Source organism: Stegostoma tigrinum, chromosome 16 (genome assembly GCF_030684315.1).
Source record: "Stegostoma tigrinum isolate sSteTig4 chromosome 16, sSteTig4.hap1, whole genome shotgun sequence".
NCBI lineage: Eukaryota > Metazoa > Chordata > Chondrichthyes > Orectolobiformes > Stegostomatidae > Stegostoma > Stegostoma tigrinum.
Genome location: NC_081369.1, coordinates 49,164,432 through 49,236,520, shown reverse-complemented (window position 1 = coordinate 49,236,520; position 72,089 = coordinate 49,164,432). Strand labels below are relative to the sequence as shown.

General features: G+C 40.7%; 1 protein-coding gene across 2 annotated transcripts; it reads right to left on the bottom strand.

Moving 5' to 3' along the window:
• Window positions 1-26,302: 26,302 nt before the first annotated feature.
• Window positions 26,303-71,499, bottom strand: crispld2 (cysteine-rich secretory protein LCCL domain containing 2). 2 transcript variants are annotated; one of them, XM_048546974.2, is made up of 15 exons: window positions 71,245-71,499; window positions 70,226-70,510; window positions 68,690-68,808; window positions 64,558-64,690; window positions 62,191-62,306; window positions 60,125-60,225; window positions 55,864-56,010; window positions 45,079-45,139; window positions 43,317-43,383; window positions 42,546-42,679; window positions 41,758-41,801; window positions 40,849-40,921; window positions 39,953-40,028; window positions 31,514-31,647; window positions 26,303-28,370 (listed from the first exon to the last, which is right to left on the bottom strand). In XM_048546974.2, exons 2-15 carry the CDS (start codon window positions 70,448-70,450, stop codon window positions 28,319-28,321), a joined length of 1,482 nt encoding a protein of 493 aa, XP_048402931.1. In that variant the 5' UTR covers window positions 70,451-70,510; window positions 71,245-71,499; the 3' UTR covers window positions 26,303-28,318. The 2 variants fall into 2 exon arrangements, with proteins under 2 accessions (XP_048402931.1, XP_048402933.1); XM_048546976.2 differs by lacking the exon at window positions 71,245-71,499 and adding an exon at window positions 70,670-70,853.
• Window positions 71,500-72,089: the final 590 nt, after the last annotated feature.

Genomic DNA, 72,089 nt, shown 5'->3' with positions numbered 1-72,089 from the left:
AAGCTCTACAAAACTAGTGTGTAGCAGAGTAGCAAGTATGATGGACTGCTGGCCTAGAAGAGGGATGATAGCAGAAGTAGACTCAAAAGGCACCTGTTATTTTTGGGAATCCAATTGGAGAGTTCAATTTGAGTGCCTAATTGTTCTGGCTATCGTTAGTACAAGTGAAATTTACATGACTCCCAGCCCTGACAAAACAAATACCATCCATCATCTGAGTTTTGGAATCTGCTAACAGCTAACCACAAAATAACTTATGACGTCTTTGCTAGCACCCTGGAAGACACCAGAGGTAAAATAATTGACGATGGTATTGACATTCACTGATCCAGCAGACAGCACGTCTTCTAGTCAAATGCGCATATCACAACCGTGTGACATGACAGCCTCAGCCTGTGGAAGTACAGCTCTTCCAAGAGGCCAAGGAAGCCAGGCATTATCTCTAAATGCCACAACATTGTCAAGCCTCTTCTAACTTCAGTTCCCCTTATGCACACTGCCTCCTATGCAGCACTTTCCTATGCACTTCCCATCTTTAACCTTCCCCCATGCAATTCACAGGCAGGTTGCACAACCCCTTATTGTATGACAACAAAATGTGAGGCTGGATGAACACAGCAGGCCAAGCAGCATCCCAGGAGCACAAAAGCCGACGCTTCGGGCCTAGACCCTTCATCAGACCCTTATTGTATGTGCTGATTATATCTCAGCACTGCATCGGTGCCATGTATGATGATTATTTTCCACAGACAATGACGACAAACCATCTTGATCTTGCCAGTTTGAAAGTTAGAAAAGGCTGTACCCACAGAATCACTCTGACAAATGTTTCCAAAGGGACACTGAGACAGAAGCTGTAATAAGTGAGTTTAATTCACATGGAGCAAACCCAATCTTAAACACCCACCTGAACTTTAGCTTAATTTCAACATTTTTCTGGATACCTTTCTTACATTAGTCTATAGAATAAAAGTTATTGCCCAAGCCTAAGTCTACTTGAGAAGGTGGTAATAAGCAATCTTCTTGTTGTCCTTATCCTACTCGCTACCTATTCTTGTCAATACAATGGGAAATCAGGCTAATTTCATGAGGAATGTCTGTCTACCATTATTGCTCTCAGTGATAGCCCCCTTATGATTCCGTACCTGTCCTTCCAGGAAGCAGGGTTGGAAAGTGCTGTCAAAAGAGACTTGGTGATTTTTTGCATTTGTATTTATTATGTATATGGTACACACAGCTGCTTCTGTGGATGGTGGTGAAGACAGTGAATATTAAAGATAATGGATTGAGCTGATGTTCAATGTAACCAAGGAGGCTGTCCTGGATGGTGATGTGATTTTGGAGTGTGGTTGGAGTTGTAGTCAGTCAGACAAATGGAGAATATTCCATCACACTCCTGACTTGTGTCTTCTAGGTGATGGCAGGCTTTGGGCAAAAAGGAAGTGAGCTGCTTGCCACAGAATTCCTACTCTGGCCTACTTCTAGCTGCAGTACTTAGATGGCATTCATGTAAAATTTCTAGTCAATTGTACCTCTTGGGATATTGAAGGTGAACTATTCAGTGATTACATTGCCATTGAATGTCAAGGGGAAATGGTTAGATATTCTCCTGTTTGAAATTTTCATTGCTAGCATTCCTGTGGCATGAATATCACTTGCCACTTATCAGTCCAAGCCAGGATATTGTCCAGGTATTGTTGCATATGGAAATGGATTTCTTCAGTATCAGGGGTATTGCAAATTGTGCTGAATGTTTTACAATCGTGCCCATGTACCATCGTAGAATAAAAAAAGAACTTATTAATGTCTCCTAAATGCCGCACCAGATCCCATCCACCTGCACTAATTAAAGAACTGGTTCTTAATGTATGAGCTATGACTGTCTTTCAGTCAGTTCTGAGTTAGTCCAAAATACAGGTCACTGATATGTCACACTATCGCCAAGGCTGTAGTAGAGAACAGGCTAGAGCCCTCATCCCTACCACTTGTATTTGTGAGGCATGAGTCAACATCAGTGTGAACAACAACAATTTGGTATTCTAGATTGGTTCATGGAATTGCTGATTTTTTTTGATTAGTATTAATGTTAATGGAAGACAAGTATCAATTGTTCAGAAGATGATTACTGTAATGATTTTATAGCACGAAAATAATGTTTCAAATGAGTACATTCACCAGTCATATTAACTTTATGATAGAGCATGTCTATATTTTTGATGTTGGCAGGAAATAATCATTTATTTAAATTTAACATTTATGAGATACATGCATTTATTACATTTCCATTATTTTCGATGAGTATTGGTTGTAAAGACAGGTGAAAGCAGGTAGGATAGATTTAGAAGAAAAACAGAAATTGCTGGAGAAATTCACCAAGTCTGTCAGCATGTGATAGGAGAAAACAAAGTTAACATTTCAAGTCTCGGCTTGAAGGAGCATCACTAGACCAGAAGCTTAAACTCTGTTTTCTATTTACAGGTGCCTCCAGATCTGCTGAGTTTCTCCAGCGTGTTTTGTTTATGTTTCAGATCTCCAACGTCCACAGCTCTTTGATTTATATTAGAATAGGTCTGAGGGTGGTCCGTTGCCTATTAAATTACGTAAGTGCTTTGTAGACAAAAAGGATAGAGAATGACTGAAGCAAAGCCCTGAATTCAGCAAGGAAGTTATTCACAGTTATTGAAATGAGTCCCCACTATACGAGGAAATGGACACGGTTGTGGATGAGATCCAAAAATCAATACTTTAACCACATAATCCAACCCAATCCAACATATTCCTGAAGTCTCCAAATAAATTGTGCTGTGTTTTCGGCTTTCAGTACAACAGCATAGAAAACTCAGCCAAAGCTCTGGGGAAAACAAATATTTGACACATTTCAGTTCAGTGACAGAAGCATGCAGTAATAAGAGTACTGAAGACATCAGCACTGCTGTCTGTTTGCCTGACAAGAATCAGCTTGTGCTGCAGTGACCTTAAATATTGCCTCTTTTCAAAGCTTGCTCAAGGGTGCTATCACAATTTCTCAAGTATTTTATTCAAGCATTTCGTCAAATTAAAAATAAAAAAAAGTACATGAGCTAAGTGCAGGCCAGCTGTTTCTGTGCAATGGTAATTTCACGATGCCAATAGTCCTCACAACTGGGTCAGGACAGTAAGTTTACACAAGAGCTTACAATGTGCCTCTTCTCTCCGTTCTGGAGAACAGCCAGCCTGAATACAGAACACATCTGTTAAGGTGAAAGTCAAATTATATTCTGGGAAGAAGGACTGAGTGCACTAGGATCTGTACAGACAAGGATGTCTAAAAATTCATATAAATAATGTTGGAACTCTTTGAACCTGAATTGTCTCTTTTAAGGATTAGGTTGTCACAGCCCTTTGATGCCTTTCCCATTATACTTTCAAATAGATGCAGTGTTATTTTTATAAGTCATTTATGCAGGTTTTGCTCTTCTTTCCAGAAGGTTAATACAACAGCAAGTCAAATAAAACAAAGTTGACTCTGACAGAGCACATTTTAATCTTCATTCATTACTACTTATTTGTTAAAATGTTGCATTAAAGAACCTGAGATGGAATTAGCCTGCTTGAGTTACCATCAGCATTCAAATAACTAAGTTAGCATTAGTCTGACTTTCACAGGCATAATCACCACAATGCTCACTTTGCAGCAATCATCACTGATTCTGCACATTGGAAATAACTAGTAATAGATCACCCAATCATTAAGATCAGTATCTAACTAAAATAACATATTTTTGAGCATATTCCTCTTAATTCTAAGAAAGGCTGGGTTCACTGGCACTGCAGGGATTGCACTCACTGTCCATGCAGTCAAAGGGCCTGTGAGATCATTGTCAGCAACACTGCAGTGAGCTGCCAGTGTCAAAGATGAAGAGAAATGCAATTTGTGCTTTCCAAATATTTCAGATGATATCAAACTTGGGACCACTATTTTCTTATTGACTTACTCCAAGCAGTTGCCTGCTGGCCCCACTTCTGTACACTGATGACCATCCCTGGGAGTGAAGGAGAAAGATGGAGAGTGAGGGAGAGGCTGTGAGGGACCCGGGGATGAGTGGAATGAAAAAGGGAAGTAGCGAGTGGGCACTGAATGGACAGAGGACAGATATCAGGTAAAAACAGCAGGCAGAGGAGCGAGAGGGGCCAAGTGGTGTGGTGAGGGACAGAACTATTCTTCAAGAACACTGAGTAAAGCAGTAGGTGAAATGTGAGTGGCAAGAGGTCCTTGGGCATCAGTGGCATTGCACATAAGGGCAGAGTTAACGCCAGCTTCCAACTCAAGATCCACATCAAAAGCATCAGAGATGCCGACTTACTCTGAAAGTTAATTGGCAGGATTGATTGATTGATTTATTGTTGTCACATGTTTTGGGATACAGGGAAAAGTGTTGTTTTGTGTGCGATACAGGCAGATCGTACCATACAACGTGCATCAGAGTAACAGAACAGATTACAGAACACAGTGTTATAGCTGTATGGAAGGTACAGAGAGAGAGAGATCAGAATTAACACTTGAGAGGTCAATTCAAAGTCTGATAACAGTGGGGAAGAAGCTATTCATGAATCTATTTGTACATGTATTCAAACTTCTATTTCTTCTGTCCAACAGAAGAGGGTTGAAGAACGTATAATCGGGCTGGGAGCAGTCTTTGATTATGTTGGTTGCCTTTCTGAGGGAGCAGCAATTATAGCTGGAGTCAATAGGTGGAAGGCTGGTTTGCGTGATGGACTGGGCTGTGTTCACAACTGTCTGTAGTGTTTTGAGGTCTCAGGAATAACACTTGCCATACAATGCATCCAGATAGGATGCTTACAATGGTGCATCTGTAAAAATTGGTAAAAGTCCTTGTGGACTTGCCAAATTACCTTATTCTCCTGAGGATGCAGTGACATTGTTGTTCTTTCATGACCATCACATTGATGTGAGTAGACCAGGACAGATTGTTGGTGATCATCACTCCCAGGAACTTGTCACTCTCGACCATCTCCACCTCAGCATCATTGATGTAAATGGGGGCAAGCCCTGCACTCCACATCCTGAAGTCAATGACCAGCTCTTTTGTTTTGCTGAGGTTGATGAAAGATTGTTGTCTTTACACCATACTACTAAGCACTCAAAAATCTCTGTATTCTGTCTTATCATTGTTTCAGATCTGACTTACAACAGTGGTATCGTCAGCAAGATTGTAAGTGGTATTGGGACAGAATTTGGCCACATAGTAGTCAGTGTATCAGGAGTATAATAGGAGGCTGAGTACGCAGCCTTGTAGGGTGTTGATGTTGAGGATTACAGTGAAGGAAGTGCTGTTGCCTGTTCTTACTGAGGTCTATGGGACAGGAAATCAAGCATCCAGTCATAGAAGGGGGAGATGAGACCTAGACCTCGGAATTCAGAGACGAGTTTGTTTGAAATTATGGTACTCTGTCAGCCAGGGCTCCATGATTGGGCCAGATTAATAGCCCCAATCAGGGAACTCATATCCTATGATGCCCACCTGGCTGACCTTGTTCCAATCACTATATTCCTCCTTATTGGTCTTCCATGTTATTATCAAATTATCTAGATAAATAGTGACTTGCAAAATTTTCTCTGCTGTCCATTGAAAAATTGCACCGGCTTACAATACCCCAAATGGCAATCTTGTATTTTGCTATAAACCCTTATGGGTATTAATTGTAACATACTTCCAGGAATCTTCATCTAACTGCAATTGCAAGTATGCGTGGCTATGTCCAGCTTCATGAAGGATAGATGCCCTGCCAACTTTGCGAATAAAACTTCAAAGTGACTAATTGGGTATTTATTCAGCCATGGAAAGTGGTTTATCATTCTTTTAAAATCCCCAAAAATGCAAACTAACCCATCAGGCTTCACAATCGGTACTACCATTGATGCCCATTCATAAACTAGACTGGTTTGGTGATTCCTTCACTTTCCAGCCTTCTGATTTTTTCCGCTACTTTTTCCCATAAGGCAAAAGGCACTGAGCAGATCATGGAATTGCTTCCTGGTCAACATGGTGATGGCTGTGGCTCCTTTGGTAGCCCCGAGAGCTTTCTGAAAAGCCTCTCGGTATTTAATTAAATCTTCATTCAGGCAGCCATTTTCAAATTGAAAAATGCCGAGTCAATCTAGGTAAATTTTTCTCAACTAGTTTTGCCCCATCACGCTTGGACCCAAGTCTTTTACTAACAGTCTTTGCTAAATTCACCAGCTGCTTCTGTTGGCACCTTTCAATTCCAATGAAAGGGTATGCTGATTCCCAATTTGGGGTCAATCAGATTTGGATATTTCTCCTGAGATTCTATCTGACCCTGGGGCTTTTCTTGTGGGAAAAGATCTGATGCTTTATCAAATTCCACAACTGAGGTTGTGCTGATCAGGTTTTCATATTTTGACGTATCAGGAAACTTGTCAACAGCTACCTCATTTACAGTGAATAATTAGTTAAATAAAACTTAAAGCGCTCAGGCTAGTACTGACCTTTCTGTTGAGACAGATTTCCCATCAACATCAAGAACAGGTAGGTAGTTCTGCAAAGGACCTCTATAGACAATCTTCAGGACTTAAAAGAAATTCTTCGTGCCACGCTAATCAGAACGGACTTGAACCCTTCTAGCTTCTTTGGCTTACCATGCACTTTGCATCCTACCTAGCTTCTGTTGCAGGTATCTTTTGATCTCCTAGAGTGATTTCTTGGTATTATCTTTGTTATCCAGTCACATGCAATATTTCTGTCCTGTCTTGGTTCCTTCATTTGCCCATTGTTTACATCAAACTAGTCTCAGTGACCTTTTCAGTCTCACCAACTTGTTCCCAATTATTTCTCAAGTCAAGATGATGGGACATGACGTTGACTGTCATGGTTAATCAGTAACACATTCAATGCCAACATTGCTGTTCTTGTGATGCTTTTAGCACCATGAAGAGGATATAATTTATTCTGCTACATCTGCCAAGGCAGCCTTTCCTGTGTGCTTGTGAAGGAGGTTGAGCATTGGCGTTCTTCCTTCCATATGGATACCAACTTGAATGCTACCCTTAACTGTTTCAGCCTATGAGCAGAGGCAAATGCCAGGATGTGCCAACACTGAGCTCCAACAGCCACTTGGAACCACAAGTGACAGATCAGTGAATGTCAAAGATCAGATGCAATTATCCATCCAGCTGGAAAGTAGAATGTGGCTGACTTCTGAAGAAGGGAATATCTCTGACACTTATCCTGCACACCTTCGGAAGGTCATACCAGGGCAATTTTCTACTTTGTCAAGTAGATGCCAGTATCATAGCAGATTGGTAGGAGGCACAGCTGGTAAAGAAACATAAGTTTCCAACACCATGTACAGCATTGGGTCAAATAAGGCACAAAGGTTGAGAACAGTCTGGTTCACCTTCATCCAGAGAGTGGAAAGGGATTGACAGTTAGAGAATGGTTCTTGGAATGGGGGCCAAAAGATAACAGTTTTGATCTTCCCATTACACTATTGAAGGAAATTTCTGCTCATCGCTACTGAATATTGGATAAGCATCAATTTAGCAACAGCAGAGGAGTCAGTCATGATGAGGAGGATATGGAATTAGTGTCTGTGTGCAGGCAAAAGCCAACACTGTGCTTTAGGATGATATACCTGGAACATTTCTGAGCTATTTAGCTATCATTTTAGTTTATTTAACAAGCAGATTTCTCACAGTTTCGCTGTTTCTTGGAAACAGCTGCATGTAACGTGTATTTTTTTTCTTCTGCTTTACTGTAATGATGCAAAATTTAAGTTGACTCTTCAAGATCTCAAAACATAATTGCTGATTAGAAGTTAATTATCATTAGACAGACCATGAAGTGCATTGAAGGGCATACAAAACCAGCAGGATTGCAATCGTTTTTTAAAAGTGGCACAGATACATAAAATCTTTGCAGAAATTGTGCTTAGGTAGGGAGATATTTAGACAGGCATATTAATATTTAATAATAAACTATGCAAAAATAATTGTGCTGTATGAGGTATTGTTGCTTGGTGTAGTAAATGTGGATGGTTGCTTTGCATTTACACACAAGAAGCCACAGGCCATACAGATACACTGTAGTTATGTCTAACTTTATCTTAAAGTTGATGACAGAGGCCAATGTCTCGATCAGGGATGCCTGAGAAACTAAGGCAGAACATTTGATCGCACTGTATGCTTAGTGGTAAGGATTTAAGTTTTACCTATCAGATCAGTAATTGAAAATATTATAATATCTCATTTCTATGTGTGAAACTTAACTGAATGCTCAGAGCATTTATTTGCTATTAAACAGCAGCCCACTCAGTTGGTGCAAACCTGTGTTTATTTATTACTTTCAAAACATGACTCACTATTCAGTGAGTAACGAGCAAGCACACAGACAGAACCTGAGCACAGAGCACGTATGTTTAAATGCTGCCCACAGTCCCCCTAGGCCACAGTATCAAGCAGGGCCCAAAATCATCTAGTGACACTCAAGTTTATTTTTTTAACCCCAACAATTTCGACTTTTTATTCTTTGCCATTACAATCCCAGCCTTCATATGACTTCTCCAGCCAGGAAGGTTAGTAAACAAACGTCATCTACCACCAGTGATCGCTGACACAGTGCCTTCCCTTGTTCAACCAGGAGATCTTTTAGATTTAAGCCAAAATTTCTGGGCTTATCACAATTTCACCTGCAAAGCTCTATGATGAACCTACAAGACTTCTTCTTCAAATTGATCACTACAGGAGTCAGATTTGATCTGAATCATTGGGCAGATTCTTCCCAACCTCTGTATGACATGAGCAATGGCGAGTCAGCAGGGAAAATGTGGTGAGATGGGGAAAATTAATTTTCAACATCAAAAAGGCTGATTTTCCACCCAAAGTTTTAACATCAAGATGGGAACCTGACTAATTGCTTACATTAACATATCATTATTACCCGGTTTCACCTCATATACATGCAGTTTGCTAACTTACCAGGCAATGGAGAGAAACAGGAAGATGAGAATTCCCAACATTAAAGTTTTTGAGGACACATGGTGTCTCCAGCTCGTCATTGGCTCCTTCCCAACATCTCAGGGCACACTCCGTGGGCAGTGACTGCCTGTACTTTTTGTCCATGGAGGTTGGCATCGGAGCCACACCAGCCTCACCACATCATCATGGCACATCATTGAGTCAGTTACAATACGGTTGACCACTTCCACTGTGCATGTGGGAACTCACCAGTCCTTTTTCATTGCAATGTTGCTGCTGGGCCATTTTGCACACAGGAGCACGTACGAATCTCATGCACCACAATAGGGTGCAAGTCATGGCTCTTGGTGCACATTCACTTTGCACTTACTTAGACGCTCACAGCATCCTCATCTCGACTTGGTTTTTATCAAACTGCAGCATCATTCAGAACTTAACAACTCACAGCATCTCTGTTCTGACTTGCCTTTTCACACAGACAAAGCCAGACAGCATTTCATGGTTGTCAGCAGTGACTAATCAAGTGGGTGGACATGTTGGTCTACAGCATCATGGTACACCAATGTCTAACCTATACATCAACCTCAATGCCAACAGCCTGCACAGTAAACAAACAGAATATGCTTCAATCAAATCACCCTGTCACCAAGTTTAGGGGGATTGATCCTTGGTCATCAAGGAAGGCTGATAAAGGTCAAGGGGTCAATGTCACATTATATCAAAGGCGTTGTCAATTTCAGAGTGGGGGCTTGGACATGGTCAGTTGGTCATTTTGGGCAGTCAGAGTCAGGACTTCTATATCATTATAATCCATGGGTTGAGCCACAGTCAGACTTGGGAGCCCAGTGCCACCAATTTGTGACTTAGCAGTAAGTCAGCCGGGGAGCTGCACAGAGATCAATCTCCAAGGGTCTTTGTACTCATCAGTTGGGGCTGTCATTTCTAGTTGGTCGGTGGGTGGGGCCATATTTAGTCCTGATGGTCAGTTCACTGAAAGTTAAAGGGTGTTATCAGGGTCCACTCATGGTGCTGGGGAAGTCAATTGTAGGATTCGAAGTAATATGTTAGCATGCAGAGAGAATATTAATTATAATAATTGTGACGGGTGGCAGCTCAACATGAGGAAGAAGGCTCGACTTGTGAGCAACGTGAGACCCTTGAAAGGGCATTTTCATTCATAATGCATTTACACAGGACAGGCTTAAGATATCTGTTACAATAGAACTCAACATGCAAAATGCAAGCAGTCACCAACTATGCCATCTGTAAATCCTAGTCACAAGCAATCTTGACTGTAACAGTTGTCAATACAAACTGATCATAGTCATTTCAGTGAAGCACAAGGAATCACTGGTGACCTTTTAGGTTTCATTTGCAGGCCGCATTTTAAAAAGGTAATCCAAAATCTCAGAAGCTGTACAAGGACACAGAGCTGATTCCCTCTCACTTTGAATGGTAAGAATTTGACAACAGGCTGTTACATGCAATGCTGCTTTTTTCTGGGTGATGAGAAAAGCAAGGTATCAGTCGTTCTATTGTGCGTATAGTCTCCTGCGTTTGTGTGACATGGCTTGTGCTGCGTAGTTCAGAATAAAGTTACCTATGTCGAAGATCCATGTTGTGGCATTCCAGGGCATATCCTTATAAGAGTCCTCCATGTCTCACTATGTCGGGGGTTATGGTAAACTGTGATTTGTGTCTGATATGACTGCTGATTTTTATTTTAGTAAGGAGCCATTTTTTTCCTGAAATTCCCACATCGGTTCATGAAAACCATGATCAATGGATCTGGTTACAGTGGGTGTTATCATTGCTGTTGCTGTGATATAATGAAGGTGCAGAGATATTAAGGAGGGGTAGATGCTGCAGCAAGCCAAGGACCAGCAGTAATCTCCAGCAGCTGCTGGAGAATTTGTTGCTGAAGATCTCCTCAGGAAATCAGAGGAGCTGTAAAAAGCCTAAGGTCTTTGTCTTCAATGTCATTTCCTCCTGATGAGAAAAGTGCCCCAGGTTGAGACAGCATTCAGTGTGTCATCTGGTGGAACAGGGCTTACAACCTGAAAGGGTCAAGGATCAACCTATTTTGGTAGCCAGCAAGTTGAAAGTGGTACTAGATTTTTATGCTAATAAAATGTGAGGCTGGATGAACACAGCAGGCCAAGCAGCACCTCAGGAGCACAAAAGCTGACGTTTCGGGCCTAGACCCTTCATCAGAGAGGGGGATGGGGAGAGGGAGCTGGAATAAATAGGGAGAGAGGGGGAGGCGGAGCGAAGATGGAGAGTAAAGAAGATAGGTGGAGAGAGTATAGGTGGGGAGTTAGGGAGGGGATAGGTCAGTCCAGGGAAGACGGACAGGTCAAGGAGGTGGGATGAGGTTAGTAGGTAGCTGGGGGTGCGGCTTGGTGTGGGAGGAAGGGATGGGTGAGAGGAAGAACCGGTTAGGGAGGCAGAGACAGGTTGGACTGGTTTTGGGATGCAGTGGGTGGGGGGGAAGAGCTGGGCTGGTTGTGTGGTGCAGTGGGGGGAGGGGATGAACTAGGCTGGTTTAGGGATGCAGTAGGGGAAGGGGAGATTTTGAAACTGGTGAAGTCCACATTGATACCATATGGCTGCAGGGTTCCCAGGCGGAACTGCGTCCAGTTCTGGGCGCCCTATTATAGGAAAGATGTGGATGCTTTGGAGAGGGTTCAGAGGAGGTTTACCAGGATGCTGCCTGGACTGGAGGGCTTATCTTATGAAGAGAGGTTGACTGAGCTCGGTCTCTTTTCATTGGAGAAAAGGAGGAGGAGAGGGGACCTAATTGAGGTATACAAGATAATGAGAGGCATAGATAGAGTCGATAGCCAGAGACTATTTCCCAGGGCAGAAATGGCTAGCACGAGGGGTCATAGTTTTAAGCTGGTTGGTGGAAAGTATAGAGGGGATGTCAGAGGCAGGTTCTTTACGCAGAGAGTTGTGGGAGCATGGAATGCGTTGCCAGCAGCAGTTGTGGAAGCAAGGTCATTGGGGTCATTTAAGAGACTGCTGGACATGCATATGGTCACAGAAATTTGAGGGTGCATCCATGAGGATCAATGGTCGGCACAACATTGTGGGCTGAAGGGCCTGTTCTGTGCTGTACTGTTCTATGTTCTATGTTCTATGTTCTAATATGAGTTGCTCCACTGCATCCCAAAACCAGTCCAACCTGTCTCTGCCTCCCTAACCGGTTCTTCCTCTCACCCATCCCTTCCTGGACTGACCTATCCCCTCCCTACCTCCCCACCTATACTCTCTCCACCTATCTTCTTTACTCTCCATCTTCGGTCTGCCTCCCCCTCTCTCCCTATTTATTCCAGCTCCCTCTCCCCATCCCCCTCTCTGATGAAGGGTCTAGGCCCGAAACGTCAGCTTTTGTGCTCCTGAGATGCTGCTTGGCCTGCTGTGTTCATCCAGCCTCACATTTTATTATCTTGGAATTCTCCAGCATCTGCAGTTCCCATTATCTCTAGATTTTTATGCAACTCTCTGCTTCCAAAAATTCAATGGAGGCTGGCACGAGATCTCTCAATCCTCAACCTTTGAGTGCTTCAAGGCTGTTAGTGATGCAACTTGTGCCATATCACACCACTTCATCACTTTCCCCATGGCAAAGTTAGTGCTACAGCCTTTTCCGAAATAGTTGGCTAACTATGCGTGCAGAGTGCTATAGATTGCACATAGGTCTCTTGGAGACCCCTCATTTCATAACATGGCTGACTTCGGCAAGAGAAGAGGCTTCAGTTTGGTTAATGTGCAAGTCACCTTGATCAATAGTACCACCTCCTAGAAGTGTTGTCCAGGTAATCTGGGAGTTGCAATGATGTCAATATCCTTGATAGCTCTTAGTTCATTTCAAGTGCTGCTTGCCTTACAAGGATGGTTGCTCAGAGCTAAAAAAAGCTACCCTCTGCAGCCAGCACTCCGTTAAATGACCCCCCGATAAAGGCAGGCATAGATACAATGTAGCCCATTCTTCCACCAAGACCATCATGGAACAGGCAACAGGCCTACTCAAGATAAGGTTCGGATTCTTAGATTGTTCTGGGCAAGCATTGCAGTCCACTCCTGACAGAGCATACCACATAATTCTTGTACACTATGCTCTGCACAACTGCAACAGACAAAGAAGGCATGCAGGGGATACTGAAGATCTAGAAGGGTGGCAGCAGTTTTCCAAGGAGGAAGATGAGGATATTGTGCTGGAGAACATCACCTTCAGCACGATAGCTCACTGGTGCATCAGGCACAACAAGCTGGAAAGGACTTAGTTAAACAAAACAAAGTTGAGAAACACAGCAGGCCTGGCAACATCAGTGGAAAGAGAAATAGAGTTAACTTCTCACATCTGATATGTCTCCTCCAGACCCTCTTCTCAGTTCTGAAGTATGACTCAAAACATTACCTATATGTTTTTCCACACAGGCAGACAGACCTAGTGAGTTTCCCAGCAATCTGAGTTTGTTTCAGATTTCCAGCATCCCTAGTATTTTACCTTTATCCAAGGATTTAATTGACATCCGCTTCCAATAGATGGGAGCTGGATCGATACCTGAGCCTTAATGGCATGCATCCAGACAGCCCTAGCAGCGGCGAATACTTTCATTGCTGGCAAGCACACAAGACTGTCACCATGCTTGCATACCTAATGAGATGGACAGCAGGTAATTGCTTGAGAAAACTCATTAGGGCTCTCAGAGAGAAAACCTTTCTGAAAGAGACACTCAGCCAAATTTTTTAAAAGTTCAGTTCACAAATTTTGTTGTTCGTCCACAAATGCTGCCAGGCTTGTTGAGTTTTTCCAGCTTTTTTTGACTTTATTTCAGATTCTAATTCACTCTTGTTTTTCACAGACGTGCTAGTTTTCCGCTCATTACACTCAAGCCTTTATCTCATCAGGTCAAGTGTTTGAAGTCTGTTCCAGAGGCTAATATCACAGACATTTCAAAGCAGTATAAAGGGAGTACCAAGTTACAAGATGGGCATAAGTTATGTACACATTAAAGTGAAACTGCAAATGCCTCAATTAAGAGTTAATAATTGCATGGATAAAATTGAGCAGATCCACCTGATATATTGGACAAACTTTTCTCCTTCAGTTAGCACAATAAAAGCATCTTCATTTGACTTTGTCTGTGTGCAAACTTTCTGTGTGATGGCCTACATAGCAGCCATACTGTTTCAAAACAATATGAAGAACTCAGAACCTTGAAGGCAAGTTACATAACTCCAAGATAACAAAGTGTGGAGCTGGATGAACACAGCAGGCCAAGCAGCATCTCAGGAGCACAAAAGCTGAAGTTTCAGGCCTAGACCCTTCATCAGAGAGGGGGATGGGGAGAGGGTTCTGGAATAAATAGGGAGAGAGGGGGAGGTGGATCAAAGATGGAGAGAAAAGAAGATAGGTGGAGAGGAGAGCACAGGTGGGGAGGTAGGGAGGGGGGGATAGGTCAGTCCAGGGAAGACAGACAGGTCAAGGAAGTGGGATGAAGTTAATAGGTAGGAAATGGAGGTGCGGCTTGAGATGGGAGGAAGGGATGGGTGAGAGGAAGAACAGGTTAGGGGGGCAGAGACAGGCTGGGCTGGTTTTGGGATCCAGTGGGTAGAGGGGATGAGCTGGGCTGGTTGTGTGATGCCGTGGGGAGAGGGGGCGAACTGGGCTGGTTGTGGGATGCGGTGGGGGAAGGGGAGATTTTGAAGCTGGCGAAGTCTACATTGATACTATTGGGCTGCAGGGTTCCCAAGCGGAATATGAGTTGCTGTTCTTGCAACCTTCGGATGGCATCCTTGTGGCGCTGCAGAAGGCCCATGATGGACATGTCATCTAAAGAATGGGAGGGGGAGTTAAAATGGTTCGTGACTGGGAGGTGCAGTTGTTTATTGAAAACCGAGCGGAGGTGTTCTGCAAAGCGGTCCCCAAGCCTCCGCTTGGTTTCCCCAATGTAGAGGAAGCCACACCAGGTACAATGGATAGAGTATACCACATTGGCGGACGTGCAGGTAAACCTCTGCTTAATATGGAAAGTCATCTTGGGGCCTGGGATGGGGGTGAGGGAGGAGGTGTGGGGGCAAGTGTTGCACTTCCTGCGGTTGCAGGGGAAGGTGCCGGGTGTGGTGGGGTTAGAGGGCAGTGTGGAGCGAACAAGGGAGTCAGAGAGAGAGTGGGCTCTCCGGAAAGCAGACAAGGGTGGGGATGGAAAAATGTCCTGGGTGGTGGGGTTGGATTGTAGATGGCAGAAGTGTCAGAGGATGCGTTGTATCCGGCGGTTGGTGGGGTGGTGTGTGAGAACGAGGGGGATCCTCTTTGGGCGGTTGTGGCGGGGGCAGGGTGTGAGGGATGTGTTGCGGAAAATGCGGGAGACGCGGTCAAGGGCGTTCTCAACCACTGCGCGGGGAAAGTTGCGGTCCTTGAAGAACTTGGACATCTAGGATGTGCAGGATGTCCCTTACATAACTCCAAGCCTTTTTGTCCTAATTTTCTTTTTTTTTAGCATTAAAAGACATTGAATATCTTTGACAGTGATCAAATTTTGTGCCTCCACTGGAAGATTATCAGAAGAGGTCAAAAAAATTCTAAAATTCGCAGTGAATCCTCATCATTAGTAAGAAAAATGTTGGTGTAAGGCAATGGTGCCAGGGAGCCTAGAATCTCTACAGTGTGGAAGCAAACCATTTGGCCCACTAAGTTTACACGACCTGGAGACACTAAACATGTATTGTGCATTCGTGTTTGCTCTGGAGAAGGATATGGAAGATAGAGAATGTGGGCAAATAAAGAGCGACACCTTTGAAAAATTACCATATTTGAGAGGAGGAGGTGCTGGATGTTTTAAAACACATTTAGACAGTTAAATCCAAATCCAATCAGATGTAACCCAGAACTCTGTAGGAAGCTAGGGAAGTGAATGCTGGGACACTTGCTGAGATATTTGTATCATTGATAGCCACAGGTGAGGCGCCAGAAGACAGGAGATTGGCTAACGTGGCACCACTATTTAAGAAAAATGGTAAAGAAAATCTCAGGAACTATTGACCAGTGAGCCTGACATCAGTGGTGGACAAAATTTGTCATAGAGAATCCTGAGGAACAGGATTTAAATATATTTGGAAAGGCAAGGATTGATTAGGGATAGCCAACATGGCCCTGTTCGTTGGGAAATCGTGTCTCACTAACTTGATTGTGTTTTTGAAGAGGTAACAAAAAGGATTGATGAGGGCAGAGCAGTGGACATGATCTATCTGGACTTCGGTAAGGTGTTCAACAAGGTTCCTCATGGTAGACCATGGTTAGACCATGGCAAGGTTAGATCACAGGGAATGCCAAGAGAACTAGCCATTAGGATACAAACTAGCTTGAAAGTAGAAGACAGAGGGTAGTGGTGGAGGGTTGCTTTTCAGGCTGGAGGCCAGCAGTGTGCCACAAGAATTACTACTGGGTCTACTGCTTTTTGTCATTTATATAAATGATTTGGATGTGAACATAGGAGGTATGGTTGATAAGTTTGCAGATAACACCTGGACTGCAAACGAGGTTATCTTAGAGTAGGTTGGTAACTTGATCAGATTGGCCGATAGGCTGAGGAGTGGTAGATAGAGCTTAATTTAGATAAATGTAAGGTGCTGCGTTTTGGAAAGACAAATCAGGGCAGGGTCTGGGAAGTATTGCTGAAAAAAGAGACCTTAGAGCGCAAGTTCATAGTTCCTTGAAAGTTGTGCCCCAGGTAGACGGGATAGCAAAGTAGACATTCGGTACGCTTGCCTTTATTGGTCAGTGCATTGAGAGTAGGAATTGGGAGGTCATGTTGTAGCTGTACTTTTGGAATATTGCATGCAATTCTGGTCTCCCTGTTACAGGATGGATGTTTTGAAACTTGAAAGAGTTCAGAAAAGACTTACAAGGATGTTACCAGGGTTGGAGGGTTTGAGCTGTAGGGAGAGGCTGAATGGGCTGGGGCTATTTTCCCTGGAGTGTCAAAGGCTGCAGAGTGACCTTATTAAGGGTTATAAAATGCATGGATACGGTGAATAAACAAAGTTAGTTCCCCACAGTGATGGCGTCCAAAACTAGAGGGCATAGTTTAAAGTGAGAGGGGGGAGATTTAAAAGGGACCTAACGGGCAACTTTTTCATGCAAAGGGTGGCGCATATATGGTATGAGCTGCCAGAGGAATTTGTGGAGGCGGGTGCAATTATGACATTTAAAAGACATCTGGATGGGTATATGAATAGGAAGGCTTTAGAACGATGTAGGCCAAATGCTTGGAAATGGGATTGGGTTAATTTAGGATATTTGGCCAGAGTGGATGAGTTTGATTGAAGGGTCTGTTTCCATGCTGTACAATAACCCTCTGAAGAGCATCCCATCCAAACCCACCCTATCCCTGAAACCCTACATTTCCTATGCCTAATCCACCTAGCCTGCCTACCCCTGGACACTATGGAATTCAGCATGGCCAATCCACCTAAACTGCAAATTTTTGGGCTGTGGAAGGAAACCGGAGCACCCAAAGAAAATACACACAGACATGGGGAGATGGTGCAAACTTCACACAGACAGTCGTCCGAGAGTGGAATTGAACCCAGGTCCCTTGTGCTTTGAGGTAGCAGTGCTAACCACCTACCTGCCTCCTCGATCCTGAAGTTACATACCAGATAGTAATGAAAAAATGTTGAAAACGGGCAGTTTGTGTAGTTTCTTTTTGAAAACAAGTGAGTTTGGTTTGTGTACAAAGTTTGGCGAGAAAACAATTCAGGCAAGTGCATTCATGGTGTAATTGCAGGACGGTATGCATGTATAATGAGCGTTATCCATCTTGTGAAAATGGGTTCTAGCTTTTAAAGGTAAAGCTGCTGACACAAGCAATGAGTTAGAATGATTGACTTGGTCTGTTTGATACAACCAGACAAAAAGGTGAGTGGGTTTTCTGCTTCCAGCTCCCTAGGAGCTGGTACACCATGTCTCAAATCAGCTATGAGAAGGCTCAGTGATCCGGCAAGTTTTGACTCACTCAGAAAATTTTTCTTTCCTGTCTCTCCCTTCCTCTGAGGAAATATTTTGCCTATTGTTGGCACCTTAACCTTAATTCCAGAGCAGAATTCAGAAAATCGGCAAACAGAGCGTTGCGGTTCTGAGTCTGTATTTGACCAATTTGAGCCACACCACATTGGTTCACCAATGTTCCACACTACCAGCCCACTAGACATCATGCATATTGAATGACATCAATTTCCTTGTCCCTCTGAAGCATGTCTGAATTGACTAGAGTTGGCAAAAGAGGTCAACACAAGTTCAGACTCAGAGGCAAAAAAGCTACAGATGCTGGAATCCAGGAGAGACAACAGCAGGCTGGAAGAACACAGCAAGCCAGGCAGCATCTGGAAGAGAGAAGTCTTCTTCAGGACTGTATGAGGTGGCAGGGGGAGCTGCAGATGGAGAGGGGGAGGGGGTAGTGGAATGGTGGTGATAAATGGATTCAGGGTTAATGGATTCAAAATGAGCCTCAGCTGCCAGACAAGTAATCCACCATTAGTCACAATAAGCTTTATCAAATACCAATTTATTTTAAAAATCAGCAGTCTTTCACAACTGAAGGCCCGGAGTTTAAATATAGCAATAAGTTACATTATTTTCCCTTGAAGCTACAGTGCAGAAGCATTATATTCAGGCTAATAGCTGCATGTTAGCATGTATGCACTACATGAACTGCCTTTTGTCCTATGCAGAAACATAGAAACACAGAAGATAGGAGCAGGAGGAGGCCATTCAGCCCTTCAAGCTTGTTCCGCCATTCATCACAATCATGGCTGATCATCCAATTCAGTAGCTTAATCCTGCTTTCTCCACATTACTTTTGATCCCATTCACTCCAAGTGCTATATCTAGCCACTTCGTGATTACATTCAATGTTTCGGCATCAACAACATTCTGTGGTAATGAATTCCACAGGCTCACCACTCTTTGAATGAAGAAATGTCTCCTCATCTCCGTCTAAATGGTCTACCTGGAATCCTCAGACTGTGACCCCAGTTCTGGACACACCCACCATCAGGAACAACCTGATGGAAGATCGTCCCTGCATCTAGCCTGTCTAGTCCTGTTAGAATTTTATAAGTCTCTATGAGATCCCCCCTCATTTGTTTGAACTCCAGCAAAAACAATCCCAACCTAGTTGATCTCTCCTCATACATCTGTCCCACCAAGCCTGGAATCAGCCTGAGAAATATTTGCTGCACTCCCTCGAGAGCTAGAGCACCCTTCCTCATAAAAAGAGACCGTACTGCACACAATATTCCAGGGTGGCCTCACCAAGGCTCTGTATAACTGCAACAACACATGAATGTCCTTCTGCCATTGTCAGTTGTTTACGTATTATGTAAAAAATTTGAGAACATGTACCTACTGCAGAAAAAAAAGTTCAGAATTCTAAAATAATATTGAACAAGCCACTCGTAATTTTGTTGCTAAAATGATTTTGAAAGACTTTAATCGGACCCAAAGCCAATCTTACTGATTTGATTTGATTTCATTTGGTTTGATCTAACTTGATTTGATTTATTGTGATATGTACCTAAGTACAGTGAAAAGTTTTGTTTGCGAGCAGTACAGGCCGATCATAGTCAGCAAGGACGTACAGATCATAGGATGACAAAAACTTGGACAGAGTGAAGCATACGGGTTGCACTGCACAGGATGTGCTCCTCACAGACTTAGAATTTGAGTTTCGAAGTGTAGAACGGTTATAACAAATGTTAGAGTTAGATCTGTCGTAGGGAGCTTGCAAGGAGCCGCCCAATATCGGTGCCACCTTGAATCATTCTCTTTATTCCAAATCAAAGCTGATTGATTTGAATCTTTCACATGTAGAAAACTTCCCTTTGCTCCAGTTCAACTATTCAATTCACAAAGGAAAAAGTAGGCTTAACCTGACAAAGACTCACTTTTATAAAACTAGATGATTTTAAGCAGATTTGGTTTTATAATCAGCTGTACGCTGCACTGGTCTCTGGTAATATAAATATCAAGTTAAATCACGCCTAGATATCAGTATCAGTAGTAGAAGGAATGTAATTTTGAATATATAATAATTTTTTTAATCTAATGAAGAGTATTAAGATGCGTGAATAATTGCTACTGTTTTTTTGTTTCATCCTTATCTGAATGTAAGTAGTTAGGCCAACTCACCCTCATTGACCTGTAAAAGATAGTCTTCTTGAAATTTGATATTTACGAGTGGTCTAGTTAGAGAGATTAGGAGAACAGTTAAGAGTCAACTGCATTAACCTGGCATACGATTCACATTTAGATCAGCTGCATAAGGAGAATAGGTTTCCTTCCCTGAAGAACGATACAGTTTTACTTTAGCCAACAACTTCATAAGTAAATCATAAAAGGTTCTTAAAATGTAAAACAGCTAAGTACTCACTACCATCATTAACAATAAAATGATAATTTATTTTAAATTTCTCTGTTTGACAACACTTGAAAATGATTACTAATATAGTTGTTCAAAAGGAACATGCAGAAAATGCAGACTGGTTATCCATTTGTTGTACCAAGATAATAATAGGATATTTAAACTTTTATATAGGAAGTAATTACTCACAAGTAACAACAGAACACCAGGCTAAGGTAGCAAAGAGATCAACACTAGCCAACACCATGAAAGTGCTTGGGCGAACAGAAAAGTAATGTAGACATATGGTATGGTATTTATTACAATTTTCATGTGTTTTCTCATCAGTTTATATTAATCCTACTTCATACCATTGAAAGGATTGTATTTTCACTCCGAATACTTCACTATTTTAAATGATAGAATAGCTTACATCTTGAAATATGTTTGAGCATAATATGAATGACTTAAACTATTTGTAATGAATCATATTAGGCCCTTCAATTAAATAACAGTCTTTTTAAAGTGCCAGAAAATACATTCATTTTAAACTTGCAGTAGCCTGGCATTTTTAAACTGCCCACTCTTCAAGGTTGGAGATTTCTAATTAAATTGATTTTTTTAGCAGAATGATGTCAATGGCACTGAATCAAGCTTTGATGCGGGACAGCAAAAGGGTTCTGTTACTTTTAACTTATATTTACTTGGGACAGATCCAGCAGAAATGTCAAAAGCATCCAAACACTTAGCAGAGGAGTGCATAACAAAACAAACCTGTTGGGAACAGTCAAATGCAATTTTGGGAGTGATGAGTTTATAGGCAGGTAAATTCATGTCTAGTGGTTTAGATGGTTACTCTTAAATAGTAACACTACTGACTACTGCATTGCAGCCAACAGAGGTACAATTATTCTGAAGTGAAAAAATTTAAACACTGTTAAGAATGAATCATCTCAATCTATGTTCTCCCTTGGAAGTGTGCATTTTCCGGAAGTTTGGGCCGGACACAAATTGTGGGCTCCTGTTTTCTCAGACAGTAAGCAAAAACCAGTAAAACTTGTGAGTGGATCCAATTTGGTCTGAATTGTTTTCTATACTTCAGGACAGTGCTCCAGTAAAACCAGTACATCAATTTCCAAGAATTGCTTCTTTTTTAACTGGTTTTTCCCTCCGGTTGGGTGCTGGCAATGGAGGATGGCTGTACTAAAGCCACGGGGAGGGGAGGAGGTGTTGGCCAGTGGTCGGGAATAGGGAATCCCAACAATTACGCAGCCAGAAGAATGATTCACAACTTTGGGAACTAATCCTACCTCGCATCCACATTCCAGATCGCAGGGGTGTGCTTTGCTCATGCCTTGCTCCCACTGTCAGTCTGCTTTAGCTATTTACACTTCCACTGGGAAGCTAGGTTCTGTTATTGTCCAGTTTGAACGAAAGGTCATCAATTTGGAACAATAACTTTGTTTTCTCTCCACAGTTGCTGCCAGAACCGAAGTGTGTTTTCCAGCATTCTCTGTCACTCCAGATTAAGAGTATTTCACTCGTGTTCTCATTTATTTAGTTGATTTATGTGAAGACAGAAGAGTTTCAATGGGCCTTCCCTCAACCCAGACACTTTTTTGTCAGGCTGGATGAACACAGCAGGCCCAGCAGCATCTCAGGAGCACAAAAGCTGACGTTTCGGGCCTAGACCCTTCATCAGAGAGGGGGATGGGGTGAGGGTTCTGGAATAAATAGGGAGAGAGGGGGAGGCAGACCGAAGATGGAGAGAAAAGAAGATAGGTGGAGAGGAGAGTATAGGTGGGGAGGTAGGGTGGGGATAGGTCAGTCCAGGGAAGACAGACAGGTCAAGGAAGTGGGATGAGGTTAGTAGGTAGGAGATGGAGGTGCGGCTTGGGGTGGGAGGAAGGGATGGGTGAGAGGAAGAACAGGTTAGGGAGGCAGAGATAGGTTGGACTGGTTTTGGGATGCAGTGGGTGGAGGGGAAGAGCTGGGCTGATTATGTGGTGCAGTGGGGAGAGGGGACGAACTGGGCTGGTTGTGGGATGCGGTGGGGGAGGGGGAGATTTTGAAGCTGGTGAAGTCCACATTGATACCATTGGGCTGCAGGGTTCCCAAGTGGAATATGAGTTGCTGTTCCTGCAACCTTCGGGTGGCATCATTGTGGGAACCCTGCAGCCCAATGGTATCAATGTGGACTTCACCAGTTTCAAAATCTCCCCTTCCCCCACCACATCCCACAACCAGTCCAATTCGTCCCCTCCCCCCACTGCACCACATAATCAGCCCAGCTCTTCCCCCCCACCCACTGCATCCCAAAACCAGTCCAACCTGTCTCTGCCTCCCTAACCTGTTCTTCCTCTCACTCATCCCTTCCTCCCACCCCAAGCTGCACCGCCATCTCCTATCTACTAACCTCATCCCACCTCCTTGACCTGTCTGTCTTCCCTGGACTGACCTATCCCCTCCCTACCTCCCCACCTATACTCTCCTCTCCACCTATCTTCTTTTCTCTCCATCTTCGGTCTGCCTCCCCCTCTCTCCTTATTTATTCCAGAACCCTCACCCCATCCCCCTCTCTGATGAAGGGTCTAGGCCCGAAACGTCAGCTTTTGTGCTCCTGAGATGCTGCTGGGCCTGCTGTGTTCATCCAGCCTCACATTTCATTATCTTGGATTCTCCAGCATCTGCAGTTCCCATTATCACAGTTTTTTGTCAGTACATTTTAGAGTGAGACTGGGTAGAAAGTAGCACCTTCCTTACCCTGGTACATTTGGTGACAGGCTGCAGAGAGATGAAGGTTGGGGGCAGGGGTGTGTGGCGGTGATGGGGTTCTGGAGGTGGGGGGGTGCGAATTGAGGCAGGTGCAAGGATGTTGTGTGGTGATAATTCAATCATCTTCCGAACTCCACCCTGATTAAATCTGAGACAATGGGCCTGTAGTTGGGTTTGCTGACTCACCACTACGTGACATCAATGACAACTAACCACAACTGATTCACCACATGAACAGTAAACAGGGAGAAATGTGCCAATGTTGCTTGCAGGCTCCCAAGAGCAAGGGCAGGAAATGCCATGATGCTGCCTCCTATTTAGGCAGTCAGTGATTGAGGGACCCAGCATTAGAGAAGCTGGTGACATGTGGGCGTAGTCTGTTGCGAGCCACTCCCATGGCCTTGAAGCTGAAATATCTTCCTGTCCTTCCTTTTGAACACCCATTCTATGACCCCTCTCTGGACATCACGCATCTCCGGCCAGAGACGAGACTACACCTCGTCTGGGCATCATACCAACAACAGTCTATGCCTTCCACGTTGCGCTATTCCCACTGGCCTATTTTTAAATTCTTTTACAGGATGTGAAATCTAAATCTAAACCTAAACAATCTAATGTGAGTAACATTGACAATGTCAGCACTTATTGCCCATCTCTAATTGCCATGAGGATAGTTAAGAGTCAACCACATTGTTGTGTGTCTGGTGTGAAATGTAGGCCAGAACAGCTGATTTCCTTCTTTAAAGGGGAGTCATGAAATGGATGGATTTTTACAACAAAGGCTATATGGCCACAGTTAGCTAGCTTTTAATTCCATACTTGTTTTTAACTGAACTCAAGTTTTAAATTGTATCCCCAGAAAATTAGCCTGCGGTTCTGGATAACCTAGTCCAGTGACATTAGCAACGACCCCATTGCTTCCCTTCTGTTTGGCCAACTGCTCCTGCTGTTTGGGATTTTGTCTCTGGGTCCTTTATCCCTGTGAAAGACCTACCTTCAACTGCTTGATTTGAATAACAATCTGTGGGTCTTCAGGAAAAGAAGCAATGTGGAGTCCTTGAGACAACATGGTATAGAGCTGGATGAACACAGCAGGCCAAGCAGCATCAGAGGAGCAGGAAAGCTGATGTTTCAAGCCTAGAGCCTTCTTCAGAAAGTCCTCACATGCTCACGAGCCAGCAGTTGAGATCTTGCTTACCTCAACAAGATTCTACCCATCATCTACCATTATCAAAGCTAATTTGGTAGCATTTTCAAAAAAAAAATGGATATTCTTGCCTGAAGCAGCTTTAACACAAAGCTTCTGGGTAAATTTAAAAACTAACTGTTCAACTAAGACTTTAAGTTCAAAGTGAATCTTCCATTCAACATCTATGAGTAACTAAATGGGTAGATTTCCAATATATTCCACTTTACATCATGTTTATGTCATTAAAAATAGTTTGAAGAGAACATATGTAAGCGATAGCTAGATGTTGTTTGTGTGAAAATTTCAAAAATCATTGCAGATTAAAAGTAAAGGAATTATTAGAATACCATCCACACAGTTACCATTCTTTTTGGAGGTGAATCACCAAGTGTCAGTGAAAATTAATTTATATTAACTAGGGAAAACATGGGAAATGTTGAACCGAAATGACAAATTTTCTTTATTTTCCAGATTTTTCTTTTCACGTTGTGCAGACCATTATATGAAGTAAGATATGAAAAGCGATTCCAAATTAATTTAATATGATTTTCTTAAGAAAGCAGTTACAAAATAAATAAATGTGTCATTTCAGCATAACATTCTTTTGGTCACAATAAACCTATTTGTCACACTGAGTATTTGAAAATGATGCACTGTTTTTGTTTGCTCATGGAACATAAGCATCATTGGCTGGTCCAGCATTTACTGCTATGAGTGGCTTGTTAGAGTCATTTCAGGGGATAGTTAACATTGCCATGGATCTAGAGTCACACTGACAAATTAGGTGAGAACAGCAGAATACTTTCCCCAATGGACTTCTGTGAACCAGAGTGTTCTTCTTTTAATTACAATGGTCACCATTAGGCTAACTTTTAACAGCAGACTTTCTTTAAAGGTTGAATTCAAATTTCAACATCTGGGGGTGGGATTGAACCCTTAACTGCAGAGTATGAACCTGCGTCTCCAGATCATGAGTCCAGTGACATTACCACCGTATCATTGCCTCCTAACAGTAATATTGAATGTTAGCAGAGGTTCTATAACTGGATTTAGGGCAGCACGGTGGCTCAGTGGTTAGCACTGCAGCCTCACAGTGCCAGGGACCTGGGATCAATTCCAGCCTCGGGCAACTGTCTGTGCGGAGTTTGCACATTCTCCCTGTGTCTGCGTGGGTTTCCTCTGGATGCTCCGGTTTCCTCCCACAGTCCAAAGATGTGCATGCTAGGTGGATCGGCCATGCTAAATTGCCCGTAGTGTTCAGGGGTGTGTGGGTTATAGGGGGATGGGTCTGGGTGGGATGCTTCAAGGGGCGGTGTGGACTTGTTGGGCCGAAGGGCCTGTTTCCACACTGTAGGGATTCTAATCTAATCTAATCATTACAACTCAATTGACTACCAATGCATAACGCAATAACATGCTAGATCACAGTTCCTGCACTTGTAGCTGTGCACAAATTTCCCACAGGTGGATGGAAAATGAGAAAAATTGCCCCCGCACTCCTGTGCACCTCGCAATGACGAGTTCAGCGCTGCACTGTCATAGGGTAATCTCCTGGTTCCCTTGCCTGGAATTAGTGTATGCCCCAGAAACCATTAACAAGGAGTGTTTTGTTTCAAATAAGCAAAAAAAAGAATTGTAGCCTCTGTCAAGTGGTAATGGACAAAAAGTACTAAACAGAGAATAACACCAGTAGGGAGTCTGTTAGAAAACTGCATAATTGGAAAGATTTGATGACATAAACATAGCAAAGCACTTTATGTAACCAGATGTCTTGAGCTCCCTTCCAAACACAGTTTAGTTTCATAATATGCAACTTGCTATCTGTTAACTCTTCCACACTTTCTGTTCACTCTGAAACATTACAACCAACAAATATTTCATTTTAATTCCAGTTCATAAGACTGTACAGGTGTAAAAATTCTAAGCCAAGATACAAAGACGTTGGTTTACAGAAAAATGACATTTTATTGTGAAATAATGCACTCTATTTCATAATGTATTAAAAATAGCTGTTGCGGGTCGTAAGTCTATACAGTTTTTTTTACGTATTTATTAAAAATATACAATGTAATGCCATAACAAAAATCAAGTGGTTGAGCAGCTATCCTCATCCCTGTTGTCACAATACAGCGCAATAAATTATATTTAATAAGAGCATCAGAACTTGCACATGCAAAAATAAATTCCAGAAACGTCTTGTAGATCTCCGATGGCTTGCAATAGAGAGAAGGAGAGTTTAAATTTTTATATTGAAGAAATAAAAGAAAATAAAACTACAGTGGTGAATCCAATACATTAATCCAATATTCATTTAGTATTGCATCTGTTTGTCATCACATTGTGATTGTGTATTTTCCTAAAAATTACTCATGACTGAGAACTTGGTTTTGAAATAAGGTCCTGCTATCTCCCCCTCACCCTCAGCCTTCCAACCATAACAACAGCTTCAGTTATATACATGAACTGTTAAGTCCATAAGGGCATCAATTACAAATAATTCTTTGCTGGAAAATGGTATGACAGGGTCTATGTGACTGAGCAAACTGTGCCGTAACTATGCATAAGAAATTTTTGACAAGCGCCAAGTAATTAAATAAAGTAAGAATGAAAGTTGTGAAAAGAATATTTTTGCATAAATAGTTCCGATGAAAGATCACAGGCCTAAAATATTAACCCTTTGTTCTCTTCACAGATCCAGCCAGGCCTGTTGTATATTCGCAGCACTTTCTGTTTCTCTTTCAGATTTCCAGCATCCGCAGTGTTTTGCCTTAGCATGACTTTCTCATAGATTTTGTTTACCTTTTAATCAAGTTTACGTGTGGAAAATTAGATGAACAAGGTTGAAGTTCAGACCTGTGTGTGGTCCTCAATTAGCCTGAGCCAGTATTTACATAAGTGGCACAGCCACAGAATACTCACAAGCTCCAGCGTTATGAGGCACCCACCTATACATCTGTATAGCTCATTCCTTGTTCATTGCAATTCGTACAATTTACAAAATTCTTCTTTTTAACTCAAATCATGTGCCATGGCTGTGCAATTAATAACATCATGACCTCATGGTCAGCAAGTTCAAAAATGAGCCTGTGGATATCTGACAGTTCGAGGCATATTCTGATGTAAGTACAGATTACAAAGATACAATTTCTCTGAGTTCATACGCTGAGAATAGAATTTACATACATTAGAATCTTACAGTTACATGATACAATAACCTTTAGCACTGGTTATTTGTCAATTCAAATCATTCAAGCCAAATGCCATGCTAATAACTTTGGATGTTCAACTCAGGCTTCAAATACCTTCAAAGGAAAATCACTGTAGACTTGCTGGGCAAATGGAATTAGTATTATTAACATTTTGGTAAATTAGCCTGGATGTGCACCAATATTTACCAGGCTTCATACCCTGTGTACTTGCACCTAAAGAAAAAGCTATCAAGGTGTAAAACCTTTTTGAAATTCTAAAGGCTTTCCCTTTACCAGTTCTCAAGATTTGTTTCACAAAATGAACACACATGGTACTGAGCCAATTCGCAGTGAAGCAAACAAATATAAGAGACACACAAAATCCTAGTTCCAATAGATTGCACCGAAATATATTTCAAACTAAGAGTAAATACAAACTCTATTAATAACGAGCAATTTTAAGTTATAGGCTTACCAGCACTGCTGTAAATAACTATAGTTCTGCCTTTAAACAAAATATTAAATTTATTATGTACAAAAAAGAATGATAGGAATGTTCGAACAAGAGTCCATTTCTTTTTGGCAGATGAGATGCAACCATGTAATCTGAGAATGTTGTTTAATTCTTCATATGATGAAGGTGATCATTATTGTCAAGTGTGCACAGTTTTTGTTCATGTTTATTTTGCCCGTGCTTTCTGTCCTCGGAAATCAGTTAAGCAAACCCAGAAGAGTTCTCTCACAATTGATTTTTAACTCATGCCACAGCAAATATTCTGAAAGCCTTCCCATCAGGAGGATTTTTTATACTGGAAGAAAAAAAATTGACAGGATTATCAGCATTAATGTCAAAGGAGCATCTTGAGAAATGAGTAAAGTCCCTAACGGTAAAACATAGCAACACTCTATCTTCACAGTGAAAGTGAAATCTCATTTATGCACTTACAGAGTTTCCTTTAAGGTGAGGTGACAAGAGTCCAAAATAATTCAAGGACAATGTTGATTTTTACAAAAAACAAATTTATATCCTCCCACGAATTTCACATTATTTTAAAACCCATTTAGTTCTGGTTTTTTAATAAAACCATTATAGATTTGTTAAGCCTAAATCATGTCAACTGATTTCATTGGCTTTCTCAATCAAGTAACTGGTATTGCTCTTTAAGATTCATTCATGGAAATGTGGCTATTGCTGGCAAGGTCAGCAATTATTACTTATCCCTAGTTGCTGTTTGAGGTGATGGTGGTAAGCTTCCATTTTCAACACAACTAAGTTGCTTGCTAGGACATTTCAGACAACAGTCAGAAGTTGACCACATTGCTGTGGGTCTGAAGTCGACCAGATTGCTGTGGGTGTGAAGTCACATGTAGGCCAGAGATTGCAGGTTTCCTACTAGCCACATTAGTGAACAAGATGGATTTTGCGACAATCCAATAGTTTTTCTGCCACCACAGAAACACAGAAAACAGGAATAAGAGTTCACTATTTGTTCCATTGAGCTGGCTCCACCATTGCAACTGTAGTAGATTCGCCAAGTTGAAGAACATTTAAATCTCCATTCGATAAGCATATGGGCGTACATGGAATAGTGTAGGTTAGATGGGCTTCAGATTGGTATGACAGGTCAGCACAACATCGAGGGCTGAAGGGTCTGTACTGTGCTGTAATGTTCTATGTTCTATGTTTTATGTTCAATACGATCTTGGCTAATCCTCTGTAACCCCCTCCTCTCTCCACATAATCTTTGATGCCTTTAAGCCCTTAAAAGTTTATTTCTTTCTTAACTATATTCAGGGACTTTGCCTCCATACCCTTCTCTGATAGAGATTTCCACAGAATTCTCCACCCGCTGAGTGCAGAAAATCTCCTCATCTGAGTCCAAACTGGCTTCCCGTGTATCCTGAGACTATGACCATTTGTTTGGGATCCCCTGCCCAGCAGAAATGTCATAGACAAAATTCATAGTGTTCTGCAGGACAGAAAAAGGCACTCCAGCCCACGTCATCCCTGCATCCAATCTGTCTATCCCTGTCAGAATGTTATGAGTGTCTTTGGGACTTCCTCTTTTTCTTCTAAACTCCACAGGATACAGACCTTGTCCATCCAATCTTTCCCCTGACAACAAATCTGTTCTCCCAGAAATCAATCTGGTGAAAGTTCACTGCACTCTCTCTATACAAAATTTCTTAGGTAAGGATATCAAAAACTGCAGGCAATACTCTGGGTGTTGAGACTAGCTTTTTTATTCTGGCTTTGTTTTATTAACTGAATTGAAACTCCCAGAGCTGCCCTGCCTGGATTGGAATTCATCTCTCTGGATCAGCAATCCTGGTCTTTGGATTTCCACCTCAATAACATAACCATCACACCACTGTACTCCTGAGGATTGATGACAGTAATGTGATTGATTTGATATATATAGGCTTCCGAAAGACATCGGATTAGGTGCTGAATAACAGCAAAGTCAAAGCCATGGATAAATGGGGAGTGCAGTGTGAATACATAGTTAGCTGAGTGACAACGAACAGCAAACACCTAGCCTGCACATCTTTGGACTGTGGGAGGAGAAAAAAACCAGAGCACCTAGAGGAAATCCGCACAGACATGGGGAGAATGCGCAAACTCCAGACAGACAGTCGCCCGAGGGTGGAGTCGAACCCAGATTCCTGGTGCTGTTAGGCAGCAGTGCTAACCACCGAGGCACGTGCCACCCTTTTCCATCAATTTCTGTTTTTATTTGTGCTTTATTCATATTAATGATCTAGAATGATTCCGGGATAGAATTCCAGCTGACACAAAACTCAGATGGATTATGAACCATGTGGAAGATAGTGCTGGTTTTGAAAGGAAGGACTGACACAAAGGTTGACAGAGTGAGTGGGCACATGACAGTTGAAATGTAATGTGAAGGAGTGTAAGTGGAACATTTTAGTAGGATAAATGAGGAAAGATAATCCTTGGTAGACTATAATTGCAGAGGGAGTGCAAGGGCAGAGGGGGAGTGTATGTGCACAATTGTTGGAGATAACTAGGGACTTTGGGAAAGTGATCAGTAAGGCATCTGGCACTCTAAGCATTATAAATAAGGACATAACTTTAAATACATATAAATTATTGCGAACCTTTTTAAAATGCCAGTTAGGCCTCAATTGGAAGGCCATGTTTAATTCTCTGTCTCAGGAAAAGAAGGATGTGAATGCATTGATGTTGGTGCATTAAAGGCTTGCATGAATGATTCTGAGGATGAGAAATTTCAGCAACATGGATAGATTGATAAAGATGGGGCTGTTCTCCTTAGAGGAGATCAAGGAGGTTGAGAGGACATATGATAAAGGTGTTCTAAATTGAAAGGCCTCTGGGCAGAGCAGATAGGAAGCAGCTGTGCACGTTGGTAGAATGATCAAGAACCAGATAGCACTGACTTTAGGTGATTGACAAAAGAACCAGACATGACATGAGTAAAAACCTTTATTACCAGCAAATGATTAGGGCCTGGAATGCACTGCCAGAGAATAAAGTGGAAGTAAAATCAAATATGGGTTCCAAATGGGAACTGGATAATTCTCTTGAGAAAATAAAAAAAACTGCAGAATCTTTCATGATGGAATCATTATATGATTTTATGAAAAAACGCTCCTCATCAAACAGCCACTCATTAGCCAACATGGACTGGAGGTGAGGCCTGGTGCAGACTGCTGGCAAGTCCTGGCATGGTCTGCTAGAAGGACTGGAATGCTGAACATCTGATTTCTTTATTTTTCTAATTTATTCCTAAAATCATGTACCTGGGTACCTTCATACTTAAGATGGCAGCGTAAGAGCCGATTTTGTAAACATTTGTACATGTGACAATAAACCTAACTCTAACTCTTGCTTACAATACAGTGAAACTTCCAACAAACTGTAATGGGCAATTAATTACAATTTGTTTTCTCATTATCAGAAGCTTACCTCTCTGACTGAATTCCATTTTTGGAGGCTGCTGTGTATCGGTTCTTCTTTTCCACTGGTTTCACATCCACAAGTCCTCCAATGTGGTTCTTAATCACACCAGCATGTACCGCTGTTCGACAGATACTGGATCTCTAGAAAATTAGCAGAAAAATGATATGAATCCTTTAGTGCCTTCTTCAGCTCAAATCTTGGCCACATCTGCATTTAGAAATTCCATCTATATACGACAAAGATAAAACAAGCCTTCACAATAGAATTCACTCTCAGGAAAGATTGAAAGGGGTTTGATTCCACCCTTAGGTGACTGTTTGTGTGGAGTTTGCACGTTTTTCCCTGTGTCTGTGCGGATCTCCTATGGGTGCTCCAGTTTTCTCCCACAGTCCAAAATGTACAGGCTATGTGGATTGGCTATGCTGAATTGCCCATTGTCTAAGCTAGGTAGTTTAGCTATGGGATATACAAGGTTATAGGGAAAGAGCGGGATGCTCTCTGGAAGGTTGGTGTGGACTTGGTGAGCCCAAATAGCTTGCTTCCACACCATAAGGATTTTATGATCCATGACCTCTTTGGTCATGCAAGAAAAATAATTTATCCTAGGTTGCTCCGGGAAGCGAGAAATGAGGTTGCTAAGGTGCTGGTGAAGATCTTTGTTTCCTCACTCTCCATGGGAGTCATACCGGAAGATTGGAGGGAGGCAAATGTTGTTCCTCTTTTCAAGAAAGGGAATAGGGAAATCCCTGGAAATTACAGACCAGTCAATCTTACGTCCGTGGTCAGCAAGGTTTTGGAAAGAATTCTGAGGGATTGGATTTATGACTATTTGGAAAAGCATAGTGTGATTAAAGGGAGTCAGTATGGCTTTGTGAGGGGCAGGTCATGCCTTACAAATCTTATAGAGTTCTTTGAGGAAGTCACAAGACAGATTGACGAGGGTCGAGCAGTGGATGTGGTGTACATGGACTTCAACAAGGCATTTGATAAGGTTCCCCACGGCAGGCTCATTCATAAAGTCAGGAGGTATGGGATACAGGGTGATTTGGCTGTCTGGATTCAGAATTGGTTGGCTGACAGGAGGCAGAGAGTGGTTGTAGATGGTAAGTCTTCTGCCTGGAGGTCAGTGCTGAGTGGTGTCCGACAGGGCTCTGTTCTTGGGCCTCTGCTCTTTGTAGTTTTTATAAATGACTTGGATGAGGAGGTTGAGGGGTGGGTTATTATGTTTGCTGATGGCACAAAGGTTGAAGGTGCCGTTGATAGTTTCAAGGGCTATTGCAGGCTTCAGAGAGACATTGACAGAATGCAGAGCTGGGCTGAGAAATGGCAGATCGAGTTCAACCTAGATAAATGCCAAGTGATGCATTTTGGAAGGTCGAACTTAAATGCTGAATATAGGATTAAAGGCAGGATTCTCAGCAGTGTGGAGGAACAGCGGGATCTTGGTGTTCAAGTGCATAGCTCCCTCAAAGTTGCCACCCAGGTGGATAAAGTTGTTAAGAAAGGATATGGTGTTTTGGCTTTCATTAACAGGGGGAATGAGTTTAAGAGCCATGAGGTTATGCTGCAGCTCTACAAAACCCTGGTGAGACCACACTTGGAACATTGTGTCCAGTTCTGGTTGCCCTATTATAGGAAAGATGTGGAGGCTTTGGAGAGGGTGCAAAGGAGGTTTACCAGGATGCTGCCTGGACTGGAGGGCTTGTCTTACGAGGAGAGGTTGACTGAGCTCGGACTTTTCTTTCTGGAGAGAAGGAGGAAGAGAGGTGACCTGATCGAGGTGTACAAGGTAATGAGAGGCATGGATAGAGTCGATATCCAGAGACTTTTCCCCAGGGCAGGATTGACTGCCATGAGGGGTCATAGTTTTAAGGTGTTAGGAGGAAGGTATAGAGGAGACGTCAGAGGGAGGTTCTTCACCCAGAGAGTTGTGAGCGCATGGAATAGTTTACCAGTGGTAGTCGTGGAAGCGGAGTCATTCGTGGCATTTAAGCGACTGCTGGACATGCACATGGACAGCAGTGAATTGAGGGGAATGTAGGTTAGGTTATTTTATTTTTGGATTAGGATTATTCCATGGCACAACATTGTGGGCCGAACGGCCTGTGCTGTGCTATACTTTTCTATGTTCTATGTTCCATGTTCTAAAGAAAATTTCTTAAAGACATTTGTCTCTGATATATCTGTTTCATTACTAACTGAGTCAGAAAGACTTCTATCAGTTTTGGTACAAAACTGTTGGGGGTTCTTTTAAACCTCATTTCCAGTAGACAGTTTTGTTTCTCAGCAGTACTATTCTGCCACTTTAACTTCTCAGATCAGTTAGTAGTCTAGACAGTTGTGGCTGGATTGGGAGCAGAAAGTTAGGAGGAAATACTGTTGGCTTTCCTCAACTTGGCTGGTAGAATAAGGGAGAGTAAAAGAGAACTGAGATGTCCTCTTTCCAAATCGAAAAGGTTCTCATTATTTGACATTGACAAAGAGCTTACCACTGCCGTTGAGTTGAAGGGAATAAATGATATTGTTATCAGGCATTGATAGGTTTTATGCCTCACGCCAGCTTTCTTAGACTGTGCACTATTTATTACTCCGTCCTTTGCAACCACTTTCCTGCAGCAAGTACAAAAGCCATTGCTCCAACCCCCACATTTGTGTTACACTCCAGCTGATTCATGGCACCATCTGTGAGCCATGCACTGTCAAGAACCACAGAAGCTAACAGGCAAGTCAACTTTGCAAGGCTTAGAACTAAACCATGTAGCTTTAAAACTGCTGCGTTAGCAGGCTGCCAGATCAATCCATTTGTCTACGCTTCCGCTTGTGTGTATTAATGTAAATTCTGTACATCTGGACTCCTTCTGCCACATCCAGGGAGCAGTATGAGTCTAGTTGGAGCTGACTAAAGTTGCCCTAAATATGAACACTAATCCATTTATGTTATGCCTTCCTTACAATTCTGACCAAAAAGGAAGAACATTTGCAATTAATTTGTTAGAAGTTACTCTCAGTGCACAGAACAGCTCATTGTTCACAAAAGGCTGAGAAGGAAGACAAAATATCCCCGCAGCTACTTTAGTTGAGCAAAGTTTGGGCTTGAAAATTATAAAATCATAAAACCTAATCCTCTGCAAAATCTGAACAAATGGCTAATTCTAACATGGAATTCCAGCTTCTAACAGGGCCATCGTTTCCAATTTCAATGTTTTTTTTCTTACACTTGAGTATATTTTACCACATTAAAGGCATAAAAAGTTGATTTTGTATTGTTACAGAGAGAAGGAAAGGTTCTGACTGTGAATCTGTACAGGACAATGCAGATAATGTATTTGGCAAGTTGGGAAAAAGAGAATCAATGGAAATGACATGACAGATATGAGACTCAGGCTTAGCGTGAGATGCGATGTAAACAGCAAAATTTTAGATGAGTCATCGTTTACACAAAGTGCAGCTTAAAATGCTAAAAAAAAACAAGGAGCAGTAACTAATGCATTAGGTTGTGAAGCGATGAAGACTTATATCAGCATATCTCCAACCTATCTGTGTTATGGATTGCAGTGGACAATGCATATCTGAGGAATTAAATGGCTTTGCAGCTGGTTGGGGTGTGAGATTGGAAATTTTGTTCTGGCTCAAACTGAACACTGAAGATATGCAGCATCTGATTCAATTTGGCAGAATTTGACAGCTCCCTCAGAAGTGGACTAGCAGATGGGGGAGATGTACATTTCGGTGCAATGGTGAGGGGGGGCCCATGCCCGTCATCTACCCACACCTACAGAGATTCTTTCAGCATCATGGGAGGGTCAGACACTTGCCCCTGCCTTAAATACCAGATCCAAACGCTCATCTTCACAATCAAATCCATTAAATTCCACTTTAAATGTAAAACCACACCACCTTCATTATTACTATTAATAAGCATTTTGTAGCATTTCTACCCTCCCAGGATCAAAACCATCCAAAATAATTGTTTTTCTTAATCACAGATTTACCTAACCAGTGAACACTATAGGGTAGCTAACATTCCTAACTTTAAAATGATAAAGCAAACATGGTCTTCGGTCAGCATGACACAGGCCTGTATGTACAGCAATAAAAGTACTGGGCGTATCCTTAAAAATGTTATTACACTCAGGCTAGACAACATGCGTGCCTCATTGTTATTCTTCTATCTTGGACACTGATGAAGACTCTGTACTCCATAGCTGGCAATGTTCCATCTGTCAGTCTTAATTTACTGCTACTGTATATAGCAGTGCTCTTTAGAGATGTGCAGGAATGTATTTACTTTAGTCATAGTCATACAATGTCTCCATACATTAACGCAACCTTGTTTGTTGAAGAGTCAGAAGGATTTATCACGTCCAGGCCCTCTCCCTAAGAGCCACATAAAGTTTGTATGATAAACTGGATTGCAACTTAACTCAAACTCTTGGTTTTACAAAGTGACAACCCTATCTTCTTCCACATCTTTGGGATCATTAAAATGATCTGTTTAAAATGTCGCAACAATTGCTTTTCAAACATCAGAATACATAAAAGAATGACATTTATCCAGCTATTACTCTGGTATGATACATTTACTGTTGTAGTTTCAAGAAGTTAATGCTTATGTCCACTTTGAGATAAAGGATGTGATCTTCCCCTTCCTGGAGCTGGTAGGAAGAGGAAATATCATTTACTCATTACCCCCTACTCCCCTCACCCTATCTTCTGCATAAAAATCAACTTTTTCCAAGCTACCATCAGCTCTGAGGAAGGATCACTGGTGCTGAAACAAGAACTCTGACTTCTTCCACAGACTCTGCCTGACCTGCTGAGTTTTTCCAGCCATTTCTGTTATTGTTCATGATTTCCAGCATCCGCAGTTCTTTTGTGTTTTAAATAATGGGTTGAATTAGCCGTGGAGAGAAACTTCTTACTAATGAAATTCTGTGCAAAAAGGTCCATGGAAGATCTTCTGAACCAGCCACCAATTAAGGTCCTTAGGTGGTCAACTAATGATCAACTAGCCTCATAAGGGCCTCAACTGTCCACTTTTGAGATTATCTGCCTGCTCAGGAGGTGATATAAGTAGCTACTCTTCAGGCTGGGAAATATATGAGTCCTGCCTGCTGTGTTTGGCGGTGGTTGAGGCCTCCAAGCTGTCCCAATCTGGAGGCAGAGAGAGGGGGAAAAATATTAGCCTTCGAACCCCCTGAACAAGCCCCTGGCTGTGACCTGCCTCCTCACTAGCCCACGAGAAGAGTTTAAAAAGTACTAACTTTCTTACCAAAAGATTTCCCCAGGACTAGCCTCAACAGGTCTCTTAGTGGGCTCTTCTCTAGGTGATTGGGCACACTTTCTTATTGGTGGAGATAGCATGTTAGTTGCCATACATTCAATGCTACACTTAAACACAAAGTGGGAAACATCTGCCCACGGAGCAAAATAATGCTTCTTTAAGAAATTCTATGCTTGTCATTTTCTGAATTCACCCCTTGTTCATCCAGGCTGTTGCTAAATATATCAGTTGATAATCTCAAAAGTTCGAACTTGCTACATGTATCTGGTCAATGGGTGGCAATTAGCAAATCCTGGGACTAGTTGGTCACAGCAATAGAATATTACTCAAAGAGATCTATGATCAAACCTACAGTGCACTCGTCAGATCACAGTTTGAGCAGTGCGTCCAGTGCTGGTCACTGTGACACCAGAAGCACGGAAGATAGTAGGGGGATGGGGATCCAGCCAGAAGGTCAAATTCTTGTATAAAGAGCCAGTTATGAAGGAAAACTGGTGATTGTTTAATTTCACGATCCAGAAAGGAGAATCAAGCCATGTACTGAATGGAATCGCATAAATGGAATGAATAATGAAGAATTTTTAATCGGAGAGCAGCTAGAATGTGGAATGTTCAATCAAATGTAATATTTAAGGCAAATAACCCAAATGCATTGTGGGAAGAACCCTACATAAGTATGAGGGAGAAAGGAATTGACAATTATTCTGATAAGGTGATGTGAAACAGGGAAGGAGAAGATTCATGTGAAAGCACGGTCCAACTGGGGCAAACAGCCTTTTTTCTCTGCTGTCACTTCTATGTACGAATGGTGAAAATAAATCCACAATTTAACATTAAACTTGGACAAGAATGCACGGCCAGCTCCAAAATGATAAAAGATAAATTCGGAACATTTTCTACACACAGAGAGTGGTGCATATACAGAAGAACTTTCCAGATTTGCCAGCAGAGATCCAGGGAACACATGGCTGTTAGAAGGGGACAATTTTCAGATGTCTGCAGAAGGACAAATTTAGCTGGGATGAATGACCATCTTTATGTGCAATATGAGCTTACTATCAGCACAAAGCTGAGTTGAAAGATGACTTAATTTATCCAGTTGATCTTTGTACTTATGTTTCCAGGAAAAGCTAAACAGTGACATAAATGTTTATTTATGTCTACTCCATACACCAATGGGAAATCATGAAAACATCCAGTTTCATGTGCTTTCATTCTAATGAGAAGCATTATTTCACTGCTAAAACCAGGCACTTTGTTTTGCTCAAAGCATTGTGCAACAAGACATACTGAGCTTCACTTCTAATGTAGTGTATGGATAAAATGTTCACAACACATTTACAGGTAAGCCCACATATAAAATGAGTGTCCCTTGTAGTTTTAATGGCCTTGTGAAAATCCAGTATCATTATTTCAACCCCATTCTTTGTCACAGGGTGAATCCAGTGAATGGTAAGACACAGAGGTGATTCCTCAGCACCTCACTCATACACCATAGTTCTTATTCTTTCCTCATCATTTCATGCTTCTTTATGGCAATGCTTATTTGGTATAATCCCTCCATGTGAAACTTTTATCGCTTTCCTTGCTCCTTCTTTTCCCTTTCAGTCACATTAGCTGGCTTTCAACTTAATGATCAAGTGATTTGCCCTTCCTCTTTCTTTTGAGTACACAGCTATGCTCATGATTTTCTTGGGCAAATTGCCACTTTCAAATTGCGTCCAAGATGTGGTAAGCTTTTCCTTTTATCTCCCTCAAAATTAATGTATTCTGACACATAATTAGGCAAATCCTGTGAAAGCTGTTCATTAAGTGGAACATAGAGATTGACTCTGAGACCTTATATGGTTATGAGTATGTGGTTGAGACAAGTGCCACCCTAGTTGTCCCTCTCAAAGTAAAACTAGCCCTGCTGGCATTATCAGAATGTGTGATCATTCATGTGATTTCCACATTCAAGCAATTATTTTGTTTATGATTTTGATTGTCTCACAGTCAAGCAGTACAAGTCGAACAGAAGTTAAGAATAGCATGGCAAGAAGACATATTCGACAAAGGACCCAAGGCACCTCTATAAGAGGTAGAGATAATTATGTGTAGCCCTGAGGGCGGCCAGTCCACAAGCATGAGGTAAAGTTAGAAATGAGGTCTCTATGAACTATCACAGCCAGAACGCGGACTGAACCCACTCTGGTTGGCTTTATTCTGAACTCTACTCTAGGACGCCAGCCAACTGTGCAAACTGACCTCCCTGCCCTATTAAACTAAAATAGACACAGGCTAAACCTTGAATTCTGGGTTTTATCGTAATTGAGTTGATATCTAAAAGGATTAAAGAAACCACAAAAGCTACTTAGGTAAATTAACGAATCTTACATGTAATCTAACAAATCAACTTTTACCATTAATGTTGCCAAACTGATTTGTTAAAAAAAATGTCAAAGATCATAGAAGATTTTGGTCAGAAGTTGATTAGAGTTGATTATTAAATCAAAGCTCATTAGCATTACTGCACATAAAAATATTTATTAAGTTCCAAATGTGGTTTTGTTGTTTCTACTCGGAAAGGCTTCACTTCCAATTCTCTAATGAGCTTTTTATGGCTTTGTTCTATCTACTATCCAACAATAGGATTGTTAAACCTAATTCTGAATGTTCCTTTACATTGAAAAGTGATTCCTGGAGCAAAATAGGAACAATAGGATCTAGAAAGCAGCACACCATCTGCTGGAATGAATGAGCACCAAAACCGCAACTTGTCATCAAACAGAAAACAAAACTGAGAAAGCGATTAATCCACAGGAGGTCGCGAGCTTTCTGTGGTGAACGAAGTAACCACAACAGAAATATCTCGCACTGGTTTTTCCTTTTCTTATTGCTGTTATCCAGCTTTTAGAAACACTGTTATGACATCAATGGAAGTATTGTACTTAATGAAAAACAGAATACTCAGCGAACTTTCCATTTGGATGAACAAAATTTTCTTTTCGCAATGGGTATTACATTGGATTAGTGTCAGGCATTGCAGACACTAGCTGCACAATCCAGCCCACAAAGGTGGTATCTCGGTTTCCACTCATTTTGCTACTACTTGATCCAAACATTTCTTTTCTAGCTGAACCCTGGTAACGTACAGCATGCAGAAGGAAATAAACACTTACGTCAGAATAAATCTTGTTACCGATGACCCGTGCCCAGAAGGGAAACTCATCCAAACAGTTTGGTGGGCAGTTAATTCTATAGGATCAAATAAATTAGTCTAAACTTGGGAAGTTCACAATAACACATTCATTATAGAAATTACCTATCAATTTATCAATACAAGCTTGTGACTGCAAGCATAATAGCAATATAAAAATTATTCAAATTAATTACGTATGCACAATGTTGAATCTAGTTTCTACCAAGAAGGTAACTATTGTAGAAGGATGATTTAAAAGGAACAATAGAAAGTGACAAGTGGAAACAAGGTCAAAGACAGGTATATCACATTGAGGATCTATAAAAAGGTTGTGTCTACTTAACTATGTATTACTGCCAAGCTGTAGCATTTTATCTACGGCTTAGTTTACAGGATTGCAGTCTTTGTGTTAATTGGTAAAGTCAAATATATTACAGTGATTGATGTCACTTCCATATCACTGTGTACTGATCTGACATCCTCAGAATTGTAAATGGATATACGTAAGGGAAATGGATGACCAGCTTTTCAGGAAAATCTGAGGCAAGGTGAGCAAAATTTTGAGCAAACAGGTCAATTTTGAGCAGTTATGGGGTGAGAACTAGGTTGAGAAATGATCCAGGGAAGGAGTTCTGGGGAATGGGATTGAGGTTGCAAAAAGCACTGCTGAATTACAATCACTGGATACTCTGCTCTCCCTGATACATTACAACGCACAGTTGCTGAGCGAGACATGCATGACTTGGAAATAAATGTAATTCTCAGCTGAGAAATATCAGGTATGTGTTAACAAAACATCATCGCATAATCTGTTAATTTAAATGATATTTATGAATTTACAGGAATAAAATGCCTGCTGAGCCTTAATTGTCTTACCTGGGACAATGAGTAGCTGGCTTTCTGAATGGACACAGTTGAGCCACTGTAGTATAACAGTCAACTGTTTGAGCTAGCAAAACAAAATCATTTAATTACATTCAGTACATGCTGTTAAAGATTGTCGTCCTGCATTCATCCAGACACATGCAAGAATATCAACTATCACTGGGAACAATCATTTATATTACGTGAGAACTAAGCTATTTGGTTTGCAAGTGGACGTTGTCAAATTATTGTCCTTAAACTTGCATCAAGGAACAATTACCCCAAAGCTTTTAGTTAAGTTCAAAAAGGACCCTTGAACTCTAGTCAAGCCTATACTGTGCAGAATGTGCCAAGACAACAGTGTCCATCCAAGCTTCTGCTTAACTGAAATTGTTCAATGCCTGGACAAAGACACTGGCACGGTGCCTCACAGCGCCAGGGACCTGGGTTCAATTCCACCCTCAGGCAACCGCCTGTGCGGAGTTTTCACATTCTCCCTGTGTCTGCAATAGTTTCCTCCGGATACTCTGGTTTCCTCCCGCAATCCAAAGATGTGCAGGTTAGGTGGACTGGCCATATTAAATTGCCCACAGCTTCCAGGGATGTGCAGAATAAGTGGATTAGCCATTGAAATGCAGGATTACAGGGATTGGGTAGGATATTGGGGCGGCATTATGGACTCAATAGGCCAAATGGCCTGCTTCCACAATGTGGGGATTCTATGATTCTAAATTCCTTTTGTCTACTGGTCCTGTGTTCATATATACACAGGTTCTAACAAGTACGACTGAGCCACATTGTGAGACAGTAGATAGTTTTAAATTAGTTGCTAATGTAATTCTAGCCACCACTTAAAGTGACTGTTTTACCCAATAAAATGAAACAGCTCGATCATATGAAAATTTGAGGAAATACACTTACTAGTCACTTTGGATACGCTAAATCCATTTGCTGATTTAAACTTGCTGTAAACAAATGCCATATGGAGATCAGTGTTTGATTTTGAAAATCAATAATCATCATTAATATCATATTTTCAACCTCAATTAATCAAATATCATATAGCATATTAGAACATAAATGAAATGAAATGCCATAAAAAGTGTAAGTAGTTAAAAATAACCATTTATCCAGCTTTTCCAGATTTTTTTGACAAGGTAATGTCAAGCAATTGGAAGAACCGCACAACGTTGAGTCCTAAAGCTTTTGTTTGCTAATGATGCACCATTTATGTTAAAAAGGTTTTTTTTCACTTTAACATGTTCCGATTTTGATAGATTAAAAACGTGATTTCCTTCATCTCCATCCTCTGACCCATCTTCATGATTTTTTTTCTCCATTTAACATCGTATTGCACCGAGCTTGCGCTCATATCAGATAGTCCAAGGTGCACCATGACTCTTTTTAACAATCCTGCCTAGACCGTTTACTTTGGCGTCTGAACCAATTACATAGTAATTTATAGAAATTACAATATGAAAATAGCTGGTTCAGTCTAACTTTTTTTAGCCGTTATTCTCTTAATAAGCAGTAATTCAAAGCCACTTTATTTTAGAATTTTAACTTTTGTCTTTATTTCTACATCTCTTGAGAAAATTAAAATATCTGGTTACCCAGGTTGATTTTTATAAAACCTTAAAGGTATCCTGAAGCATCAATACTAAGTCAGTAAACATCTCCTTTGTGCTGCATACTTTGGAAACTCTCACCTCAGAGACTGAATACCATTTCGAGAAGATTTAACGAAAAATGGGATTTTTCCTCTTCGAGTGATATCCACAAGCCCGCCTTCTTCACTGCTGATAATCCCTTGGTGAATTGCAGCCCGACAAATACTGGATTGCTATAAACAGGCAAAAGAAATGTATTTTCCATCTGCTGCACTACTAGACTAAGCACCAGAAAGTGACAGGCCTATAAAAGAAACCATCCAGTTCCAATAAACTCCATCGGGAGGCCACAGGAATGACACAAACTTGGCCAGGACTCAACGTCTTACGTCAGAGATTCATAATGGTCTGGTCTGGAAGCAACCATTGTCTGTTCCTATATGGGCATCAGAGAAAATTGAAACACCAACAGCAGGTGTTCCCACACCACGACCTTCAGATGGGATCCTACATTATCATAGCTCACCTGGAATGCCACTGGGACGCTGAATCGATTGTTCAAAACTACATTTAGAAGTACCCTCCTTACAAAGGAGAGGGGCGGGGGTGAGGGTGAGAAAAAGAGAAGCAGCCAAGATGTATTTGTTTCACGGGAGCTCCAGCGGCATGGTGATTGGCAGTCCCACCTTGCTACCAACTTGACTGCATACACCACTTCTACTTGAAGTGGAGTAGGCACGTCCGGAGACCCATACAATCAAACACCTACTTCTCCTGGCCCTACCCATAATCCTTAGCAGTGTAAGCAGGTATGGATAGGGGTTCTGAATGGATTTTTAACATGATATTGTTTAATCAACAATCCCTTACCGTTTCGTAATAGAGCGTTCCAATCACTTTAGCCTTGGATGATTCACAATATTTTGGGCACAAATACCTAAACAGCAAGAACTCCATTAGTCAATATTTCTACGCTACTATACACTATGGAGCATTTTGAAGGTAAACAAATGAGTTGAACAAAAGAAATTTTTAATATAATTCATTGTAATAAATGGTCTCAATGTCTATTTAAAAGTGCATATTTTCTGGCCTTTGCGGTTGTATAAAAACTTCTATTCAGCAGCTAATAGATTAAGTGTCAAGCTTTGGCATTTAGCACTGTGCAACTGTTAATGGCAACATCAATAGCCAACTTCCGTTTAAAAGTTTCAGTATCTGAGTAACAAAAGTAGGATTGCCACAAAAGTGTATGAAAAATGACAGATTTACTTGTGTTACAAATCTACAAAACACTCAAAAGATTCCAATGTGGTCCATTCATTTGCAAGCTGACCATCTGAGTTTTGCACCTCCCACTAACATTCTCCAAATAATACAAATGCCAGTATGGCAGCCAGCTTTCTCACGAAAAGGAGAATTTTCTATATTTTTATATGACGGCAAAGTAAGGCAGCGTGACATTACTAATTATATAATTGCATCTTGTAATTACACAACAGATAAATGGTCCTTATCTACATCAAGATCGCCAAGTAAATCCCTTACCTTGCTGCTAAAATTGCCACAAAAGTGTATGAAAAATGATAGATTTACTTGTGTTACAAATCTACAAAACACTCAAAAGATTCCAATGTGGTCCATTCATTTGCAAGCTAACCACCTGAGTTTTGCACCTCCCACTAACATTCTCCAAATAATACAAATGCCAGTATGGCAGCCAGCTTTCTCACGAAAAGGAGAATTTTCTATATTTTTATATGACGGCAAAGTAAGGCAGCGTGACATTACTAATTATATAATTGCATCTTGTAATTACACAACAGATAAATGGTCCTTATCTACATCAGGATCGCCAAGTAAATCCCTTACCTTGCTGCTAAAACTTTTAACATTGTGGCCTAGTTATAACGGGATAACACTGAAACTAGGACAGCTAAAGCAAGTTCTTTAACTGTTTGGGTCAAGTTCTTGCTGAAGGTATGCAACATTTTGGATAAAACAATAGCCAAAGAGTATGGAGATGAGAATTCTTCTAATTAATTCACTGGCTAGGTCAGCATTTATTACCCATCCCTAATTGCCCAGAGGGTAGTTAAGAGTCAAACACATTACTGCGGGTTAAGAGTCACAAATAGGCCTGACCAGATAAGAGCATTAGTTTCCTTCGTTAGTGACCCAGATGAGTTTTGCCTGACAATCAACAATGGCTTCATGGTCATCATGAGTGTCTTAATTCCAGATTTCTCCTTAAATCCCCAAACTCCATCATTTGCCATGACAGGATTCAAGCCTAGGACCCCAGAACATTAGCCGAAGATTCTGGATTGATTGTCTAGTAATGATGCCACTATTCCATCTCCTTCCCACTGAGATTGCTTAACTTCAAACATTTAGTGCTAAATTTATTATTTGCTTCCAGGATTGCAGTTGTTTGTACGGTAAAGTCTGCTCCAGTCCTCTTCAACTACTGAAATAGATTTCTAACATTTTACTAATGTAAGTATTTGTAGTTTAGTCACGGAGTTTATGCTTGTTATTTCATGTCTCTGTTGTACCTTGGAAAGTCATTCATTGGAAACACAAAAATTACAGACACAAGTAATGCAGAAATAGAAATCAACAACAATACCTGTTACATGTTGTTCCTTTGCATCTATCTCTCATTTTAGTTTCACACTTGATGACTTGAGCTGAAAAGTAGAAAGGCAGTCAAATGTTATACAACAATCCGAAAGCAAAATAATGTAAATCAAATGGGAAATGAGAGCTGGAGTATTTAACATTGACATGTGCTGATGAATCTATATAAAATCCTAGTAAAACTACTGTTGCTACATGGTGCTTTGGATTGAACACTTTAGGAAAGATGTTGTAACCACTGAGAAAGCACAACACACATTCACTATGATGCTGCATCAGAGATAATGGGAACTGCAGATGCTGGAAAATCCGAGATAACAAACTGTAGAGCTGGATGAACACAGCAGGCCAAGCAGCATCTTAGGAGCACAAAAGCTGATGTTCCTGATGAAGGGTTTCAGCTCAAAACGTCAGCTTTACTGCCCCTAAGCTGCTGCTTGGCCTGTTGTGTTCATCCAGCTCCACACACTGTTATGTCTCTTCACTATCATGCTGCCTGACATGAGAAAATCCAAAGAGAAAGAATAGATTAAAAATTATGGCATGTTTCATTAAAGAAATTCCAGGTGATTTTAGATAGATACTCCAAATTATGAAACAATGAGACAGAGTATTTAGAAATTGACCATTACTTTAATTCCAAGGTATAACAGATATAGATGCAATATGAAACTTCAGAATGCTTACAGCACAGTCATGTCTGCACTAGCCTTCCTAAAGGAGAAATTTGCTAAGTTTCTCTGGCCTGCCTTCTCTTTTATCCCTATACATTTGCCTTTTCAGATAATAATCCAATTCCCGCTTGAAAGTCTCGACACCACACCTGGTGAATAATCAGCTGGACTGAACTGCCTACCGCTTTGTGGAATCCAGTGGCATGAAGTCAAGAACTGGGCAGTTTCTATGAATGGGAAGACAGATTTAGATTTCGCTTTAGATTTGTGAAAAAAATCTGTTAGTGTACTTTAATACTTCCATCTTGTCACTGCCCTGTCCACGTTGATGAATGACAGAATTGTTACAGCGCAAAAGAAAACCATTCTGTCCAACAATACTGCACAGTTCTGTTACTGGTGTCAATCTCCTTTTCCCCAAATCCCTGAATAGCAGCTCTGTCCAAATTATCACCCAATACCACCTGAAGTGCCTGAATTTAAAATGCCACCACTACGTATTTATACAGTGTATTCCATACCCTAACTACTCACTGGGTGGAAAAGGTTTTATTTTCTCACAACACCCTTGCTGACTTTTGCACCTCACCTCAAACAGTACAATGGAGACACAAAAGTCAGCCACAACATCACATTTCTGAGTGCCAAACATTACCACTCTTACAATGTTTAAAAGCTGCTGACCTTGTGGGAAAGACTGAAGGGTATAATTTTGGTGTATTTTGCGTGCAATCAGATGAGTAGGCAATTTGTGAATGAACAGTCATTCTTAAGGCATTCCATCTGTTCTGGCTGCAGGCAGTAGGAGTGTGAAGAGATCACTGTCTCTCATTACATTAACCAAATTACAAGTTTAGGTTTGTGGACCTAATTGATCCTTACATAATTGATGATTTTTGACCAAAATAAGCCATTCATAACATAGCATTCATTTGCACAAAGCTTCTTTGATCTGCAAATAACTCCACAGTGCAAATCCTAAAGTGTCTTTTAACTGTATGCTATAATATACAAAACTTCTATATAATCACACTGTCTATGGAAGTGTGTATAGGAAATATAATATTTTTAGACTGGCAGCATTTTAAGAACAGTTGATTGCTAATGACAAAGCAGGCCAGATCCTATAAATGAATATACATAAACAATAGTTACTATCAGAATGTTAACCCATTATGTAAAAAGTAGCTTACAACAAGCTGTATCTATTTTAATATCAGGAAAAGCTTGACAAAATGTCTCCACCATTTGTCGTAAGAGTTCCTCTGTTCTGTGCAGCGAGTATTTGATGATTGTTTTTCCAAGGTCACTTGTAGTCTTTTAAACTTGAATCACTGTCTACAAAACATTGTGTAGCCACAGTCAGGGAAAACGGATAAATATTGGATTGTAAGGCCCAGACCAGGCATTGTATCCCTCTAGCCAAACTTGGCGTTCATCACGCAATCAAAATCAAAGTCAAGTACCTTATTTTCAACCTTGAGTATTGTAAGTGAATCTATTTGACTCAGAAATGCCAACGGCTCCCAGCAAGTCAGAAACTCGCTGTAGAATGTTTTTTTTTGTAGAAGGTTCTTCTTGAAAACATTGCATTACTGGAATTGTACAATAATCTGAACAAATACTGATCTGTCCCTCAATCAGGAGTGGCTTGAGACCTCCAATGGGTCACAGAGATAGATTCTGTGATCACAGGCATGCTCCCCCTCTGAGAGAGTGGAGTGGATACCCTAGCGGGGTAGCACTGCACTCATTGGCAGCTTGCTATTAAATAGAATGGGGCAATGCCAGTCACAAACTGCCTGTGAACCTTAGGAAATACTTTTAGTCATGATTGTTGGGCAGACCAGGGATGAGTATGCACCATCAATCTCAGTGCTGGCAGGGGAGCCAGTTAAGTCTAACTCAGGTAACTATCGATGACTGCGTGGGGATAAAAACAGGGGGCTGTGCAGAGAGGATGGCTGGCAATTTGATTTCATAAGGATAAAGAGATGGGAAGCTAGAGAGGGAGCAATGGTTTGGAGCCTGGGGAATGGTGGGAATCGAAAGATGGGCTGATTTTGTGGGTGTGGAGTAGTAAGGGGGACGAAGATACTACGCATTTGAGGATGGTAAGGGGAGAAGGGGTCATTTTTGTATGTGGGTGTGGGAGGGAAAGGAGTCTCACCATTACTGGGGAGTCTGCAGGGTGTGGCTGAAACCTACATTAGTACATGAAAGGGTAATATTTTTACAGGTACTTTGCAGGCTTTGAGAGTTGCCTTAATTATATATCATGTGTTGGTGTGGTACTTTGGCTGCTATTGTTTTTGCCAATGTCTGGAATCATTTTAGTTTTCAAGTGTTAAAGTAGGGGCTCATTGGAAAATAACATGAACAGCACTACTAAGTCAGGACGCCTGATGAACACAATCGTGAGTTAATCGATCTGAAATAATTGGACCACTTTAACATTTCAGGAAGATATTCAGTTCAGTCAGTATTTGTGAGTGCTGGATTTGTTTATTTAGTATATATTTTAAAAGCTATTGAGCTTTTGTTCTTCATTGTTTCACAATCTACCCTGGTTAGCAGCTGAAAGATCAAGCAAACAGTACACTAACTCCCTCAACAATTCCAAAACCACAGGCTACCCTGAACATCAGCCAACAGTGAGATTCCAGCTAGAAACAATAAGACTGGATAGCTATCTTCTCCTCAAAGAAGCCAAATGCTTAAAACTAAGTAAGATTCTTCACAAAATTAATTGTCCTTTCCTGGACACAAATCTCAAAGCTAAAGCATTGCAGAATACTAATTGTCTAGAAGATTATTACATTCCAACAGGTGGACACCATGCAAATGACACAAAGAGATGTTATCTGAAAATGGATCACTGTTAATGTCAGCAGCCAAAATAGAAAAGTTAGATTATTCTGTTAGCGAGTATTTAACTCGACATGACTGACGTTCATTAAATATAAGGTGAAATTCAGCAACAAAACTTGCCCAGGCCTCTTCAGGAAGCTTAAGACATTGAACAGCAAGACAAAATCCACAATGTGCAAGGTTGGGAGGTGCTGACATACTGGTACGTCACTAGTAATGCAGAGGTTGAAACCAATACCCTGGAGACACAAACTCCACCATGGGAGATGGTACAATTTAGATTTGTACATTGTGCCCATGCTTATTTGAGTTAGTGTAATGATAGGTAGCATCGTTGGTATGTATTAAGATTCTTAGGGGTCTTGACAGGGTAAAAGCTGTGAGATTGTTTCTCCTTCTAGGAAAGTCTAGGACCACAGAGCATTATTTCAGAGTCAGGTGGATAAAGGTGAGGAGGAATTTCTTATCCAGTGAATCTGGAATACTTTATCTCAGATGACTGTCAAAGCCGAGATAGACAGATTTTCAATGAGTAAGAGAATTAAAATGGGGAGAAAGCAGAAAATGAAGTTGAAGGATTATCAGATCAGCCACAATGTTATTGAATGGTGGTGCAGACTCAATCAGCTGAATGGGCTACTTCTGCTTCTATCTATTATGTTCTTTTGGCCTGGTTTATGACAGTAAAATTCCTTCCAGACCAAATGTCTGAAAAATGCTGAAGTGTAAGAGATTCAAGAATCATTTAACTTCACAGGCAACAGAGAGCATGGTTAAGGAATGAAAGGAAAGACTGAGCTGTGAGCTCAATGTTCCATTTTGTGAGGAGAGCTTGCAAAAGAAATGTGAGAACAGGAGGAATTATAAATTCCAATTGCAAATACAGGCAATGACAGGTTGTAAAGAGCTAAATGTTAGAACAGAAAATGGAGTTAGCAGAAATCGCAGGCACAGTCGAGTATAATATGGGATCAGGGAATAGGTAGTAGTAGCAGTTCAGAGAGTAAGAGTCTGGGACTCTTGACTGATGATGGAATCCCTGAATGGTTACAATACAGCCCACTGGATCTTTACCAGCTCTCTGCCAGGGCAACTTGACTAGACCAACTTCCCCACCCTTCACCCACAGTCTTTGTCTTCAAATGCTGATTGAATTCCCTCTTGAAGTTGAAGGATTGAATCTGCTTCCAAAACACTCAGCCAGCACCAACTGGATCTTAAACATTCACTAAGCAAACAGGTTTATCTTCACGTGACCACTCTTTATTTTGTCAGTCACCTTAAATCTGTGTCCTCTGGTCCACAACCCTTCAACAATAAGAACAAGCATCTCTTTCTCAGCTTTCTCTGGATCCCTCATGATTAAGAGGAGATTGAGCAGAGGTGTTCAAACTTTACTTCTATGAGGGGAACAACTCCAGCTTCTCCATTCTATCCTTGTGACTTAACTCCTTCATCTCTGACATAAATCTTTTCAGCATCCCCTGCAAACCCTTCAATCTTTCCTGAAGAATGATAAGGAGTTACTGTCCACAAAGAATCACAAGCACCTCTTTCCATTGGAGAGACAATTGATTCTTTATAGTTTGAGAGTAACTATTCTGCAAGTACAATGCCTGGATTTGGACACAATGCTGTAGATGGTTCCCTGGCACTCCTTCCCTCCTATTCTCTAACTTTTCTTCAAAGTTTCTTCAACTAATAAAAGAGAAAGAGAAACATTTTAGGAAGACTCGCTGCAGTTCTTTCATAAACAGCGAAGGCTGTCTTAAGTAATGCAAAGAACTCAAGGTCGATTTTACTGAGTGCGGCTAATAGCAGATATTTAAAGATTACATTGAAATTGGAGAAAAAGGATGAATTAATAAGTTACAATATTTATTTGATTCACAGTGTCTATTTGAAAATGTGTGTGAAACTCCATTTCTTGGCTTGTAGTGACTTCTGGCTCAGCCTTTTTCTAAGCTAAAGCATTACCCCTTTTTTATGCCTCAATTTAGTTAACTTGAAAATTTTGAGCAAATATGCGAATGTTTGGTTTTTCTACAAGACAAATATTTCAAATTTTTATCTTTGTCTTCGTGAACTGTGTATGTGTACACACACGCATGCAATTTTGAGTTACTGACTTCTTGTAGTTTAGATCCCGACTGAAGTGCAGTAACTGAAATTAACTTAGCCAATTTTATAAATTGCCAAATTATGAATGCCAGTTTCCTGTAATGACCATTGTGAAAACTGGTCAAGCAAATTATCTGAATATTCTCTGGTTCATAGTCTACGATTGTCACTTGGAAAATGGCACTTTTAAGTTCATAACCATAACAAGGAATCAATATTCTACAGGGTGAATGAGAACACATAAGAAGTGAATGTTATGTAATTAAGATAACTTGGATTGGAGTGTCAAACAATGTGAATAAAACAGTGTTTCATATTCTCAAAGCAATGAACAAACTAAAATTCTGTCTTTGCAACTTTGTGTCATGTAGAGATAATAGGAACTGCCGATCCTAGAGTCAGAGATAACACAGTGTGGGGCTGGAGGAGCACAGCAGGCCAGGTAGCATCAGAGGAGCAAGAAAGTTGATGTTTTGGGTCAGGACACTTCAGAAAAGATCTGAAAAAGTGTCCCACGCCGAAACGTCAACTTTCCTGCTCCTCTGATGCTGCCTGGCCTGCTGTGCTCCTCCAACTTCACACTGTATTGTGCTATATAGTGTAGATTAATAACAATTGATAAAGTAGTTAACTAACAATTGGTTTCTGTTTATTTTAACAGTGCTGCGTTTATTAAGGATGCATCTTTTTCAGTTCTTGCATTTTTCTGTTGGTTTAAATATAAAACCTAAGGTGTTGTTGTTTATGTTTAAATGTTAGAAATTCAGGAAATCTATTGTTTGAAAATAAAACATATTTTAAACTTCAGGTGAGCAGCGCAGATTAACTGAGGTTGAAATTAATTTGGCAGAATTCATTTGCACTTCATGAAATAAATGATATTTTGCTTTCAAGATTATTGTGCAGATTTACTTGGACCTAAATTGACTGCAGATTTAATTAATTTCACAGGAAACATCTTACACTGTTAAATGCACGAGAAATTAATTGATAAAGGGAGTTTGAAGGATCACACAGTTATAGGGCTACATTACTTTTTTACAGCTAGCAAAGAGGAATTGTTTCCTTTCCAATTTGGTAATGATTCTTTGAATTTATTTGCTATCTCCCCAGGCCTGGAGCATGTATGGAACTAAGTCCATCCTTTTTTGCATTGTTTTTGCTGTAGAGAAGTTAGCTTCCTTAATTCCATAGACAGTGTGATTTTTAAAAAAAAAGTTCTTGTTATTATCGCTAAGCAACCACTTTTGCTAAGTTGTCACGCTGACCATAAAGGTACAATTATTTATGAAATGTTAAGTTTCAGAACTTGATTCAAGTCAATATTTAGCAATTGCATTCCGCAAGTGACAGGAGAATATCAGAAAATGAAAAAAGGCATTGTCTATCATGCGAAGTAAATCATTTAAGGTCTGTTCAGAAGAGGTGCAATAGATTTTCACACTTTATTTCAGGCGATTGTGATTCTCAGCGTTTGCAGTGTCAGAGTATCGCTAAGAACATTTCTTCCACACGATAGTAGCTTGATAGAGTCACAGAACAGAATTTACCAGAAAAGGTACTGATGCATGCAGCAGATCCAATAGTATTGACACAAACGATTAATAACCAAAGAGCAGATAAATCAGAAAAGCATCAAACAACATTTTGAAGAATGATCAAAAGGGAGGAATGAAGCAGCAGGTTTGGAAACTGACTGATTAGTTAGCATAAGTAGTGGGCATGGGCAGAGGTTGGACTCAGAAATCTGGACGATAGTGAAAATGGACCAAAGAGTGGACATGAAGTTATTAAATTAAGCTTTGACACTGTTCCAGTTTTGTTTCATTTTCATTGCTGCTACATAGTGAAAAGTCCTGTGTTCTCAAATGTATAAGCAAATGTATCTGCAGATGATTAAACTTACAAAGCATTTCTTGAGTCAGCATCATCTGGATTGTGGGCCAAAGAAGGAAAATAAGGAGGAATTTAGGAGAATGAATAGGAATAAGAATAACAACAGATACTGCAGCTTGGAACAAGGCCAGCATTGAATCACTGTCAGATCATAACAAGGTGATGAGAAAGTAAGCAACTAAAGCAGAATAAAAGAACGCAGCCCAGGGACAACAGAATCCATTCATAACATTGAAGGGGATAGCAGGTAAGATGGGCAATATTCAGGATAACATTAATTAGCTGATTATACTCAGTATTATTCAGTATAAAGCAGCATTTCCCAACCTTCTTTCCGTTTTGACCCTATTTTAAAGCTTCATACTAGGTACAACCCCTGAGTGAAAATTGTTAGGAGAGTGCCGCAAGGTGAGTTGCTGAGCAGGGTGGGGATTCAAAGGGCAACATGACAGGCACAAAAAAAATCTAAGACACACACTATTTGCAGGCTGTGTTGGTGTGAGTGATAGGGCATCACAGCTTGTTGGTTTAATGGCCATGGGCAAAAATAAAGAGCTCATTTAAAGGGACCACAGACTCTCAAATCAGTGTCACCGCTCCAATTCCATTGCAGCTCCCCCCCCCCCCCAAACTTTCTTACCAGGGACCCAGAGGGGGAAAAACTCACAGTGTGAGGCCTGTTTTTGAAGACCAGAATACACCAAAACCCAGAATGTATCGTATCAATGGAAGGTTGTTCCAAAATCCATCCAAAATGGATTTCTAATTGACACAGAGGACAATTGGATCTCTTTTATAACAAATAAACATGATCAGGTTGAAAACAATGTAAAAGAAAATGGTTCAGATCTCCTTGTTTTTCATAGAATGCTTTTAGTCAAGTAATTGATGTAACTGGAGCACAGTAGTGGTAGCTATTCCAATGCTGACAGGGAATATATGTTTAATGTCAAGATTGGAAAGTTTCTGAGCATTCACGGCTGCAAAATAATTTGTGTATCATCCATTAAGAGAGAACTGGGGAATCTGAAAACCTCATACTGTCTTACAAGAGAAAGATAGAATTTCCCCCATCTGCATTGGCCAAGTTATGAAATCAAATAAGTACTGATACTCAGAACAGGAAAAATATCTGCACTGCTCTGACATACAATCAGTCCTCATGGCCATTCACCTAATTCACAAAACAATGTTTTACATCACACCAGATGAAGTCTCCTAAACTGACAATGGTGCCAAGTATAGGCCCGTAATGCAACTAAAATTCAGCCACAGACGTGTCTCTGAATAAAGGCGTTAAGGGAAATGGTAGATTTGGACACCCAGTAACCAGATTTCTGAGCCTTAAATCTTCTTGGACGCAGTAGCAGTCCCATTTATTGCATATAGCAATCCATTCTCCACCCTGAAGACCCTGCATAGAGACAGGATATAAGCAGAATCCTTTGATCAGGATCATGTTTTGTGAGTTCTCAGTGGGGGTTACAATACAAATTTTAATCATCTTGGTTGCCTGGTTGAGTAGCCCTTAAGATGGATGCAATGAGGAAAGAATGTCATGTAAATTACTGCGTTAATAAGGAAGAGGTGGCACTGAATATAACTATGAGATTTACAGGTGACCAGGAGCTGAGAGTCAAATGGAGATAGTCAAACATTTAGGAAAGATCCCCGAATTCCAAGCTGGAGAATGCTGGCTGTAAATAAATTAAATGAAGTACTGCAAAGAATATAGCATTATAGAAAGTTACAGAACAGAAGGAGGCTATTTGTAGTAGAATATTAGTAAATATCCAATTAGCCCACTTCCCTGTTTCTCCCCCATAACCTTACAAATGTTTTCTTTTCTTTCAGTTACTTCCTATTTATTTGATCGTTAACCATTGAGAAATTTGAGCACCTCAATTAAATATCCTCTTAACCATCTCTGTTGCAAGGTGAACAATCCGAGCTTCTCTAGAATCTGCACTTGGCTGAAGTCCCCCATCTATATGAAAACAAAGAAGAACTCTGATAAAGAGTCATCTAAACTCAAAATGTTAGCTTGCTCTCTCTCCAGGGATGCTGCCTGACTTGCTGTGGTTTCCAGCATGTTTTATTTTCAGTACAGATTCCAGCTTCTGCAGTAATTTATGATAATAGTCCCTCATCTACATAACATTCTGATAACTGTTTTCTACATACTGTCCAAGGCTTTGACATCCTTCTGAAAGAGTGTGGTAGAGCAATATCTTTGCTCTTGTATTTCCTGATTCTATTTATAAGCTCCAAGGATTATGCATTTTTTTCCAAAATGTAGGAAGATTTCACAATTTAAACATTCCTACTGTTCTCAGGATAAACACATGATGAAAAACATTGTGTACTATTATACAGTAATGTCTAGAAAGCATCAACTTGTGCCTATTACAATGAAAATGAGCAAAAACTACCGAATGCTATGGAAATGTTGAAGAGTTGACATTGGAGGAAATTGGATGTAATCAAGAACAAGTGAAGAAGCACTGACCAGCAAATGAAGGCAAAAATATGAAAACAAAACTAAACAAAAACTGGCATAGACAAAGGAGGACAGCTGACATTTCTGGGTACTAATGAATAAAACAATGTTTATGTATCTATAAATAGAAGGTGCAGACAAGCAACTATGGGGTCCACATCCTACGGGTCCTTGAAGGCGTCTGCATTAAGGTTCCTAACAAACCATTGTTTCTACAGACATAGCAAGGTGTAGAGTTGGATGAACACAGCAGGCCAAGCAGCATCAGAGGAGCAGGAAGGCTGGTGTTTCAAGCCTAGACCCTTCTTCAGACTAGGCCTGAAACATCAGCTTTCCTGCTTCTCTGATGCTGCTTGGCCTGCTGTGTTCATCCAGCTCTACACCTTGTTATCTCAGATTCTCCAGCATCTGCAGTTCCTACTATCTCTGAAACTATTTCTACAGTAGCAGCTACAGTCATCTCTCACTACCCTGAGGAGAATTCCTTTTGTATTTAAATGGATCAGCCATACAAATGTTTATTGCTACATTACTATGAGATCCTTGCAGCTCTAAATCTTATTTGCAATTATGCATTCCAACAAAGACTGATGTTCACTTGCGCTTCTGAGACAGAAAGCTGGAGAGATTTTCTTTTCAAAACAGCACATTACACTCCTGATGTTTTCTGCAGCATTTGTTATCTAGTCATACAGCTCAAATACTTCCTTACTCATGTACTCCATGTTGTTAGGTTCCTCCTTTGGCTGTGGTTGTGGTTGGGAATATGGCACTGTCCATGGGTTTAATGCATCTGTATTAATCTGGGGAGGCTCCACTTCATTGGTTTGTTCATGCTGTGGTCTTCTCTCTCCATTGTCTGAGAACACATGTTGAAATAAAGTTAAATAACATTTTGCATGCACAAGAGCAGGATTCCAATTCAGATGCAATGAATTAAGATTTTTTTCTGCTGTTCCTTTTTGTCTGTTTCTTTGTAAACATCCTAGTTTCCACCCTTTCATTTCCAAGCTCCTCCTCAGTAGACTGAATATTTAGCATTTGGCCTCATCCAATTTGCATACTGACAATACAGCTCACCTGAGAAAATAGTGGTCTACATGTCTGGAAAGCAAAAGAATTGCCCTTCTTTCCTTCAAGGTTTGGGAAAGACTAACACCATAGACTACTTGCAAGATATACACAAGTATTAGCAATTAGATTTCTACATCAGACTCTTTTTGACCCACTGGCTAAATAGGGACCTTATGATATGATATCTGTGACTTATACACAGCACAGTGACTAGTTATAATGATACAATTCCTGCCTGAATCTCTCCTATTTTAGCTTTACACATCAAAAAGTAAATGTTCTTATATGGAAGTACAATGTTAACAGCCTAGTTTAACAGCCAGAATGCTGAATGGAAATACATGAGCAGATTCTTTTGTCTGAATATTTTTGAAATATTCAGTATTAATTGCTAATATAGAAGCAAGTACACGGTGCTAGCAGTATATTAGGTGAGGTTGTCAGTGTTAAAGTTATGTGATAATATATCAGTAAACAGAGGCCTTTGGCAAGTTTGCATTTGTTACAAAGATATCCAAGGGTCAGTTCCCAAAAATTAGATCCATCCTTCTGTCTCCATCGACAATAATAAAAAAAGTTTCTCTTCATTTTCTCTCACCGGGTTTCTCCGACTTCTCCTGAAAGCATTAAGTTTTTTTCTGGCCCAAGATCTGATGAATACTGGCTTCTTTCCAGCACCCACCTTCCCTCAGTCAGTTGTATAGCCAAGACACTGAAATCTGAGATTATCTTCTTTATGGATGCAATTTTGCAGGCCAAACAAAAAGCAGAAGAGGCCTTGCTAGACAGGCTCTCTGATTCTACAACTGTCCTGGTGGACATGGGAAGCTTGTTGAGGAGAGGGTATCTCCAGTTTGCATGTGGTGTGGAGGTAGATGTCAACAGGTTTTCTCTTGTTCTCAGATATAGTCCCGGCCATCCTTTGTCAGATGTATAGTGCACAATCCTGGCCTCAGTGGAGTGACAAGGGTCTATTCAACTACAGGAGGCATTATATCCAATCTCAGCCTTAACCACATCCACTTTCAGCAGTGTTTATAGCCCCAACATTATGAGGCCAAAATCTTTTCACTTTTATAAAAGACAATTTAAGTGCCTTATCTGATACGTAAGGGCACAACACAAAATGGGGACTAGGCCTCAGACCTTTCTGGTTATGTAGCTATATCTGGTCTGATCCATTGAGAGAATGCAGGAATCCTTTTGCTAATTAATTGATTTGGTGTTTCCTTGAATTTTGATATCACCTTGCCTATCCCCAGCAGAAATAAACTGAGAGCCCCATAGCCTCTCAATTCTGCTTGTAAAGTTCATTTAATGCCAAATCAACTGTTAAAAAAGTACCTGGCAGCTTAAAATGAAAGGTTCTGTTTAGAAACAAGCAGCTATTCATCACAGAAGTGGATTACACAAGCCAAAATCAACTGGATTAAGAATTTAAAATTAGTAGACCAAAAATTATATTAATTTAGGCTGAGTAGGGAGACATTGAAATCTTTTACTCATAGCAAATACAAAAATAAATTGGAAACCACATAATGTGATGTTAACTGTGTCAGTTCTATTTTCTTGTGGCCGTATTTATGTATGAACTAAGGTAAATTTTAAACTCCTTTGGTAAACTAGATATTGTGTAGCCAATATAAAACTGCTATGCTGCCTATTCCAATGTTTGAAAGAGTGAACCCTTTCTATGAAACATAGTCCTGTAATAAATTATTAGAATGTTCAACTCAAGTAAATTTATGCTAACAGCAAAGAAGAAATAACTATAAATGATTACAGCTATTTCTGATTTTGATTAATGCATTTTTAAAATTTTTTTCTTCAGCTCCTTTGGGCAAATGCTATACAGAATTTTCCACTCAAAAATTTTATTTGACTACATTTGAGGGTATAAAATTTATCTTTTTTCCTGTTCATTCATGGAATGGGGGTGTTTTGGTCTAGACCAGTATTTGCTGCCCAGAAAGCAGTTAAAAGTCAATCAGTCTGGAGTCACATCAGGCCATAGCAAGTGAGAATGGCAGATTTTCTTCAAAGGATATTAGTGAAACAGATGGGTTTTTAGAACAATTCGCGCAGTTAGCCTAATAGCAACCATCTATATTTTTATTCCAGATTTTAATTTAATTAAAATTTCACCAATTTTCACAGTGGAATTCAAACCCAGGTCCCCTACATAGCCTCGGTTCTGAATTACTGGTTCAGTAAAATTACTACTTTGCCACTATCTTGCCTAATCTCTTTCAATTAAACTTCCCATTTTCTGTTCTGTTCTCTCACTTTGATGCCCTCACATTGATATGAAAGGGTCAAATTTTAATCCCAAACAAGATAGTTGGCCATTTCTCATTTTAGACGTTAGATGTTTAGTTTTGCATCCTCGCTGAAGGCTTGAAGTCCACGGTGAGTTTTTCCACTTTACTTGTTCCCATTACTCCATTATTTCAGGTTCTAACCTGGAGTCATAGAGTAACTTCTCTGAAACTGAACCTTTCCACATCCACCTTCTCTTAGGTACTTCGGTTTCAGACTTCCCCACACTCTATTAATCCAAAAACATACTTTAACTGGGACTTTTTGCTCAATTTATGGGATGTCAAGTTCCCCACCAGCCCTCATCCCAAGTACAAGGTTAGTTAGGAACTGTCCCACAAAAAAAGTAAGTATGGTAGTAAATAGCTTAGGCTGAACCTTTCGCCTGGATGTGAACTCCTACCTTAAGGGTGCTGCTGGCCATTCGGTTGGCTTGCAGCTCAGTAGTTGCTGCAGTGCCAAGCTCAAACTGTTTGAACTTGGTGTTGAAACTACAGGCAGAACCAAAGAAGAGAAAATTACCAAGGCCAGATTGAAGGGTGGCTCAGGGCTTCAGTGAGCCTACAGCAAGAGTGTTTGCAGGGGATTCGGTTTGAGAGTCACAGATGGGTTACAGCTCAACAAAGGGTCTTTTGCCCATTGAGACTGCACCAGTCAAAAACACAACCTAGCTATTTTAATCCCATTTTCCAGCACTTAGCCCATAGCTTGTACGCCTTGGCATTACAAATGCACATTTAAATACTTCTTAAAGGATTTGGCCACCACCACTCTTATAGGCAGTAAACTCCAGGTTACCACCACATTCTGGGTGGAAAAGACGTTTTCCTGTAAACTGCTCTAAACCTCCTGCTCCCACCCTAAATCTATAGCCCCGCCCATCGATCACTCCATCAAGGGGAGAAGTTTCTTCCTGTCTACCCTGACTATGCTCCTAAAAGTTCTATACAACTCAGTCGTGTCCCCCCATCAACCTCCTCTGCTCCAAGGAAAGTAACCCCAGTCTATTCAATGAGTGATCAAGATTGGGAGAAAATCGCTGATGAACAATGGGCCCACATCTCGGAACCAGCTGACAGAGTAAATATATCAGGCCCTGGTGCAGGTAAAATAGTGGCGGGCCAATATGAGGCACCTTAGTGGCCATTAATTGGATACTTAACAGGTTCAACAATCCCAAGGGTGAGTGGACCACCCCAAGCCTCCAAACACCACCACCAATCCACCTAGCCCAATAATGGGACACAAGTTACAGGCATTGGAAGGACTGCAAACAGTCTGCAGGTTACATTTTGCAAGCTCCCCACACCCCCATCCCAGCTTCAAACACGCGACTGAAAAGCCATTCAGCCTAGCTCTTTTTGATAATGTTTGCAGCCACATTGATGGCTCAGCCGCACTAACTCAGGGTTCCATGTTGTTTTAATGACAAAAATATTAGTCTCAGCAAAACACTAATGAACACTCATCTCCATTCAAAAGTCTATTATGAAAGAAAACTAAGATTATTTTTAGATGTTGGGGAGTAAATTCTTTTAGCTGGTCCATTTTATTCGGAGCTTTATGACAGATTTATATACCTTTGTAGCAGATATTATTTTTACAGCCTCCGCCATAGCTGGGTGGGCACTCTGAGCACGGCCGACCATGTCTATAGGGAGCTTCTCCAATCCAATTACCCCTGGTTAGTTAAAAACAGAGAAAAAAATCAGTTTAATCCACTATCAGCTCAGTTAAATAATCTAAAATAAAGCTAGCCGATGAACACACATTTCCTTGATTCTTAAACGAAAGCGTTAATAACCAAATACAGGTTCCAAACTTGCATATAACCCTGAGCAAGAACAGTCATGTCATGTAATATGAAGCAATGCACCAACCATCAAATGCAGCAATAAATGGGAGTGGGATAGAAGGGAGGCCTTTTATTTCTCATTGCTTTAGACATGGTTCAAGGTGGCAGGAGGGCAAGGGTCTTACCAGCTATCTGCTATTTGCTGCACTTGTCTAAGTGAAAAAATGAGTCTATGTCGAAACAAAAAGTGAAGGCAGCTGTTCCCAAGCATTTTCTTCCTTCCTCTCCAATGACTCATGCTGAGTTCTAACTCCAGTTCAGCAGCGCTCTGACACCTTACCCATATGGCTATTGGTTCTGGCAGTGTTGCAAGTCATTCAGCCATGAAAAGTACCACTTCCAAGACCAATCTCGTTCTTTGCCAATATAAACATATGCAAATTTTCAAGCAATGTCACTGAAATGTTAATGGATCCCTGACTAATTTCCAGCACCCTAACATGGTGAAGCTAATGTGTGCACTTCCTCCATCAGCTTGGGTGTACCATGGACTCCAGCAATTAATGCAACTGACTTAGTACCACTGTCTCAAGAACACTTGGGGATGCGTAAAAATTCTCATAACCTCTTACATGTTTACAGCACACAAGGAGGTCATTCAGTCCATCATGTCAGTGCCAGCCAATAAATATCTGACTACACTAATCCCATTTTCAGCTCTTGGCCCATAACTCTGGAGGCTATGGCAATGAAAGTGAATTTCTAAATAGTACTTAAATATTATGAGGGCTTCTGACTTAACCACCTTTCCAGACAGTGAGTTCCAGATTCCCAACTGGGTGAAAAGATTTCTCCTCAACTGTCCTCTTAACCTCTACCTCTTATTGCCTTCCTATTCACCCTGCCTATGCCCCTCATAATCTTAAACAATTCTATCAGGTGTCCCTTCTCAACCTTTGCTGCTCCAAGGAAAGCAAGCCCAACCTACCTAATCTATCCTCACAGTCACCTTGGTCCTTCTGATTTTTCTTACTTTTCAGGGTCCTACTATTCATAGCATAATCCCTTGCCTTTTTAGGCCTTACCAAGTGCATTACCTCTCACTTCTCCAGGTTGAAGTTTATTTTACACCATCTGATTGGACCGTTAATATCATCATGGAGTTTACATCTGCCCCCTTCCTACTTGGTACCCTACAAATTTTTGTGTCGTCCACGAACTTCTTGATCAAACTTTCTGAAATTAGGTACAATAATGCACATTACAAACAGCAAGGGCTTTAGCACTGGACCCTGTGGAACCCCATTGGAGACAGCCATCCAGTCACAGGAACATCCCTATGCCATCACCCTCCACTTCCTGCCCCTCAGCCAATTTTGGACCCAAGTTTCACTCTGCCTTGAGTCCCTTGGGTATCTTATTTTCCTAAGCAGTCTCCCTGAGGGACATTCTCAACATGCCTTGTGGTACCCTCAAAAACATCAATCTAATTTGTCAAATACAACATTCCCTGGACAAATCAATGCCGGCTTTGGCCAAAATTGCAAATTCCTGCCTTGCCACCAATGCTCACATCCCAGCAATGGTTGAAAGCTGTGTTCCACCATAAGGATTTTTCCCCTCGCATGTTTCTTTGATCAGGTAGGTGAAGCACTACAAAATTTGTTACATGCAGAATTCATCAAGAGCAAATAAATGTTAATTACTCATTTAAATAAAAATGTTTTTGCCCATTCCAATGTTAGACGTAACATAACTGTTAAAAAGTTCCATAGAATTCCATAATACATTTCCAGTTATCAACTAAATGGCAATAAATCTAAGTAAATGATATGATATTCAACTGCTTACTTTGGTGAGTAATTGCAGACTAAGTAGACAGCATTCTCCCAAATTTCTCCCCATACGTTCATTCTTCCACAGATATTAACAGCACAGCCAACTCTGTTTGTTGTTGCCCACACCAGCTGAAAATAAATACAAAATGAATGTTCAACAAAGCACCAAACTTTATGAACATCTTGTACACAGAGTATGACTGACTGCTAACCATGTGAAAATAAACACTGGTAACGTTATTTTTGAAAAAAGAAATACAATTTGGTTAACTAGCTTCACTCATTTAAGATACGAGGTTGATTTTGCAGCTTGCAAAGTAATCAACAATGTACAATCTTGACCAAATGACGATCACAGGAGGAAATAAAAGTTGAGGGTCAGTAAGAGTGCAAAGTACATGCATGGGCTTAAGAAAGACAAAATAGAGAATTATCCTTTGATAGGGGGCCAAGTTGGAAGATAACTGAATGGTTAGTGGTCAGATCTGAGAGTGTATGGTCTGCAGCTGTTGCCTGCAGATGTTCCAGATAGTGGACTGGTGAAATACAAAGGCAGATGGATCTGGTGGGATCTTAGTTTATGAAACGAGCAAAGATACAGCCGATAGTAAGAAACAATAACTTTTGGATGATGTAAATGTCTAATATACATATACATTGATGCTTGTACACTTGGAACATCATGACACTGCTGCCAAACCTTCCTTATTTAAAGTTAAAGAAGAAAGTTTTCAGGGCAAATTTAATTTCAAAAATCTGACACCTGCAAAACATGCTTTCACCTCTGCCTTGAGGGAGACAGCAGGATGTCCAGAAAAATATCATTTTAAGATTTAGTACCCAGTCCTGTAGGAAACTGTCTCATGTGAAATTTACGCTTACGTGACAGTAAATGCCAAGTAAATCTATGTTCTTTGGAGCAGTGAATGTGTCGGAAGGCCTGTGGTAGGTTTCATCTTAGAGTGGGATATTGTGGCGACTAAAATATCAGTCACATTCTAAAAAAGGTTGATTAGCTGCTTAAAGATGTGGCACTAAATTAACAACTTAAAAAATAGCTTTGCTAACCAGAATCCTGTCTGGACACAGCACCAAGTAAAGGATTGTACTTGTTTTCTCTTATAACCTGGACTGGACAGCGACAACCAAATGATCTGAATTTCAGTAACTCCTCCACACTCTCTGATGGTCTGTACCCCATTTTGTGCTGATACTTATTACATATAGTGCTGCCCGTTCTTGCATATCACTTTCTTTGGCCCAGTTTCTCAAATCTGTAACTGACAATATTGTATTTAACAACTCTGTCATATACATATGTGGACAAAAATATTAGAGCAAATTTGCTCAGTATATACAGCAGGTACTCACATTCACCAAGATAACAAAGTGTGGAGCTGGATGAACACAGCAGGCCAAGCAGCATCTTAGGTGCACAAAAACTAATATTTCAGGCCTAGACCCTAAGCTGATCTAATTTTTAAGTTTTACAGAAAGCCTTAGTCAATCATCCAAAAACATTGGCGCTGTCAGAAAATAACTTTGATGCTCCCTGAGAACTTACCGCAGCTAGCAAACTGAGATAGTGCTTCATCAACTGATCCCATGTCAGTGGGCTCAAACTGTAGCAATTTCAAGTCCAAAGTATGAAGCCATTTATGTTGTTGTGAAACCAAAACTGTTTTGCTTAATAATCACATACAAGTCGTTACTTTCAGCCCTAAATCTTTGCAATACATAATTTCCCATCTCTCCTGAAGTTGATTTTTCTTGCTCACTTACCCACTATACATATATAGCAACAAAGATTAAAATTCGACTGCTTCTAACTAATAAACCATGTGTTTGCCAGATGTTATGTAATTCATGTTCCCAAGCAGAATCCACAAACATTTTCATTTTCTCAATAACAATTCTGTAAAGCATGTGTTTCTGTTTTGAATCAAGAAGGGTTAGAATCTAAGAATCCCTATCGTGTGAAAACGGGTCATTCGGCCCAAGAAGTCCAAACCAACTCTCCAAAAAGCATCTCACCCAGACTCACACCCCTAGTCTATCCCTGTAACCCCATGTTTCCATGGCTATTTCACTTAACCTATAATCACTGGGCACTATGTGCAATGTAGCATGGCCAGTCCACCTTAGCCTGTCCATCTGTGGACTGTGGGATGAAACCCGAGCACCCAGAGGAAACCCACGCAGGCACAGAGAGAATGTGCAAACTCCACACAGACAGTCACCTGATGCTGGAATTGAACCTGGGTCCCTGATTCTGTGAGGCAGCAGCGCTAACCACAGAGCCACTGTACCGCCCCAAAATCATGTGTGCATTTGTGTATTTGTTTTGAAATGTATTCTCATACTTGGCTATTTCACTTACTTGTGTGTAGTGGGTGCACATTGCGCCAGAACACCTTTCAGGGCACCAAGGATTACATTCATGCGCATACGGGTATGTGTAATCTTTGACTTCGTCATACCAAGCTTGCACATGAGAAGCTGGAGAACGATATCTGAAACAACAGAAGCACAAATCTGTCACAGCCACTACTCGCAAGTCATATTGCTGGTCAATCAGATTCACAAATACCTATTTAATCCCATGTAAATATATTCATGTTATAAGAACTTAGAAAATAGGAGCAGGAATAGGCCTTGCAACCCTTTGAAACTGCTCCACCATTCAATAAGGTCATGTTCTATTTGATCATAGCCTCAAGCTCCTTTATTCCTTGTTCGAAATAACCTATGATTTGCTTATGGTTCACAAATCTGTCTATTTCAGCTTCAAATATATTCAAGGATTCAAGCTGCATGGTTCTCTGGTGTAGAGAATTCCAAAGATTTACAACTCTCTGACAGAAGAAATTCCTCATCTCCGCTTGATTTCTGACAGTGCTGTGTATCGTGAGTCATGATCAAGTATAATCTTCAAGTGAATTAGAGTTGTAGAGTAGGGTATAATTTGAACAGGGAAGGTGCAAGAAAAATTGACTAGCCCATTTAAAGTCTTAAATTTTGCCTTGAATTTTATATCATTTGGATTTTATGTTATTATGTGGCTAATGATCAAATTTTGCAGCAATTTGTGATTCATATTAGACCTGAGGAACTGAGAAACAAAACTGAGAGTCTACAATTCCACAGTGATAATTACAGAATGACAATTGTACACAAAGCATTTCTTTCGTTAAGGGAATAATTTTTAAGTTCATGCCAAAGACTCATTGATCGCATGCTGTGTAACAGATAGGAAGACAGAAGATATAGACTCATGCTTACCTGTCTCTCTTTTTTTTAATCTTAGCATGAGGGAATGTATTGTTTATTGCTCCTTGCCTTGAATTGTTTTTAGCAGACATGAAAGGCAGTAAAAAGGGTATCATGTTGGGATTGTCATTATATCTAATCTGAACCAGTTAAGCATGATGGATTTCTTTCTCACAGGACACTCGTGAAACAATTGGGGTTTTTCAACTTATAGCAATTCTAGCGTTTTAATAATTCCTCAAGCATTCAAATTCTTAACTGTAAATAATAGGATTTGAAACCATATCATCTCAATTACTAGTCCAAAAACATAGCCAGGTCACAACCCAATCTTCTCCTGATTCTTGCACTCTAGATCTCTACTTCTTTTTATTGTTTATTTTCTTCTCTCCTTTCAGATTGGTGGTGATGGATGGTGGGGCCTGGTGTGTCAAGGAAATGAGTAACCAATAGGTGGAAGCTACTTGTGGGTTTGGAGTTGGAGAAAGGCTGCGCTCTTCAGCAACTCCTTTCTCCTTCCCTTCACTAACCATTCATGTTCACATCTCCCAGCATCATTTTACCATTTAGCTTTGCTTCCTATTGTGACTCTCTCACCTCTTTGTCTTTGATCTACACAATTTGCCTCATGTAACTTTCTATTGTCCGCTGTGAATCATCTTATAATTAATCCTCCATCTAGACCTTACCCAATCCAATCTCGAGGTAAGAAGCCATAAATCACTGATCTCCTCTTTCATCTCATTTATTTCCTGCAATATACTTTTATTTGTTTTCACGAGTGAACTTGCTTGTTTGCATCTCTCTGAATGGTTGGCATTAATAGTTTCAAACACGGTAACACATTGACAGTTATACAAACCAGTTTAAATGATTTGCAGCCATCTTTTCTAATGTCAGAAAATATAGATGTTACAATTAGTTGGCTTCAACAAAAAACAAAGAACAAAAAAACAAAGTGCAATACAGCACAGGAACAGGCCCTTCGGCCCTCCAAGCCTGCAGCAACACATTTTGCCCTTCCATATTAAAACTGTCTTCACTTACACTTCACAACAACTGTTTCTTTTTGCAAAGATTAGCACAATGAGATATGACTTTGTACCCAATATTGCTAATTCTTTCTCATTTATTTTCTAACCTCAGCCTCCCTTCCTCAGTTTAATGTGCATTGAAGTTGATTGAATCCAAAACAAAAGCTACAGCAAGAATGCAGTCATTATTCTGATTGTCTCATTCATATAACTCCTATTTTAAAAAGAAATATCCAAGAAAAGCTTTCTTCATTTCACAAGCCTAGTGGCATATGAGGCAAACAAAGCTTGTATCTATTTCCATAGCTTGCTTTTCCCAAAACAAATCACTGGTCTGTCACCAGCGGCACATTCCACACCAAACATGGTGAACCAAGAGTCACATCTCTTGCTGCCAGCACTTGGCACATAAGGAGGATTTACTGGCTGATAATTAATCTACATGATCATGTTATGACAGCACTTTTCATGGCCATTAGCACCTCTAAGGGGACTTGAACCGGGAGCTTCTGGCCCAGAGGTAGAGATACCCCAGCTGCATCATAAGACCGCCCCTAATTCTTCAAAAAGGCAAAAGGCCAGAAAGTGCTGGAAACTGAGGGAAAACAGCCCAACAACACATCTGGCAATGAATTGTAGGAATTTGGGTACATTGCAAATTAAATTGCAATGATTCAAATAGCAGCATCAAATCTCTGGTCAAAAATATCAAACTTATTCTCAACTTTTAGGAGAAATTAAAAGTATCCAATCAAATCTTGCACAAGGGAACAATCGGTAATTTTGCTGGGAAATTAATTGTGTTTATTATTTATTAAGATCTTTGCTTCAGAGATTACTATTTTCAATGACTGTAAAAGACAATGTTTCAATTGAAAATTATTCAGAAAGCATTTCATATAATTTGTGAGGCAAAGCCACCAGCTGGTCAGATGGTGCAGGTACAGGAAAATTAACATAATGGAACAACCTGTTACAGATGTGGGTATAGAAAGCTATCTGTGATGGTTAAATATTCAAACAGAAGTGTGGCAATGTGTATAAGTTGGTAGAAAATGTGGGCAGTATGTAACTGATTTGAAACGATTTGTACTTAAATAGCAAACATTTATAGCAATTTGGGACGCAGTGCGGGGAAGTTGGTGGAAGCAGAAGCAGTGCAGGTTGCGGAGTTGCAGGAAATGTAAAATCGAGATCCTACCCTGCCACCACTAGATGAGGGAATTCATTACAGAATTACAAGCTCATATTTGTAGCTTCCATTATGTACGCAGAAACAAAAATATGCAGTGATACAGAAACAGCTGACAAAATTTATACAGTTTTGATGGCAGGAATTGTACACTGACATGAGTTTTTTTTTAATAATGCAGAACAACAACTGGATCCCAACATTTTTCCATATAAGAATCATCAACAGGAAATTGCAGAGAGGAATTCTTCTGACATTATTTCCCACAAATTAACTTGGGTTCTTATCTGTTTATATGTTTGCTCCAAGAGATCTCATAATTTTTAAAGTTAAACTTTGTGAACATAGAAAGTTAGTGCAGGAGTAGGCCATTCAGCCCATTGAGCCTTTAATGCTATTAACCTGTTCCTGCTTTTCTCCTGTATCCTTTGATCCCTTTGGACCCAAATGTCATACCCAACTCCTTCTTAAAATCATACAATGTTTTGGCCTTGACTGCCTTCTTTGCTTGTGAACCCTGCAGGCTCACCACTCACTGGATGAAGGAATTTCTCCTTATCTCAGTCCTAAATGGTCTACCCTGTATCCTTAGACTTTGACCCCTGATTGTAGACTCCACTATCTTTGGGAACATCCCTCCCATATTTATCCTGTTTATTCCTGTTAGAATCTTGTAGATTTCCATAAAATTCTTCTGAATGCCAGTGAATATATTCCTAACCAATTCAACCTCTCTACATATGTCCATCCTATCTTGCCAGGAATCAGTCAGGTAAACCTTTGCTGCACTCTTTTTATAACAAGAACATCCTTCCTTAGATAAGGAGATCATATCTTCACACAATATTCCAGGTATGATGCAAATAGTGTTCATCAATCTGGGTGTGCTGACCATAAGATCAGATCCACTATCCTAAGAAACATCCTGAACTTGTTTTGGAATGATCCAAACTTTTAAATGTGGGATCTGTGTTCAGAAATAAGTACAATACAATGAGCTTGTGTAAGACCCTTACCTTCCCCAGTGTACTGCCAGGTTCTGACCTATTGACTTGAGCAAATGTGAAGGACCGTGGTCCCAAATGCATTGCTGGGCCCAGCTCTCAGCAGACCGTTCCAATTCATAATCCCATTCCTACAAAGCAACACACCATGCATTGAATAATAACTCATTCATTATTTCAATAAATAATTCATTCTGAGTCAGGAATAACACTTAGAGTTAAAACATTCCATATAATAGCCTCATCTTTAAGTTTTATTACAGACTTCTACACGTACTGTTCACTCATTCCCACAAAATAATCCACTTCAGTGCAGTAATAATGATTCAAGCCATTTGAATTAAAAGTCGAAATTTGTAGTAACTCCCAGACTGATGATGTTAATAATTTAGATCCCTACTCCCAGACCAAAGATCCCTTTTTTTGTTGTATTCATTTTGTGTTTAATTTACTTAAAACTCCAGTTATAAGAAATTTAAGGTTACATTTTGTTGGTAGGAGAAAGAAAAAAATAAGAGGGGTTGGCAGGTTTGATTGAATATTTGGAATCAAATGACTAGTTTTCTCAATTAACAGCTCTGAAAATAACTGCATTACTTCCACAAGCACTTATCAATTTTCCCTGCTTTATTTATCCATTGCTCACTCCTACTTTCATCATGTTAGTTAAAGTCTTGCCCAAAGTCGATTTGAAATAGTCACAACAGGAAAATAGATCTTCAGGAAGATGGAAATCACACACATTGAAACTGTGTTGTAAGAAGTGATTTCGTTGGTGTCTCTTCCAGAAGCCAATAAAGAAAAAACGTTTCTTCACATTTTCCTCAACATGTAGTCTGCTAGGTTTACAACATCAGCAGGCTAGGCAAATCAAACATATCAATGTAATGCTTCCATCCATGCTCAGAGAGTGGACGAAGCCAGTCTCCTCTAGCTACAGGGTAGGTCAGTCCTGCGCATGGAACATCCCAACAAATCAGGGCATTGAGCATCCTAAGGCAAAGCAAGAATGCATGGAGCACCCCATGTCATTTTGCTGGAATGACTGATAGAAGCCAGAAAGAACATTTCGGCGGTATACACACACGCGCGCGCACACACACATGCACACACGCACACACGCTCACACGTTGGAGACAGAAAAGGAACAAAAGCATAGAAGTGAAACTTCTTTTTGTATCTGAGATGATGTCTGTTTTAAGCTGTTAATTTGACAAGTTCCTTCCCGCATGATTACCAATTGAGTATCCAATGATGGTGAAACTTACGGCAGGGCTTCCTCAGGTAGGGAATGGGCACCCAGAGGAGGTTACAAGCTGAAATTTCAGGGCTGTCAATTTCAGGCTAGGAATAGCTGTCACAGAGTTCTGACCGAGTTATAACAACCGTGTCTGGTGCTAACAGATAGCCCCCCCCCCCCTTTGCACACTTACCCCTTGCTATCCCTCCACATAGTCCTCCCTTTGGGATTACAGCAATTCCCATGCCTCCTAATGAAGTCACAGCTTTAAACATGTTGGAAAGCACTGACCTCTGGCATCTACTCACCATGTATTCCATGTTGGAGGATGAAGGATAGACCTCTCCCCTCAGGTGGTTGTGAAGCTGCAAAATCTCATCTCTGTCAATCTGGGAGATGGATCTCTTGGCTCTGGAGTGGAAGTTTTTGAGCAAGCGTTCGAAATGCGTGGCATTGGGCAAATTCCGGCAGCTTGAGTCTTGCACCAAGGCTATTAATGTGGCAAATAGGGTCCAGGAGTGGCAAGGACTCATGTCGTGAGGAATGGTCGGTCTCAAGCAACAGGCTGACGCCAGACACTTAATGGGCTCGGTCTGGAATGATAACAAAAAAAAGGTCAGACTCATCAGCTGTTAAAGTAACTGGGTATAAATTTCATAACTGCTATGTTAATGTGAAGTTATTCTGAGCCTAAAACTGTTTGTAAGTACTGATGCTGAAAGATAAATGACTAAAATATTGAATATAAATACACTGTTATCTTGGCTTTAAGAGCTGAAGGGTTCATCGTGTAAATTCAGATGCAGTAGTGTAATAAACTGGAGTCTTTGCTGTTTGAGCTGTTTCTACATGAACGCTACAACCAGTTTGGTAACTTGCATCAGGAGGTAGAGTGCGATGCGATCAGACAAGGTCAATTCCAGCGACTCGGTTAAAGATTATTGTTTGATGAACGTGTCCCTGGTTCCGTCTACTCAGCCGGAATCCAGAGAACGGTCCCCGATAGATGCTGAATGTGCGAAAGGTATCTGCCGGAGTGATCCGCCTATCCATCCAGTAAACGACCGGGAGGCGGTGGGGGGAGGGCTCAGCGGCTATCGGACACAAGGAGCAATTTCAAACCCTCTGAACTCAGAACTTAACCATGAACGTAATGTGAACTTTTCGCGTCCGGGATTGTGTCAGTAAATAATGCCAAACATTTAGAGCAGCTGTCTGTGTTTATGTTCTGCCTAAAACAAGAGTATTTTCGGGCAGATCAATGCAAATTAATCAGCGGATTGTAAACTAAGAACCGCCCCCGCACCTAGTCCGCACTGTTACTCACCTTGCAACAAGTCCAAATGCGGACTAGAGGCAGAGGGAGAAGTAAGTAGGGAGTGAGGGGGTTAGCTTCCTTGCGCCACCTCAATTTCGCTGCTCAGTGTGTTGCTTTGAAGCGGAGCTGGGCTGTTGTGTGGTAGTTTGTAGCAGTCTGGTCCTTGGTCAGTTTCCCAGCCGGGCACTGAATCTCAGATCGATAGCGGCTCTCTCCGTCTCTACAGAAACCGGTTGCTGAATTTATATATTTCTGCTGGGGGCAGGAGGGGGGGTAAAAGCCAGGCTGGTCATATCCTGTACAATGATGTTGTTGGCTCCGGACCTGCCTGTGACGCTGCTGTAGGTGACGATTGGGCTCTGATGCAAACATCTTTTGTCTTAAATTTGGACTTCTCTCTCTCTCTCTCTCTCTGTTCTACATGTTTCACTGATGCTACTGCAGGCTCGCAAAACAAAAGTAGAAAAACAAAATCGCGTCTTGTAGCTTCCATGTGAACAGCTCCAGGCTTTCCCCAGAGTGTGTAGCATCGAGTTTGAGTAATCCTTAGTTAGACAGGGTAACCAGCACTCTATGTTTCTGGCCTCTGGACTGTCCCCATTGCCCAGGCGGCGAATTCACTGAAAATGCAAACACCGTCAGCCCCATTCATCTGAAAAGGGGGGAAAGGAGGCATTGAACACTGCAGCTAAGTCATTTTTTTATTCAACTATAAAGAAGCAATGCACTTTCACAATACATTGTTTTAAATGAAGGACAGATATATATTTTTCTAATGTGTTTTGAGGAAGGATTACTCAACCCAAAATGTTAATTCAAATGTCTATCCAGACCTGCTGAACTTTTCCAGTAAT

Excerpts from the sequence above, each read along its gene's own strand:
- crispld2 (XM_048546974.2), bottom strand. The coding sequence starts at position 70,450 with ATGAGTCCTTGCCACTCCTGGACCCTATTTGCCACATTAATAGCCTTG. Across the intron at positions 68,809-70,225 it reads CCTCCAACATGGAATACATG|GAATGGGATTATGAATTGGA; the intron begins GTGAGTAGATGC and ends GTTGCTTTGTAG. Across the intron at positions 64,691-68,689 it reads CTGGCAGTACACTGGGGAAG|ATATCGTTCTCCAGCTTCTC; the intron begins GTAAGGGTCTTA and ends CTGTTGTTTCAG.